Source organism: Coloeus monedula (assembly GCF_965178545.1).
Source record: "Coloeus monedula genome assembly, chromosome: 13".
Lineage (NCBI taxonomy): Eukaryota > Metazoa > Chordata > Aves > Passeriformes > Corvidae > Coloeus > Coloeus monedula.
The window spans coordinates 11,367,508-11,439,596 of NC_138793.1; the positions used below are offsets into that span (position 1 = coordinate 11,367,508).

General features: G+C 39.3%; 1 protein-coding gene across 1 annotated transcript; it reads left to right on the plus strand.

Moving 5' to 3' along the window:
- The first annotated feature begins 25,849 nt into the window (after window positions 1–25,849).
- Window positions 25,850–54,386, plus strand: MMP2 (matrix metallopeptidase 2). Its single transcript, XM_082289817.1, has 13 exons — window positions 25,850–25,997; window positions 29,452–29,678; window positions 31,099–31,247; window positions 33,347–33,475; window positions 35,041–35,214; window positions 39,078–39,251; window positions 41,121–41,294; window positions 42,391–42,546; window positions 44,323–44,470; window positions 48,381–48,517; window positions 50,316–50,475; window positions 53,083–53,192; window positions 53,934–54,386. Exons 1-13 carry the CDS (start codon window positions 25,854–25,856, stop codon window positions 54,035–54,037), a joined length of 1,986 nt encoding a protein of 661 aa, XP_082145943.1. The 5' UTR covers window positions 25,850–25,853; the 3' UTR covers window positions 54,038–54,386.
- Window positions 54,387–72,089: the final 17,703 nt, after the last annotated feature.

The window sequence follows — 72,089 nt, forward strand, 5'->3', positions numbered from 1 at the left end:
TGAATTGTCTGCTGGGCTGAAATAAACTCCAGAAGCCCAAGAACAGGTCTAAATCACAAGATCTGGACTGGACATTAAGCAGAGCCAAAGTTTACGGTGTTCATTACAGGACCCCAAACCATCAGGCACAGAAAAAAAAAAAAAAGAATTTATCACCAAAAAATTACTGAAAATACACAGGTACTGTAAGACATCTCAATTCCTCTATCCCCTTCACACATGAACAGCCATGGCAATGTGCCATTTAATTTTCCTCTCACTTTTTTTTTGCTGCTGTCGATAATACAAACTTTAACACTTGCCCACTTTGCAGGGTACCCTACATTGCTCTGCATCTTTGGCAAGCATGGGCGGTTTATTTCGCTCAATGTTTGTCACACATTGCCCAAAGGCTGCTTCCCACCAGGACATTCCTTCCGCATGAAATACTGTCTTATGCCTCCCATCACAAACTGCAGAGCACAACTGCAGGGCAGAGATGCTGTCACCTCAAGCTGCAGCTGGTGCAAGGCCAGGAGCTGCTCCACAGGCTGTGGCACAGGGATGGCCTGCATTAACCAGAGCCTGGAGGACGCCTACATGTTACCAACTCAGAAGGGTTTAAATTTCGGATGAACTATTAGAGTCAAATTTAATTATGGCCTTCCCTTCCTCTGATTGTGTATTTGGGCAGCTACATCTAGGTCTTAGGTTCACTCACTAAGATTTCCTTACTGGATATGGCCATGTGACAAATTAATCTTTTTTTTTTTTTCCACTCCCCATTTTTCCTTTTTGAATATACAATCTTTCTTTGGAAAGAAAAAAAAAAAAATCTACTAGACCTGCCAGGGCACATCCTGGCCACTTAAACTCCTCTAACATGCAGATCAGTAATAAAGCTGCAGTATAAGGTCCAACAGCAGAGTGATTTATGTGCAAATCTAAATGGATTCACACGGAAAAAGCAAAAATGCTAAGGTACCATATGGATAATAGAAGTTGCATAGATTATTATGTAAAATCGAATAAGCAAGTATCAGCAGCTCAGCAACAGCAATAAAAGAAGATGCAAAAAAATCCCAGTGGTCATGTCATGTGCTCTGATGTACTAAAAGTGGGCTAACTTTCCCAGACTGGGAGAAGGCCACAATTAACCTTCTAAAATAAATTTTAGAAGTTTAAATATAGACAAGCATCGTAAGAGAGTTGGTTGAGGATTTTTCTTACTTTTTTTTTCCATAAAGAATGATTGGCAGCATTATTTCTCATGTGATTTTAGTGGACTTCCGATTAATACCTTCAGAAAAACAATGCAGGGATACAGTACATTTATGCTTCCAAGCTTAACAATTTTGTTTGGAGAATTGTACTCTAAGCTTTTTTGATAGGCAAAAGGGCCGATATATGCCAGAGAACCTGCGCTATTTGTTAACTGAAAATAAATGTCCACATAATGAATCTGTAAATTAAACACAGGAAAAAAAAAATCCCCAACAGTTACTGAGTTTCAGATGAAGATGTCTGTAACCCCGCTGGGCTGGAGCATACCAGGAGTGCTCAGGTATAAAATAGAGGTGAATCAATCACATAAGCTGTTTGTAGTTCCAGGTACACTTTCAGCTCTCAATGCCCTTGTATTGTGGGGTGGGGGATGACATGGTAACAATAACACACAACTGAAAAAATCACCAGACCATCAAACCTACTGACTGACTCCACAGCTACAAGACTGAATCTTTTATTGCCTCAAGATAAAAGAACTTTATTTAGACTCAGAAAAGTGTTTGCAACTGTTTGTCAACTTTCAGACCCTTGAAAACTCCCACTCCTGAATTCTCTCCCTCTCCACCGAGTTTCATAACTTCAGGCAAAACAATTTTAAATGAACAAGCAGCACATCACATTCTAATCCTCTTACTGTGAATTGCATCTACACAGAGAACACCCCTGAAGTCACTGACTAACCACAGTTAAACTAAGCAAGCTTAGCAGAGATAAATACTCATTCACTGTAAATTGCAAATGTAATACACAATAATTTCCAATACCATTTTTAAGACAATGCCAGTAGTACTCTCAAGACCGTCTGGTTTTCCAACTGAGCTGGCACAAAATACTCATTTCAGCTTCACGACTATAGACAGAGTTACTGAGAGTGGTTTAGGAAAAGTTGTCTTCACAAGTGAGCATGTCTTCCCTTAACACAGTAAAACTGAAAATAGAGGCAGGAATGCTCTTTGTTTTGCTTACCCAGCAATGTCCAGTTAGTTTTGGGAATTTAGTCCCTTAGTTATGGACAAATACACATTACATTTATGCTTCCCAAAATCCTGAAGTAATTTATTATGTTCTCTCAATAGAAATCTGAGTCTGGAAAGCCAAACTGGCTCCTAACAGCCCAACAGACTGAAGGCAGAGGAGTCTATGTTAAGACTTGAAGCAGTTAGAAAAATAAATTTTAAAATTCCTTTATCATAATATCTTTTATATTGCCCACATAAGCAGCCTAACACAGATATTCTTCATAATTAGAAGCAACCCAAATAAACCACTTAGAGGAAATGAGGAATTGTTGCTAATCAAAGCATATGGCCTGCTTTGACTAAAGTCTGAACTTCTTTGAGATTACATCAATCCCCACTACAAGATACAATTTTTAAACAGGAACAAAATACTTAAGACATTATATTTTATTAGGAAACATTTTATCCCACACATTTGTTTTCTTTTCTTCTCAAATGTTGAGACGGCCAGATACACTGTCTGCAGTACCAGGGTCTCCTGGCAGAACTTTAATACATAAGAATAATAATCAGCCCAGGTTCAATTACAAATGCATTTAAAAAAAAAAAAAAATTCCACAGTCATGATTTATCCTTCCCCAGACATACACACCTCAAAAGACTCAATTAAACTAATGAAAAATGCCCTGCACATTTTCAAGTTGCCATGTCAGAAGTTTGGCTGTATTTTCTGGAGTTTGTTTAAGGTCACCAAATGGTCAGATCAGTTTATCACCAAGACATCCCAAAAGTACATAGGCATAGAATTGCATAGTCAATTCTCTCTTCTCATGTATGTCAGCTTTATTTATGACATACAAGATATGTATGGTACAAAACACACACAAACCTGACCCACAAAATATTTGCTGCTTTTTGAGAGAAACAGAATATTGCTATCAAGTTCCTTTGAGTCTCAAACACAGTTTGTTATTCAATAGCCTGATAGTATTAACTGTCCACTAGTTTTATATCATTGACCTATAAAACTTATTACATCCCATTTAATGAGACTTCTAGTTACTTAATTTCTGTGTTTCCTACACACACTTAAAACCTTCAACCAATATAAACTAGTACAAGGCTTCTGATTTCAGTGAAGGTATGTTAGGTAGCTTCATCTTCATAGCAATTTTCATTAAGTGATATTAAGAATAATTATTCCCAAATAGAAACAAATATTTCTTCAATAAGCAACTGAACAATAAGCAACTAACTACGTATTTAAAGCAGCAAATGAGAATATTTTTATTTAAAATTAAATTTTATACCAAGAGATTTGTAAGAGTGCTTTGTTTTCTAGCAGAAGAAAGCAAGGAGAGTAAAGCCCCTCTGAAAAATTCTACATTACTCACATACTCTTTGAAACACACAGGAAATACCCATTATTGAGTAAAACTTACTTTGTAGCCGATAATGCCTTAAACAAAGATGCAGATGCACTGGAGCACTCATAAAGACTAACTTCTCCTAAGTGAAAGCAACCTTCAGGAAGTGAGGGAGAAGAAACCTTTGATCCCTTTGAAATACAGATTATCACTTAGATTTTCAGCTGCTGCAAATCTAGGTAGCACAAGTGATTTCAATTCCCATCGACTTTAAAGAGTGCATTTTGAATTACACCAGCTGAAGACATTCCTGTAGATATATTTACTGATGGAGCCCTAGTGCAGCAAATCATTTAGGGAACGATGGGCCTGTCTGAGAGGACTGCACAGCTGTAAGTCAGAAGCCTCTCAGCCACCACAAGGAAGGCCAGGAAGTCCCGTCATTTATGCAGTTAAGTTCCTGGTCACGTTTGCTTTGCACATGTCTTGCTTGCTTAAAATCAATGCTTTGTTGCACTGTAAGAATTGTTCCATTTCTCCAGAGAACTACATAGCAAAAGAAGGCATGGAAATTTTAAGTACATCTCACCCCCCATACTGAAGGCTAAGGACGCATTGTAGACACCACAACAGAATGTTCTAGGAGATACAGAGCCTCTGTATTGCTTCTGGGAAGTTGCCTGGTCCGGTTTTATGCACCTTGCCAAAATTCATTGCTAGGAATGCAGCTGCCCTAGGCTTCCTATGATAGAAGTGACTCTAAAAGTGTTTGGTTTGCTCCATCAAATGGCCCTGCTATCCCTTACTCTGAAAATAATTTTCTTGTTTTCTTAAATGAAGCTCAAAACACCTAGATGGTTTTTATGTTAATATGAAACCCTACAAATAAAACTAACACAAAAGATGCTTTGTTACTTTTCAATAAACAAGACATCTGAGGCTGAGTGATCTGTTCTGCCTGCAATTATCCTGATGTAAATGAAGAAGTTGGGGTATTTGTATGACATGACTAAATGTTAGCCTTGATCTGATCAGATGTAACTGAAAACAGAATTTGGCCTACAGCTACGAAGTGTTCAAGTTTAAAACCTAGCTTTATCCTCCCAGGCAGTCTGCACTGCACAGACAAATGCAGTAACATGTAGATTTGGCAAACAACGTACTGCTGCAGAGGGAAACGTCCCAGAGCAGCCCGCAATAACAAGTTGTCACTGTTCAGGCTAATAAGAACAAGCACTTAACAAAGTTGACATGGAGAACTAGACTGATCTTTACATGGTAGCAGGTGACAGCAACGACAGAGACATTTATGGAATTTGGAACAGTACATGGAACAAGGGGACCGCTGTTCCTGCCACTGTGAGAGTGCCTTAGGCTGTACACAGAAACATCAGGCTTTAATCTCCTCCATATTGCTCAGAACTGAGACCATAATCAGTATTAGATAAAGAGGTATTTTCAAATTTATTTATATTCTGGATGGCAGAGAAACACATGCCATCATTTGAAGCCTTAGAAATCAGATGTACTGGGGGTTTTGTGCATGTGTCACCAAGCATTAAAGAAAAGTATCTCTCATTAATTTGCTAAAAGCTATGCTAGGCAGTTATAAAACAACTTTATAATCATCTGTTTGTGGTGACTGCTCCTTTTGTCTTTGATGTTGCATCCCAGATAGTACCCGACAGAACAATACCTAGTGGGATCATCACTCTGCTGCATACCTAGAGTTCATCTGCTTGCTCTTCTCTCACAACCAGCAAGCCAAGTCTTAGTTTCACCCATTTCTTATGCATGCTGTCCATTAATTTCACTGATCTTACACAGCAGAACAGAAGAGTCAGAAAAAAACTTTCTTACCACAGAAGACCTGAAAAGACCATCACTCCTTAATGTCTGAATGAGAAGCTGAAAAAGGATAAGGATGAGAATGAGGGATGGGGGAGGAATGTTTTGTTCATGGTTAGACAAGCACAAATGGAATGGCTAGAGGTTATAAATGTTTGCATTTTTTACATGGTGCTTAAAGGCATTTTGAAGAGAGATGCAGACAAAAAACGCATGCTTTGAGGAGCTCAAAATCCAAACATTCAATTTTGGGCAACTGTTCAGGATACTGTTGGACTGTCCTTTGCCTTTTGCTGGAATTAAAAGATCCTTCTTAACAACTGCTAGTATGTCCAAAAATTAGGAGTTGTCCTCTTGTGTTGTCCCTCTGACCTGAGCTAGTGAGTGCAGCAGAGTTGGATATAGATGTTGTACAATGCTCTCCCTCAGTGTCTGAGGAAGCCACACAGAAATCTGGAAATCTCAGAGTTCCCTCTGAAAGGCTGACCCTGTAAGCCAGCCTGAAGGGGCCTAGTTAGTGCAGAATGCTTCTCTTGCACCAATACAGTATGGGATACCTGTCCTCTCAGGTCTGCTTCTGATTTACTGATTCATACAACAGCAAATGATCTTCATCTAAAAAGACTAGTGTGGTGGGCTTCTGCTAAGTCTGAGAAACTGAATCTCTCTCCAGAGTGATGTCACTGCCAATTACATTCTCTGGGACATACATTAAAAAGTTCCTGAATTCATGCCAACAGGCATTTCCTGTTTCTCAACCCTGGTATTCACATTTCTTCTTGGAGCAAAAGTTAAGTGTAGAGGGTGCCTTTAGCTTAAGAACATAAGAAAGGCTATAACAGTTCAAAGAAAATGTCACATCTATCTCTGTTGGGGCTGTCCCTGCAGGTCAGGAATGCATGTCTAGAGAACATAAGAGACAATAAGCCCATAGCATGATTTTTCCATGTATAACCTTTACAAGCTTCTAAGAGTCAGTGGTTCAGGGGCCACCAGAGCTGGAGGATGCCTTTAGACCACTTAGACAGCAATGGATTGATCTCTGAACACAGTAAGTTTAGTATTAACTCAACAGGCTTAGTAGTAGGGTTAGGAACAGGTATGTATGTACATGACTGTATGCATATTAATTCCCATTAACATTTTCTACCTAATCTGTGGGCTGCAAACACCATCTGCAGAGGCTGTGTTGCACTCCTTAATGCAAGTAAACAACAGACAGTTACACAGCCCATCTTGACATTGTTACTTTGAGGTTGTTCATAATCTTTCTTGCTCAAGAGTTCACAAACCTGTAGCAGAAGGGTTTTCATCACCACATGCTCTTAATGGGCAACTCAAGCACCTGAGAAAACAGAGCCTACTTGGCAGTTCTAATGAGCCATCACTCTCAGATACTCTCATGGCTCAGTGATGTGGTATTGAGCACACTCACTGTGCACACCCAGAGGAAGCACAAAGTACCAACAGAGCATTTGGGTCACAAGAGAGCTTACAAAACTGAGGGATAGTGCTAGCTGCCCTCCAGATGTGTTTCCTTCACTGTGTACAGCATCTGTATGGATTCCCATAAGTATTTCTACTGTCAGTTTAAGGGGAGTAAAGGTCATGTTTGTCTTGGATTAAGTTTGGAACAAGGAGACAAAATTGCAATTTCCTACTTTCACGCTATTTCCCTGTGTCACAATCCCATGCCCACTTACCAAGTCTGACAACACTTAGCACAATTCCTTTCTCCTGACACTTCAGCAAGGGAACTTTTCAGAAGAAAACCTGACTCAGGTACCTCCAGAGTGGAAGCATTAATGCTGTTCACTTACACACTATCCAAGTGATGTCTTCTGCACAAGTGCCTGAAAGTCACTCACAGCCAGCTGTAGCAAACTTTGATAGATCTTAGTATCCTTTCAGACATTTGTGATGCCTTCATTAGCACTTGCTGCCTGCAGAGAGAAAACCATCTGGCACTGGTAGATACAGAAGACAAACAAATGACAATGCCAAATCTTTAGAATGTCTCTATTTCTGCCGTTAGTTTAGATGATCTCTGAGTAAATACAAGCCTGGAAAATATATACTAACTGTAACTTTAGCCAATTCTGTTGTAAGATAACAGAGATAACCTTTTTTACTTGCCAACTTCACCCGAGTGTTGAAAGTATTTAGATGAATTTAACATTCTTGAATTATTTGGGCTCCTTTTTCTTATAAATATTTATACTCAGCATGAATCTAAGAGAGTGTCTCCATCTAAAAATAGCATTCTGATTTGCAGCTTTGCAAACATGAGATGTGAAGTCAGAGCATCGCAAACTAAATACAGCAAGTGTGTGTAATTATCCTCATTAAAACACCTTGAGTGGAAAATTTTCATTACCCTGGGATATAAGAGAAAGCAAGGCAGACATCTCCTGGATCCTGGTTGCAAGAGACTTTTATGAAGCCCATGCAATCCCGTATTTCTAGTAATTCGCTCAGGCTTTCAGGGACTTGCTTCCAGCCCTGAAGCTAGGACCTGTCCATGCAGAACTGAGGCAGATGCATGGCCACTTCCTGAGTAAATCCCTGGAAAATTACTCCATGGGTTTCTAGAATGCTAGTGGAGAAACTCTGGTCTGGACTTCCAAGTGTCAGAGTTGGAATTTGAAAAATCCTATGCTAAAGCTCTAAGCAGGACATTTAAAGCCCTGGTGTTCCAATACTTCATTGTTTTAAAAGCAATTTGCTTGACTACAAGCTGAGTATTTGTTGTTTCCACTCAATGGATTCTGCCTGCAAGTGGGATCTGGAAGCAGAACTATAAATGAAAACATCACCATTCCATAATTGCCATCTGTCTGATATTTGCAGCTGCCTTCAGGAGAATGGGCATTTTATTCTCATTCTCCTACTGTCCAGTTTAGTGTTAAGCCTAAATCCTCAGCACACATTTTCTCTCCTGCCCATTCAGGCTTTTTCCTTTTGCCCTCCAAACACCTTCACAATGTTTCCCCGTGAACCCAGGATGTTTCTGCCCTACTGAATGAGAGGGACCACAATCCTTTTCACTTCTGCTCTGAATGAAAGCACAGCAGGAAGAACTCCTCGGTAATGTTTATGCAGCTGTGAAACCCTTCTAGAGGAAGTAGCAGAATTGCTAACACCTGAGTCATTTTATCACCATACCCTAAGTACTGCAGAATCTATGTCCTCCACTACCAGAGTAGAGCTGATCCTGCATTGTAAAAAAACTCCAAACTAATACTCCCTTGTTTGAAGAATGTAAAATAAAATACAAATTTTTTTAAAAATAGAAGTTGTGCATCAATTCTTCTTACTAGGCAATAAATGCTTTGTTAAGCTTCTGATTCTTGTCCTTTTCCAATCCGTGTTACATGGAAATGTGCTCAGTTTGTCTCTCCTCTTGATAAGGTGACTGTCCATCTACTGATGGACATTCTGGAGTACACATACTTAAGGAATGTCTCAGGACAATTAAGTGACTGCAGTTTAACAGCTTTAATCCTACAGCACACTTCCCCTTTAAGTACTTAGTTATAAACCTATTCTTCTTGGTAAACTACTCCATTTTCAGGATGTCAGACCAGTGTTTAACACTTTTACTCATTTCACTGGCGCATATCTGTATCCACAGGAAGCAAGGCACATACAGTGGAAGCAACCATAGTCCTAATACATGTTTACTGTAGTGGTTCTGCTGTACCATAATGCTTTGGCATGGAGCAGAAGTAGAGATAAAAGATGGCAGATAAGGAATCCAATTCACATGGCTCTACAATGCCCCTTGCCTAACATTTTCTCATGTTCTCACCCATTCTCCACACATGCATGACAGTAATCCAGAGGAGGCTGCACTTACTGACTAGTCAACCTTTGAAAGTGTTACTGGTCCTGTTACTGGATTGCTAGCACTGCAGTGGCACATTTTAATGTAAATCTTTTTAAGTCATTTCATGTTGATGTGAATGCAGAACATTTATATTATCTCTGGGATTTTTTTCAGGTTGAATCTTCAGAGTAAGAAACATCACCCCATTCTGCACTTGCTGAACCAATTCAGGCTCCAAACGGTTAAACTCTCACAGGAAAAAAAAAAAAAAAGGGCATTTTTCCTTCTGGGCTTCCTCACTATAGTTGAAACTGAAAACAGAAAGGCCAGAATACCACAATAAAGGCTGCTCTTACCGTATTTTTGAACTGACTAGAAGAGACAGGAAGATCAAGAAATCCTGTGAGAGATAATAAAAGACAAGCACTCGAAAACTGAATTGTGATGTGGCCACCAGAAATACCACTCCAAGAAACAAAAATACTTGCAAGTGTATCCCTAGAGGATGCACTGCCAAGCCCTGGCTCAGCAGCTCTACTGTTTTTTTAAGACAGATTATGCAAGAATCGTCTGTGAGCACATGGACGGGAAAAGCAGCAGTGGATTTTGTCAAGCGTCAAGCTATCATGAAAATCTACGAATTACCATATTAGATTAGGCTATTCCTCCTATCAAATTCCTCTTAGTAGTCATTAGCCCCAGATGCTCCAGAAGAAACAGACAGTTCTAGCATATCATATCACCCAGGAGACCTTCCAGCCCTGTTTCTCATAGTCAGTGTTTGGATAAAGCACTGAAGCATCAGATGAGGACTGCCTCTCTCTGTGCTCCAAAGAGCTCCGAGGAAATGCATGTAACTTGGCCCCTAACTGGTAGGTCTCTGGATCTTTTCAGAGTAATTCAGGGTTAGCTCTAGTCCAAAGAACATTTCATTCGTAAATGTTTTCAATAAAGCAGTGGAAGCCACCCACACCCTGCTGGGCAAGTATGGGTTTGTGTTTCTGAGATCTTGAACGATTTCAGAAAAAAATGATGCACACCAGAGTCCTTTTAAATGTCATATCAGGCAGAAAGTGACATTTGGCATGGTGAACTAATTAAGTTTTTAATAAAAAGGAGTTATCCAACTAGATTCTTTCTATGAACACACAACAGTAGCCCCAGCTGAAATGTTTATGCAGGATAAGTACACAGCCCAATTTTTTCCCTATTACCTTTTAAGAGGCAGCAAGGCAGCCTCAGGCAGGCCTCTGTCTCCTTGGGAACATCACTAGGGAGCTGTACCACTTCAGACTCCTTCAATAGGAAAGCATTTCAAAACCAACCACACACTTTAATTACTGGCAATTAGAAATTCCTGGGTTTGTGTACTTACAGCTGAAAAATGTTAATGTGTGCCAGTTGTGTCAGAAAGTTTGATTAAGCTCTTTAAACTGAATTTGAAAAACTTAAAACACTCCAAAGACTCTGATCAGAGTATCTTGGGGGGCTTTCCAAAGTGACATATAGAAATCAGAACTGCTTTAATAGTCTCCTCACTGGTCCCAGTGGACCACAGCTTGCCTTCCAAAGACACACACCCAACATACTTGGCAGGAGAGATTTCTATCTGGCAGTTTCACAAAGACTAAGCAGCATCTTAATCATATCTAGGATCATCTATCTGAATGGCAAACTGGAGTTACAACTGAGGTTCCAAAGACTATATGTGAGTGGGGTTTCATATGAGCAGCTATGAAATCAGATAAAGGTGAGTAAAATCCACGCATTCCACTGTAGGGGTTAGCTGCTTTTTCAGCATACAGCAGAGCTGTGTTAGTAGTTTTCTTAGAAACTTAAAAGATTGCAATAAACACCAACAACAATGGTGATGTTAGACCAAGTTCACAGGTTAACTACAAAGAGAACAAAAGGTACTTTCTCCTGGCCTAACAGAGATGATATTTCCATAGACACATAAGGCTGATGACAAATTCCTGCTACAGAGCTCTCCATGTGTCATAAAATATGAGCAATAAAATAAAGTCAAAGAATTGAAAAGACAAAAGCCTCTATGCATCATTAATGAATTATGTGGATAGAAAGGCAGAAGATAACCCTCCATGCATATAATGATGTCTTTGACTGGTGCTGCTTCTCTATGCCTGCACGTTTAATAAGATGTGTTAGAATTAAAAATTTAAAAATCAAGTCCATGTGCTCCATAAAATATGAGGAAAGAAGCAACTCTAGCCTAAGTTAAGATCTTAGCATTGTACATCCTATTAAAGAAGGAGATGTGTTGATTTATGCAAATACTCATAAATGAAGCATGACAGTATTCTAATTCTGATAACAAACCAAGTCATACAGTCAGTAATCTCATGTCTCATCAAAGGAAGAATTTTGATACTTAGCAAAGAGTTGAAAGTCCACAGGAAACCATCTGTTATTGTATCAAGTAACCTTTCTTCAGCTGCTTTATACCCAAAGTTGCTACAGACCCCAGGCTGACTAGTGGGGTTCTGTATTTTTTCCTGAATAACATGCATTAGTGAGAAGACACTAGGAGTTCATGTTTTTCTCATGACACTGTCCATTGCAAAAGAACCAAACACACTATTTAATGAGAGCAAACCTACATTCTCCAGGCCTCTCAGTAGGACAGGTACTTTCTAGTGGAGAAATGAAAGTTCTAAATGACAACCTTTTTTTTTTTTTTCACATCTTTAGGAAGTGTCCTTATGCTGGGCTCTCTATTACAGTGGAATATAACCTAATGCTATCCAATCCAACATGCCTTTACCTGAGGTCAAAGCTGTATTTCAAACTTTTTCCAGGATTATTGACATAACAGGATTAATAAGTGTTGAACTCAATAATCTTAAAGGTCTTTTCCAACACAAACAAGTCCATGCTTCTATGATCCATTATGTTCCCAAAGGCATCCTCAGCCAAACATACACAAAAGAGTTTTCCAGTTATAAATATTTAGGGGGCTTCTGAAAACTAAGCCTTAAAAGGGAGATGTCAAAGACCTGGAGGGGTGGCAGTGATGATGGGCTGGAGCTGAAGTCCTGGAGAAGAGGCACATCATATAACAGGCAACAAGAGGAAGATCATGTAACAGCTTTTAAAAAGAAAGACCCACAAGCCATCATGATATCTCCATACCTTGACACATTTTTTTCTACAAACACCATTAACAACTCTCCTTGCTCCCCACAAACTTTGTTTGAAGTTAAAAGTAAGGAAAATGTGCTTTAACGAACCATTAGTGTCTCTCAATATCTTCCAGGCTAAGTCTACTCAATTTATGAGGCAAGAGATTTTCTTTTCTCCTTTTTTTTTTTCTTTCTTTTTCCATGCTGTCAGCTGTGCAAATGCAACCTAGAATCAGAAGTCTGATGCTCAGGGCTCAAATACCATCACCAATAATAAAAACCAGTAACTGAGATTTACCTGAGTGATGCTGTTAATATGCCAGACAGAGCAGAAAACCAGCTCACTTTCCCACAACTACACTGTCTCTTAATTGCTAGCAATAATAAAAGCTCAGTTCTGTTAAGTAAGCAGATATGTCAGACATATGGGGAGCAGGTCTAGGGGGCAAGTGCCATTGTTTTATAGTCATTTCCCTCACTGTAATGGCATTTAAGAAGAAGTTATTTGCAGCATGTAAAGTGGAAGATGTGCATGTGGGCATTGTGTGAGAGACAGATGGACTAAGAAAAGCATCTGGCTTCTATACAACAGAAATATTAAACCTTAAAGCAATCAAAGATCTTTAAAGTAAGGAACCCTATCTTGTTCCCAGCAAAGTGAATGACCAACATTCTACAAAGGTCTACAAGAGGAAGAATCCACCATCAAAACTTCCAGGAGTAAAGCACCAGCTATTTGTTTTTTACTGCACTTGAAAAGTTCTTGGTCAAAACACATAGGTTGTAAAGAACTCATAATTTTAAGGTTCTTAGGCAATTTTCCTTAGGATCTAGAGATTCCAGTTTGCAACATAATGAGAAGAAAATTAGTGTTACATTCTATGCAACAAGATTGTAAATGATTCATTCTCATGACTCTCAACTGTCAGAAGAGACCTGCAGGGGCTGGGAGAGAGAGAAGTATCCTGAGTTGTGTGATAAAAAGTTTCTGCCCATGCTTCAGGAGAGTACATTACACATCTTCTAAATGTACATTGCTGCACAGCTCTCCCAATGAGAAGCAAATAACAGACTTCCCATTTATGATATGCCTGTAGGTGGGAAACAACTTTTCCACAAAGACCTGCCTATTCTCGCTTTTATTATAGCAGTGTCCTAACCCTGGATAAATTGACTTGGCCAGCTCAAACTTTTTGTTTGGTGGAAGTGAAAAGCAGAATGAATGCAGTAAACTTTAAATCCAAGTCTTGGTGTCATGGGAGACAAAAAGGCAAACTTCTAATAAAAGGATCTTGGAGAATGGTGAGCAAGAGCTGTACTGAAATAATATTTTTAAATTATTTTTATCCAGTTGAATGACAGACTTGTCATTTCTATGTAGTATAAATGACTGAATACTTCATATGAGCAATAATACTATGGCAGACTGAGGCAAGCCAAGATTTGATTCTTAGCTCTGCTACCAATTCATGCAGATAAATCATTCAAAGTCTTTGTGCTTTGACTTTCCCATCTGAGAAAGGAGATATTCAGCTTAGTTCACAGAAGTGTTGAAATGTTGATCATTTTTATGCACACAGCAATGTGAACTCATTGGGTGAAAGGTGCTTTGGAAGTATTAAATATTCTTCTTGCTATTATGCCTGCTTTCCTCTTCATACTGTTTATGAGTAGTGCTATTCTTTTCACTGAACTTCAGCCCATTAGAATTTGACAGTATAGAATTTACATTCTTTGCAATGATAAATGAATTTAATTTTCTTCAACAAAATACATTCCAATCCAGCATTTAAGCATAAGACTAATTTCTTTTGTTTCACATGACTATTGAGTAAAAACAAGTGCTCAAGTGCTCTGTCAAATTGAGGCCATAGGAGTTTTTGCAAGAATAAGCAGCAACTGGCAGTTGAAGTCTGTGATTTGAAAAAAGTTCTCTTCCAAATCTTGGAGAAACTATCAATAGCTTGGTTGCTATCCCACCAAAATCAATGTGGTATCGATACACACAGGTTAAAAAAACTCAAACAAATAAGAAAAAAATATATTCATTTCCCATCATAGACTCAATTCTTCCTCTAGAACTTCAATATTCCCTGTTACACCTTGTTCTGACTTTGGAGGGGAAAGCAACACTAATTGCAAGTCTAAGAAGTTTGAGGGAACAGGAATATTCTTCCCTTCACCTTCATCACAGGGACCAGGTTTTCTTCTGCAATTTTATCAATTGTGGTGCATTTCCTGCATCTACAAGAATCTAATATACCAACAACGTCTCTGGCAATTTCTGCTGTCTTCCTGTTTTACTCATCACTAGTAATTATATTTCTTATATAGTCAGGAAATTGATCCAGGACTTAAGGAGGTTTGTGCAGCCTGTGAGCTACAACTCATGAATTCCTCTGGAGTACACACAGTGTATCCATGCATATTTCATTGATTCTGATCTGAATGTTCACCTTAATAACAAACAACTGCTATAAATCAGTTCTCATGCTATCTGCAATAAACCAGAATGTAACATAAACTGAACTCACTTAGACTGGTTTTCCTGAGATGGTGCATTAGGTCAGAGACTCACTGTGAGAGGGCTGCAGTTTGTAATCTGCAATGTTACAGGTTATTGGGATTTCATCTGACTTCAAAGGCAGAGGATTATCTTCCCTTCTGCATATGGTATCAGGGAAGTTCCTGGAATGATCTTGCCAGCTTTACTGTAAAGACAGACCTGATGAACTTCAATGAAACAAATGAAAATGGAAGTTTCTGTGCAAAGGAGGTAATGTACCTATGAAACAGCCTGGCACATAGTAAGATTGAATTAACAATCAACATACTTGCAAGTATTTCTTGAAATGGTGAATTCTGAGTGGCAAATCTAGGGCTTTTCTGTCTGGAGCAGAAAACTGGAAGAGCGAATGTATAAAAATCTCCAGTGGACATGCAATGCAAATCCTAATAAAGCTGAGACACCTGAAGAGCCCTCCTTCCCTGAAACTTAGGTATTATTAAGCAAAAATTAATTTCTGCCAAGAGGAAAGGCATTGGATCTGTTCTTGTAGAAATCTATTTAAGATTAACTTGCAGTTGGCAGCAGCAAATGCTGAGTGTTACTATGCTCAAAAAAGAGGTGCCAGAGAAGTAGGACTGGATCTTGGACCAAGAGTGTGCAAAGGCTTCTTTTCTTAATTTATGAGATCTCTGAATTAAACAAATAAGAAATCACATATTTAATTCCCCAAAGAAGACTAAATGTCCTACCTCCCCCTTAGGGAACTCAGAGGGTTGGGGGGTTTAAGGCTACAGATTTCTGCTCTGTGAATTACCTGAGAAAGATTTGTAGACTGCAGGTACAAGCATCAGAGTGGACAAACTCTCAGTAAAAGCAGCATTCAGAATGAAAGCACTGTTCTGGGTAAAACATCATCGCAGGTAACATGAGGACTGACATTCCCGAAGCTACTAAGGAGATCAAGCAGGAAAACACAATTAGCTACAAGTGTGAGGTTGTAAGGTTCCAAAAACTCTCAGTGTGAAGAGCTGAAAGCAAGACAACTTGATGCATTTTAAAGTATGTCTCTTCCTGGAATAGGAAGATGACTCCATCACAGATGGTAATGCTAAAAAAAATACAATAAGGTAAACTTAGTAATACTGTACAGGTGCTGCAGCTCCACAGAAGATGCCATGTTTTCAGTAATGCTTGTTAATCCATCATTTTACACAGAAGTTCCCCCTGCTTATCTTACTATCATCAGAAAAACATGTATTGATCTGCTTATGATCATAATTCCCAATTCAAATCTTTGTATATTACATCACAGCAGATTGGGAAGGCAGGGAGGCTAGGAAGTACAGAGATAAAATCAAAATAAATCTTCATTTAAATTTCAGAGTAAAACCTTAAGCACTTTATTCTTTGAGACAGAGAAAAAAAAAATATGATCCAGATTTTGTGTGCAGCAGCACACATATTTTTTAATATCATCTTGAAATCAGGAATATAACCCAGTATAAACTTGTGCAAATGGCCCTCAAATCAGTCTTCCTGACAGGAAAATGTAGATGTGCTGTATGGTCCATCAGGATACCTCTGGAAGTAGTTTAGCCATTTATTTGCCCTGTATTAACAATGGTCAAGTATGAAAGAAATTAAGGGCTCATAAAAAGCATAGGAAGAGTAATAAAAACATTGAAAAACAAAAAGTTGGAATTTAATCCCTTTAGAGAAACATTCTCCCTACCCATTAAAATGCTGCCTTTATTCAGTCATTACAATCAACAAGAAACTCAGCCTGCTGGAGGACAGGCAGGTGGTGCCTCTCCTTCAGGTTTCCAGCTAATGGAAGTTTCCCTTTGAACTCGACACCACCGCAGAAGCACTGCGGGTCTGTAGGCTTTCCTCACTTCTCCCCTTTGGGATTCCCATGGAGCCCGTAGATTTTTCTCCTTTTTGGCATCTTTGAGGTAGTGATTCTGTTCCTGAGATCTCTGTGATGAACCGATAACCTGGTATGTCTTGTTAAAGGAAAAGAAGCTGACCTCAATACCTAATTATACCAGCAGGGAAGTCACGAGTCTGAGTCCCTGAACAGCCTTGCTCCAGCAGCTCCTGCCCCACGAGCAGTGCCAGGAACAGTCTCATCAGGCTTGGTATAGACCCTGAGCATCCTTCTGCATACTGCAGATGGAAAATCAGCCAAAGCTTTTCTAGCATGATGCCACAAAATACTGCTCAACCAGAGAAGAGTCTGCAATTCTATGACATTTACTTTGGTTTAGCATTCTGAAAGCTGAGCCTCCGCTGGCCTAATGATGGTTAGATCTGCAGAAACAGCCCAGTGCTATTAAGACTCACATATAAATATATCTGCCAGCCAAACAGCCTTAAATAATCCAGTATGAGTAACACTTTGCTGTAGCAAATTGACAGTAAAAACAAAAGAAAAAAACTTCAAATAAAAATCCCCCATGGTTGTGCCCAGGAATTCTATTTTGACAGTTCACAAATTGTAGTTTTAGCAGTTGGTTAAAGTACTACATGAAAAGTTAGTAATATAAAACAAGTGAACTTTTTGCAACATTACCAAGAGCAACCATTGAAGAAATCCTTTCCTCCTTTCCAGGAAAGTTATTTTCTATGTATAAGATATATTCCTATTTTTATGTTTATAACTAAGAAATTATTGCTACTGTAAAGATGGTAACTATAGATGGCTGAATTATGTCCAATATTTAGCAAAGCCATTTTAATCATATTTTCCTACTGTTAAACCATTTCTATAGCTACTAAATAAGACATTTCTGATATTTTAACAGCTTGCAGTGACTAATTTATTCAAATGCAATTTTTTCGATTATTCATCTCCCTCTCATGGCAATCTTTTGAAATATCTTGACATGACTTATTGACCAGTTTCCCTTAGCTCTATTAAATAGTAAATTTTGTTTAATTTATTAGCTTTTGTATATGTAACAGATAGTTATTCTTGTTGGTTGGTTTTGTTTGTTTGTTTGTTTGTTGGTTTCTGATGGTAAGATCATAGATTGGCCTCCATACATGTTGTGGTGAGCCACAGCTCCCACCAGGGTGTGTTGGAGCCCATGGGACAAAAGGTCCAATGGTTTAACACCCCAGGGGCCCAGGAGCCATGAAATGGCTGCCTGCCTTGACATGGCCGCCCTCAGGCAGCCCTCAGGCAGTTTGGCGGGAAAAGCCGTTGGCCCTGGCGGGAAAGATGTGACAGCTTGCGTGTCTGCAATGGCCGCCAGCCTCTCCTCCCCTGGTTATGCCATTGCTTTTTAATTGGCCCTGGTTCACCCTCCCTGCCCATCCCGTCTCCCATAGGTCTTGCTGTATATTTCCTTGCCTCGGTTCCTCCCCTTTGCCATGTACCTGTTGGTTACTTCTGTGTGCTCCGCCTCTGTCAGGGGCTCCATGGGGCTTTTTTGGAGTTCTCCTTCGACCCTCAATAAAACTGCTTCTGTTTCCCAGAAAAGCCTCCCTCACCTCCTTCTTCTCCCCAGCACCTTGGTCAACAGTGGTTGAAGCGAGCCTCACCACAGTTCTCACCCAGCCTCCCGCTCCTTTGTCAAAGAGTGTCCTTTGCTGCAGCAGCTGACAAAGACTTGCCCAGAGCTCGACCTCAGAGCTAGCCACTCGGCGAGCGTCTGCGGCACATACACGCACAACAGGGAAACTTGGCAACCTCAGACAATCAACTAATCCCACACAAAAGAAGACCCATCCCATAGTAGAACAGATGAGATAATAAAATTTAAAATACAGCTCAAAATTGTAAAATCAAAGCCACAAATATCTTCTATTTACTCTCAGTAAGCAGAGTAACCAGCAAGACCATGAAATCCATTCAAAGAATGCCATGGAAGTCACTGCAGTAGTGGGATAGAAGTATAAATATGCTAGGAAAAAAACATGTTTTGTAAGAAATTTAGGTGAACCCAGTTAGACAGTAAGGCTAAATAAAGTGAAATAAATTCAACTGTCATAAGAAAATCAGGCTCCCTGGCACATTTAACCTACAGCAATGATTCTGCTACATATTTGCCTAAGTTCAGTTATCCCAACATGGGTCAGAAAGACGTGTACTCGATCAGTGAACCAGGCTGAACTCTTCAAAATTCCATTAACTTCTCCTGCATTGTCCAAGTGAAAGCACTGCCTCAGTTTCCCTTTATGTGAAGTAAGAATCCTCCTACTGCTTTGACAAGAGTCCTGGCGTGAGTACCTGAACCATGCACAGCATTTTTACACACCACCTCTACAAATAATAAATAAGCATCACACAGGAATTGTGTCCTTTTTTTTTTCCTTACCAATACAGACATTTAAAATACATGAGGATTCTAGAGGAGGAAATGGGGGCAGGAGAGGGAATCAAATCTACAGGCCTCTTGACCTTACCATTTTTTCAGTCTATAACAACAGGGACCTCTCTGTTTCAAAGAAAAAAAAAAGCCCATTCTGTTCTGAATCTCCTGTGATGAAATGGAATTTGCATTCAGCATCCATCACCAGTGGTCAGAGGAAATCACTGTCTCCATCGAAGATTGTGCACTTTAAATCCTCTGCTAGTTCAACTGCTATATATTTGATTTTAATTAAAGTTCTGTCATGAATTATAAAAGACCATATCTTCAAAGTCATTAATTAAGGCCCCTTGGTGTCTGAATACCAACACTATAATGACAAGTGAGGTGTACAGTGACTAGCAACAAGCGGCTGCCCAGCAGCAGCAGCAGAGCAAGCAGAACTATTATTCTGACATATTCAGGATTGCACTTGCCCATTGTTACAGCGAAGAGATCTCCCATGAATACAAACAGAACAGCAGTGGGGAATAGTCAGGCTTTGGTGTGGCACTGTTTGTAAGTAATGTGCCTCTTCATAGAATTTGAGAAATGGGTCATTCAGTGCAGTATTCCTTAGGATCTGTCTGAAATCTGAACAGCAGAAATGCTGTAGCTCTGTTCTATGGGCTTAGGAGCTGAACATGCCATCACATCAGTTTAGCTCTTGCTCTTACCAAGGGGGTAGGGGTGGCTACCTGGCTAGAAAAGGGCTTGGTCCCATCATCTTTACTCACATTTTACACTGCAAGGTGCCTCATGGAGCTCAACAGGCCCATTCACAACATATGGCACAAGGCAACACCAGTGTGGATGGCAGGATCAGTTCCCAGTGCTACTGAGGATCATGCTGATTTACCAAGCTTAACAAAATACAGCAGCATCAGGACTTCTTCTGAACTACCAGTATGTGGAAGCACCAGTATGGAACCACCAGCATATTAGTTCTGCACATTGTATCCACAAGGTCCAGTTCATTATCGAATTTTTAAAAATTCATTTCTAATTTAGTAGCAAGCTAACAAATCATATCTGTGTGTCAGCAGAACTTCACATCCTTAGAACCTAATTTCCTAAAACAGAAAGGGTGAGAGAAACAAAAGGAAAAATATAATTGCTACCTTAAATGCTGAAAATCACATCTGGTACCAACTGTTGACCCGTTGTACATTGTCCCACTCTCACCCCTCCGTGCACACACACACACATACTGATTTCCAACAGTTTAAAGACTCCCTCATGTGGTGGTCAGATATGGTGAATTTGATCACTGAAGCCTAGCCAGCTGCTGAGCAGACAGAGAGCACATCCAATAATAAATGATGTGGATGTTTAAACCTTACGTTCTGTTAGGATCAACCCTTCAACATACAGGGTTAGATGAGCTCACTTGCCTGCAATATAAATGAGTTCTTGCTGAAGTTATTAATCCTTTTAAACTCAGTGGGGACTGCTGTGACTAACGATTGCTTCCTAGAGACAACCTTACTAAAACAAATAAACTGATAGTATCATGCCTTCCTCTGTTCGTACAGGGGCACACATCTTCAGCCAGCTGCAGCAGGCGCTCACTATTTGTGTTACAGGCACTGAAAGGCAGGTACTTGGAGCTTAGTGACTTGCCAGTGTCAAACCCCAGAAACAATGTAGTCCCTTAGTATGTCACTACTGTTACTCATATACATGGTCCATCTTCAGCACAGGTACCACTAAGAAAAAGCAGTGAGTGAATGATTCCTACACACCTCAAGCTCAGGGGGGGCTCAGTCTGGCAACACACTAGTGCCCTTGCTACTTTCTACCACAGTGCCCTACAAGTCAGACATGTGGCAAAAGGCATCAAAATCTTGGTTTCAGCATTGTCCAGTCCCATGCTTTCTTCTGTAAGCTCTTTGGTTTCCTGGTATTTATAAACTTTTCTTCCCCAGACAAGCAGAAAGAAGGCTCTGGAATGCTGATCCAGGAGAAATTGCAAAATGGGATCTCTGAAAAGAGAATGAGTCACAAGGCAACCCTGGAAAACCAAAAACTAGCCAAGGTCTGGCTAAACTAGACCTTGGGATAATTTCATTGGCACCTTTCCTGAAGTTCAGGCAAACTTTTCCATCACCAAGCTTTGGGTTTTCCAGTTCTGTTTGAAACACTCTGAGAACACCATATTAGCTCTAAGAACTTTAATTGGTTCTTTCTTTTCCACAAATCCTGCTAAAATCAATGCATGCATCTGCGTTAATTGAACTTGTTTTGCTTCCTAAACCAGACACTATAAACTGACAGCACATGACCTAGAAAACACATAAGAGGTTATATACACATACTGAAATAGTTTACTTGCAGACACACATCCCACTGTACCCAGTTAGAACCAGCTGAGTTGGTAATCAGAGAATCAGCTGTTTTCTTAAGACCTTAATTGTCCTGATGATTATTTACTTCTTCAGCCTAGCAACAGGTTTCAATTTAAAACATGAAACTCCACCAGGAATAAATCCATCATCCTCCCATGGCCTGTGCTCAGGACACTCTGCCTAACATACTCCTCTGGAACCACAAGGAAGTCATCAGCTTTTGATAAAATTTTGGAATTAGTGATAATAGGAATTGCTACAGTACATTTCTGGAGGGATGACTACTCTGTGAGCAAATTACCCAGGACACCATTTGAAGTCTAATCTTGAAACTGCTGAGTGCTTCTGAATCATTTCAAAAATCATTTTCTGAAACAGAAAAATCCTTTGATAAAAACAGAGTGTTAATGCCTGCTCATGTTTCTCTTACCACAGTCAGATCTACTGAGAGATGTAGCTTACAGCTCAAAAGACATCATGATTCCCTTGTTACTGTTATTATTGAAGTATGCCCTCAAAAGAGGTATTTGCCCTCTCAGACTGTGTGGTGTCTGCCATACAGTAACTATTAATGCATGAAAGTAGACATTTAAAAAGTAGATTTGGTATCTTACTCACAAAGTAGATAGTTTAAAATTTTCAATATGGAGTTGTTCTGACCTGAAACAAACTCAGTAACTATAGAGGAGCTTTTTATGATTAAGGAGAGATAAAGCAATGTGTATATCATAAAAATACCTAATATAGAAATTATATGCAACAGGGAAATTAATTTTTCCACAAATACATAAAGGCAATAATAGGAGATATAACTGTTCATTTTCTGTAGCTAATCCAGAGGTAGCATCTGTTTACATAGACAAAATATCTTATGGAGGATTATGGTAAGAGAAAGGAAAGCTAGGTTATTGCTTCAGCTCTTCCATAAAGTTGGAAGATGGCCTTGGATTCTCTTCTCAGGGCCTTTTCTTCTTTCCCTTCATTTTGTATTGCCTCTTTCCTTAATGTTTCACTTCTAGGAAGTCTACCCAGAATTAATTATTTAATTATTTAATCTAATTAATTATTGTCAGAAGTAATCTCTTCAGGGTATGGAGGGCTGAGGAATGTTTATGCACTAAACACTAACACCAGTTAATCTGTCAATGTCAGAATATGTCACTTCAGATGCTTCAGAGTCTGTCTCCCTGATTTAACCTTACCTAGTCTGAGATAAGAAAACACATCATAATGTCTTCAAACTCAGCAAGAGTGGTAGGGTGACGAGGTAATTTGGGCTGTAACTGACCTCAAGAGTCATTTAGCCCAACCTCTGAGTCAAAGCAGAGGCCAGCCAGCAGCCAAATGTCCCTACTGCCAGGACTGAACACCACTGCACTCCCAGCCTGTAAAAGCAGCACCTCTGTAGCACACTAAGAACAGGATGATGGCTTAGAGCTTAAAGACATAGAGCTTAAAGACAAATATAAGGAGATAAGAAACATTTTACCCCAAATTTAGTCTCAATACAATAGGACTTCTACTCTCACAAAGTGTCATCAGCATTTATTTTGCATTGCCAATCTGAAAGAGGGGCAGCTCAGCCAGGATCTCTGATGTCATGCGCTAGTGAAAGAGAATGCTTTTCACTGACTGCTCAGAAACTCAATGTATTGGTTCTCCCAGTACCCATAAATCCAATATTCCATTATTTATTATGTTTCCTAATTGAACATAACTTGCTTAACTGCTCACTCACTGAAGTAGTACCAGCAAAAATGCAAACAAAGGTGAGAAACTGCTTCATTGCAGGTCTGCGTGGTTTCTGTTGCTTTGCCAGTTTCTTTTACAAAGTGTATTTAAAAGGTGACCTCAACCTACTCTCACTGCCAGCAAAGATAAGAAACAAAATACAGTGAGATTTTCAAACTGCACAGACCTCACAGTCCATTCAAAAGTTTCCTCATCCATTTCTGATCCAATATTCATTAGGACAGAGGGAGAACAGAGCATTCATTAGTTTTCAATGAGGTGTATGAGTGCAACTGAATGTGCCAGGACACATTTGGCTTTAAACGGCTTCACCACAGTACCCTTCTAAATGAAAGCTGCTAAGCTGTCATAAATTACATTAAAATTCTTATGAAAATGACGTGGTTCTCATGACTTAAGATTTATGTCAGCCCTTGACCTAACATGGAGCACAGAGATAACTTCAGAATTTGCAACATGATACCTAATATTTTTACTTGCTTAATTAAGGAGACCTAAGACTAACTTGGCACACATAGTGAAGCCTTAGCCTTTGTTCTCTTACAGTGTCACATGGCCAGATACAAATATGAGCTGTCATCACAAACAAAGCAGAAGAGTCATTCCCCACAACCAAGTACTGGGCACTGGAAAACCTGGATCATATTTCCAGAACTGCTGTTTATTACGGCAACACTTTAAATGACCATGGATTTTTGCTGATGGGGAAATGCTACAAAAGAATGTGTCATTTCAAAGTTGAACCATTAGGGGAAAGTTGTTCACTGTAACTCAAGTCACATTGGATTCGTTCCTGAAAGGATGAGCAGGGATAAATACAAAACTACTTGCTGACAAAGACAGCTCCATTCATGCACAAAGTTCCCGTAACTCCTCTTTCTCTCCTGAGCGTCAAGTGACATTTCCCATGGCTGATTCACCCAGCAGCCCTGCATATAGTTGCTGTGTTGGGCTCTCATTCGAAGTATATGGGCAGCACAAGCCCCTGAAAATGCTTTCTCCCTGAGCCCTCAGCCCCCCCTTTGAAATCCTTGCCTTTATGTAAGACTATTCTCTTCATGGACGATGAGACACAGTTAGCAAAATAGCTTGATATTAACATAAATCAAACAACTGCCAATATTAACTATTTGCAATCTATTATCAAATATCATCAGTAAACTCCAAACACCTGCAAAGTACCTTCTTTTCATTAACAGCCCTATTTGTTAACAGGGGTCATATCTGGAAAACTTTTCATTTAGCATTCATTGGAAAGCCGTGGCAATCTTTATGGTGACATACAGATCAGAGGAACTTTCATAGCTGGACTTGTATTTAGTAGAAACTGTAGACCCTTGGCTGGCCAGAACACAGTTTGCAATCATGCAGAATTACCAGCCTCCCATCTTGAAATGTGATGAGCAAAACCCCCAGATTAGGGATATTCAGCTAAAATAATATTTCACTTGTAATAGCACCTCAAACCTGGCAATATTATGAATGACACAATAAATGGACTGTCCATGACAATGGCCATATTTACACCAAAATTTCAGATTAAGGCAGCTGCACCAGGTGGTCAAACCCCCCTTACAAGCAAACACTGAATTTTGTACAGTTTCCCTGACATCAGTTATTAAAGTTAATTTCTACTGCCGAATCTGCCTAATTATATTTTACCCTGTGGGGGTAAGGTGATACGCTGTGTCGGTGGCAAAGCCTCAAGCTGGGTCTGAACCCAAGGAGCCACAATAATCTTACTGAGAGTTCTGCAGGTTGTGCAGAGAGCAGGGAGGGAGTGAGGCTCACACAGAGCACGCTGAGCCCTGAGTACAGACCCACACTCTGTGTAGTCTCAGCAGGAGGGGGACAAGAATCCTCACTCAGCTGCACTGCCCTGTGCAGGGTCTGTCTCAAAATCCATAATCAAAATGTTTGCTGCAAGGCACTGTGTGGAAGCATAACCACATATGACTAAAGCATATCATTATGTCTGTGACATAAAAATAGGCTAAAAAATAGTAAAAAATCCTAGCCAGAAAAATAATGTTTAGTAATTTCTTTCTGTCTCTTTCTTTTTTTTTTTTTTTTTAATAAATGTGAGACACTTTGTCTTCAAGATTGTCAGCTTTTGTTTTTTCTTCCTCTCTGGCATAAACAAATGCTTTCATATATATAAATGAGGAGAAAATGTGGCCTCTTTCAGCAATAATAACTATCTGCCTGTTGCTACCTTAAAATCACAGCAATCACATCTGGTAACTGCCCTTTTCTCATGTTTCCACTAGTTTTCAGACTTCCTCTTGTGGTAGCTTGAGACTGCGCATCTGGATGTTTTAAACATACAAAGGAATTGCTAGAGCAAGCAAAAGGGAAAACGGTGCTGAGAGTTAAGATGTGCAGATAAGCAACTGGTGCACTTTGCAGCTAAAGTAACGGAGAGGCAGTGGGCAAAAGCTTTTTCCAAAGAGGAGAGTGCAAGTTTAGGCAGCATGAAGACTCACATTGGCTGTGGCTTCGTTTTTAAAGTACTATTCATCCAAGTATATCTTTTTAACAAAACTTTAGCCGCACCGTCACCAATCATTAAGTTTCCTGGAGACAGCACTCCCAAAACAGACAAAGAACTAGCAGTGGTAAGTGTTGGTTTCATCTTTGCTTCAGATTTATATTGTTTTTTCATAAGCAGATGTTTCTTTCTTGTTTCAGCTGAGGCTAAGGAATGAGTGTAGCATTCTTTCCCTAGAGTCTCTGGAAGTGCTAGCTAGCTAGCAAAGGTATCAGCTTTCAAAAGTTAAAACTGGAGCCAAGTAATGTTTCCTCTCTTAAAATTTTTAAAGCCAGCAAAGAAAGTCAGTTTTTTGGGTTTTTTTTTTTTTCCTTAGGTCTCAAGATACAAAATATTTTTAGTAAATCATCACAACTATAATCAAAAGATTGCAATGGTAAGAGGGGAGAAGGGCAAATAAGAGACATGTAATTCTTTTTACTTAAGTAGATGTGAGGGCAGTCGAGACTCCCTTAATGCATGTATCACAGCTTTTAGAAGTGTGTTTTCCAGATTGTTTACCATGCATTGCATAAACACAGCTTTAAGGGACACTACAACTGAAAGCTGGCTCGAATTTCAGAAGCCATTGTGACTAGTTTTGACTTTGGAAAACAATCTCATCAAAGGTTTAAAGACATTTTTTTTCCCAAATCCAATCTGGAACAAAAAAAAAGGAGTTTGGATTTCTGTGATATGAGCAAATTATAGCTATAACTCTACAGCATTTTATTCTAACCTTTTTTTAGCCCCATGGACCTTCATAAAAGTGACATTATGTGGAAGTCCATTTAAAGGGAGATTGAGATAGATTATCCTTATTTAGCATGTAAATTATAGACATTTCTCTTCTTCAGCAGTAAATCCATTTTAAGGAGGATTGAGATAAATTACTCTTATTTTAGGACATAGAGATTTCAAAGTTGGTCACTTCTCTTTAGGAGTGTGTATGCATCTTGGGAAAGCTTCCCAGGTTAAAGAAGGTCTGGGGGAGGGTAGAGAGAGAATTTCCAGTTGGGATCTGTGTTGGAAAGTTTAGGAAAAACAGACAAACTGACCCAAAAAGGGCATTCCTCAGTCGTTAACAAAACAAATTCACCCACAGTTTTGCCCTAACAGCACAGTAGCCAAGGGCTGGGGGCAGGGGCAGTGCATTTGGGAGAGGAGAGAGGGGTCCCACGTGTCTAACAGCAATTTAACCACTCTTAGAGAATCTATTTTCTTAGACACAGCCAGGCTTTTATTTAATAACTGCAATCCACATCTCCCCTCATCTCTGTTTCTTTCAAACAACCTATTTATTATGTGTACTCAGAGGAAAATTATAAGCTGGTTTAACTCTGCACCACTTCTTTGTCTTTCTTGGGGTATTCTTGGGCAATGCTTACTGGCTGCATTTCCTCACACCCTCCATCACAACAGCCCCAACACTCAGCATCAGAACACAAATTGCTATGTTGCAGCTGGACCCGGTTTCATTAATGGGCTGGATCAAAATTCCAGATCACCACAGCTCCCTGCTGACTCTGGGGAAACTGTGTTTCACAGCCTAGGCCAAGATGTGGTTTGCATAGACATTACATTTCTTCAAGATTCTCTCCTCATAGAACAGCTGATCATGGTCATTTGTCATCTTCAATAAAATCTCCATTTTAGGAAAAACTGAAAGGGGTTAGCTTTTTATTTAGAATTCTATCAAGTAAAATTCTTTATCATGCCACAGATTATATTTTTGGTTGTATAGCTTGCTCCCAAACCTAAAATGGCAAGAGCAGCAGCCTGTTTCTTCAGTAAACTTCAATCAATATACAGTCTATATTATACCATGGTACATCATTGGGGGATGCAAGCAGAGGCATAAGAAAATCCATCGAACTACATGAAAGTGAAAATCAGGATAAGAACCAAACTGGCTTGTTTGATTGTGTTCTTAATGCATTTCACATCATTTCCACCAGGCCCCATTAACTATGTGTAGACAGCAGCTCAGTGGAAGCTAAGATGAAACCACTCTGTGTTCCTTATTTGCCAGTGCCACAGTCTCCACTGGAGAAATACCACATCAGAAGTACATTACAAAAATCACAAAAACTAGCCACAGTCTGTGCTTAATCATGATGAATGGAGGACCTTCTGAAGGAAATGGTGTAACATCTTGATTAAATCCTTTTCTGAGTAAGCCCTGAACCATTTCCTATGCTGGGCAGATGAGGTTAGCCTGGACTTTGTGAGGAGAGTGGTGAAATCTAGGCTTGACCAACAGCAGGTATCAAATATCCTCTGCTTTATATTCCTGATGTTGTGGTAATATCCCCAGTCTCCTGGGTGTATTTCAGCAATTAATTAGACACATGAAACAAGGTTTCTCTTGGGAATACTTGCTGGCGCAAGAACTTAAATGTGCAGTCATTTTGGCAGGCTTTTTGTAATCCTCAGTTTGAAATAGTTCTCCCTGATATTCCTCATGTATTTTTGGCAAATATACCCTTACCTAATTCAGGTGTTTTCCTACCTTGGACTTGTAGTTAATATTTGGGATACAATACCTGAAGGGTTTTTCTTCCTTGGCTGCAGATTGTTTTTACCAGAAAAATCAGTAACTTGCAACCTTCCTGTCTCACAGCACCATTGGCATCTCTCAGCTCTGGGCAGTGCCAAGCACCCATTTGGGTGCAGTTTGGGAGTAGCTGCCATTTCACATGGCTGAAGCTTTTCTTTCACAGAGAGGCATAAAATACTGTAAACTCATCCTTAAGAGAAGGGGAAGAGACTTTGGTGGGTATTATTTTAGGTAGGAGATGAAAATAATGGGATTTGTGCCATCTTTTGGATCTCTTATGATCACTCTTTTTTAATGAGAAAGAACTGTGTGAATTGCCACCATGGCTGTATCAGAAACATCAGTCTGGCCATAATGTGCTGGAGCATTCAGTGGAGTTTTAAGTATGCAAATATTGATTGGCTGCAGTGTCCAAGCAACTGAAATGTTACCAAATACTTTCTTCTTCAGTTCTTTGCAATGTTTGGCTCAAAAGCAAACACATACAACATTCAAACAACTCTGTGTGGTTTGAATAAAGAATGGGGTTTTTCTTTGCAATCAATGCGGTCTCATTTGTGGGGTTGCTTTGATTTCTTGAGAAGTTTCTCAATAATCCAGATTCTTCCAACACCAATTACACAAAGTCTAAAACTGTAAGCAGATTTATACATCATAAAGAAAACAAAAAAAGACAAACTCATTTTTACTTTGTAGCTCTACATTGAAGCTCTATGCTCTAATAACTAAAAGCAATTCATTAAGTAAAGGTGATAGCTAATAGTGGAAATGACTGTTTAATTAGCAACATCATGTGATCAAGGATGCTTTGTGTCAGTTAAGATGATTCTGCTGGTCCCTCACTTACTAATAATAGTAATTTTGAAAACTTAAAAATTACAGGTAGAAAGCTAACATGGAATTACAGTATTTATTTCTTTACAATGATTAACTATTTATTTTATGAATTTTAAATTCTTTGTTCTGTGCTTTTTTTCCCAAGCAATACCTGAATAAATACTATGGGTGCCCAAAAGACAGTTGCAATTTATTTGTCCTGAAAGATACTCTGAAGAAAATGCAGAAATTTTTTGGGCTGCCTGAAACAGGAGATTTGGATCAAAACACTATTGAGACAATGAAGAAACCTCGCTGTGGTAACCCTGATGTAGCCAATTACAACTTCTTTGCAAGAAAGCCAAAATGGGAAAAGAATCATATAACATACAGGTACTGACTGGTACTGACTGGTAATGCTGGGTTCTGTTCACATATAACCATAGCACTTCCAAGACCCAAAGGCTAGACAAGACTCTTTGAATTAGAATCCCCTGGTGTTTGGATAACTACCAGATGCTTTAACAAATACCTCTGTGATTTCAAACTGTAATATATGAGGAAGAATCATCTCGACATCAACTTTCTAGTTGAAACAAAAGAGATTTTGGGTTTACTCTTTGATCTGCAGCAAGCATCCTAAGGGAGTTGGAGCAGGAGTATCTCACCTGCCCACCTGCTCCAGGAGGATCACAGTATTTATTGATTGCAGAGGCCAAACTCCTCTTCATCCTGCAGTCCTAAAAAGGAGATGATTAAATAAATTTTAAAATCAAGCAATTGTAATTCAGCTATATACAAATACAAGTTATAACAAGCCTATTGCAATAAGTTTGGCATGTTCTAATTTCATATTCTTCTAAAGAGTTAGGGACCAATACAGCTCTCATTGTAGTAAAAAACTCATTACCTTAGGTGGTCCATGAGCAATCATTTACCACCAATGAGAAAAAACAGCAGATTTATCTTAGCTGCTTGACTTAGTCTGCTGTTCCCTCACAAATTTGGACTCCAAGCATTTGTTGGGCTGTGACTAACCTAATAAACACTGAAAAAACCCGTGGCAGCTGCTCTTGCAGCCCCTACTTGCTGATGTGCTCCCTCTTATTCTTCCTCACTCTCCTTAGGCACAAAGTAGTTTCCCTCACTATGCACAGTCACAGCAGCAAAGAATTGGAAACTTGTCTTTAGTCTTTACATGGAAGATAGGCTATAATATAAGGCAGTAAGAAGTCCAATTAAAATATATGAAGAAGAAGAAAGCAACACACTAGAGAGTTTGTCACTTTCTCAGATCAGGCCTACAGCTTTATCTTACATGCTTTTTCTTCCTATTTCCCTGTGTATCCTATTGCCAGTGTATCCCACACACAGGTAAAGGATTAGCATTCCACAGGGATGAAACAATATACAATTAGAGGCACAGGTGAGGGAGAAGGGCTGCTTTTCTGCTCTTATTGAAGGGCAAAACAATCCACACTTGAAACTTCCAGAATGTTACTGAGCTCCTTTTCTGGTCTCAGTGCTAATGCAAAACTCAAAATGTTTTGTGCAAGGCTCACTGCCATCCAGGCTTTACAGCCTCTGGATTTATAATTTTCTTCTTGCTGCTGCATCAATTCCAAAAGAAAATAAACAGTAAGTGCAACATCTAAACACATCTCTGAATCAAAGGAAGTTGTTTGGATCTCATGTGCAGCAGTGTTACCTCTTCGCTGGTTTCACTGCTGAGTCTACTCAGCATGTTGAGCAGTAAACAACTAATACAGGGAGCATGTTTGTGTGTTACTTAACTGTTGCTTTTACCTCTAAGGATTATAGGCTATACCCCAGATTTGGATCCTGAGACAGTAGATGATGCCTTTGCTCGAGCCTTTCAAGTCTGGAGTGATGTCACACCGCTGAGATTTAACCGAATAAATGATGGAGAAGCAGACATTATGATTAATTTTGGCCGATGGGGTATATTTTTCTATTTTTACTTATGTTTTTGGTTTTGTTCCTTTCATTAATCCTCAGTATTAGAATGATCCACCCTCATGAGCCTTTCTGGCAAACCTTGTCCTAGTTCACACTTGGCTCATACAAGCTAAGATCTAATTTCACTAAGACTTTCTTTTACATGAGAGAGAGAGAGGGAAGTATTTATACAATATCCTTACACTATATTTATCTTTCCAAAAGAGAATTGCTAGGGGCAACATTTTATTTTTAAATTTACAAATCAGAAATAGAACTGAGACATATTGGTATAGATCTTCAGGTGATGTGAGCTGGCTTCCTGCCACAGAAGAGAATGGAATGGCATCATACCACTTATTTATAGCTTTGTATGCTGCTTTCCAGTGATAGTGGTGAGAGTTCTAACATACTGGAGAGCTTAAAAATGGATTCGTGCCTTCCAATTTTGACTCCATAGCTGGTTTCCATTCTTTAGCATGGCAGAATGCAAGCTTTCAATGCATTCTTTGGTCTTGAAGAATTTAAAAATATGGATCATGAGCAGAACTATGGTTTGGGTGCAGCTGATGATGGGTGACTTGATTCATTTTCATTGTGCATGCCTTCTCAATTAATTTTGGTTTCCCCTGAAAAAATATTTATGGCTTTTCAGTGTAAACATGGGGGATTTTAACTTCTGGACAGTCACAGAATTTTTAATACCAATAAAGATATTTGTGCAGCCAATTACTTGGGAGGTAGACTTTGGAAGTTAAGTGAACAGTTCAAAGAATAACTGAACTCTTTGTAAAAGCCTTCATTTCAAGCTGGTTTTCATTGCTTTAGCTACTGATGAGTTGACCTCAAAAGCTGCAGAGATTCTGTACACTCAGGACTTCAGATCCTCATCCAGACTGGCTCGGTTTGCAAAAAAAAAAAAAAAAAAAAAAATTCTTACAAAAGCAGAAGTGTTTCTGCTGGTTTTAGTACTTGCTGGCTATAGCCAGCTCAGATACTGTGGGCAAAGAGCTGCTTCCACATTCAGTCATTCCTATCACTTTACTGCATGTCAGATTCACAGGGGCTGAGACAGCTGTGAGGTTTCTTCATTTTTAACCTTTCTTTTAAGCAAAGGATCTACTTTGAAATAAACGGGAGTAAAGCACCTGATATATGTCAAAATCTTTTCCTTAACAACTGACACACTAGTCTCCTGAAGGGAATGAACTGAACTAGTATTAAGAGTGACACCAGCCTGAAATCAGTGTAGCAGAGGAGAGAATCAGGCCTGTGTATTTAGGGCTTCTGTTAAATGGCAAGACATCAGACCAAAAGACCAGGAATGATGCAACTGGAGATGCTGGCAGCCAGCTTTGATGCACAGGTCAGTGTGGTGGGAGAGCTATGAATACCAGGGCTATGCCCGTGCCAGCCTGCCTTACCCACAAGTGGTGTACTTCCAAGAAAAGCCTACAGTGTGTTAACATGAGAGCTGCTTAACCTGCTGCTGCCCTGTGAGCTGCCTGGCTCTCGGAGTACTCTCCTTCAGGGCTCAGAGAAGCAGCAAGCTGGCTTTCCAGAGCTCACTGCTGACACCCAGCTTTGCTTTCCTGCTGGGGTAGTGAGTATCCTGCACAAAGCAAAGAGCACAGCAGTGTGAGGTGCAGAAGAAAAGAGCAGCCTGCAAAGTGAAATCTGCCTTTACTTTCTAATCTCTGTGTTGGAGAGTGATAAGAATTACCTGAAAATATCCCTCATCTACAATGTTTACTTTACAGTTCCCTATCAGCTTTTATTGAGAAATAGCCTGTGTATACAGTCATACATCACATGTACAATTCTTCACTGTTCTTCACAGTTTTTGCTTTCTTTCCACAATACTTATGAGATATAAAATACCATGCTGTGACAACTGCAGTACTGACTCTTAATGTTCTTTGTAAGAACTGGCTGCTTCTCTTCTGGTTCAATCTTTCCAGCACAACCCAAACCAATAAATTCACTCACTAGACTATTCTGCTGCTGTCTTGGATGGGAAAGTACACATGATAATCATCATTCATGTACAGACTCTGCCTGAGGTCATTAGAAACTGCTCTTTTGTCTGCTTGCTCCTGCAGAACATGGTGATGGATACCCCTTTGATGGCAAAGACGGTCTCCTGGCTCATGCCTTTGCACCGGGGCCAGGAATTGGAGGAGACTCCCATTTTGATGATGATGAACTGTGGACTCTTGGAGAGGGACAAGGTACCAGACTTTTTCATGTTTCAGAACATATGGCCTGCTGGCTGCTCTGTTTTAATGCTGTTTCAGGCACTGCATTAAATTCTTTCACTGACTGACAGTAAATATTAGGAGGTGAAAATTCATTTATACAATTTAAAATGCTTTCTGCAACATATTTATGTAATTCCTAATGAAATAGGATTTCCCTTTCTGTTCCTCCACTATTACCCCATGAAAAACTGAATTAACAGTAGGCCTGATGCTGCATAACCTTCAGGAATTCTGTGAAAGTACAAAGCCATGGCTACAATTTTGAATGCTTCAGTTCTCAGGGATTCAAACTACAATACCTTTAAGTTTATTTTCAAGAGCCAGACTGGTCAGCATTTTTCTGCTCACATGATGATTTAAGATGATTTAAGCTGCAGCTCCAGTTGCTAAAAGTAGAAGCATCCACTTGAATAGATTTTTAAATACTCATAGTATCTTATAAACATGTGGAATAGAAATCACTCATGCTGGTGACCAAAACAAAATTAACATCAAACAGCAGATTAAGAGCATCTTCAAGAATCTTTCACAGGCACTTTGCCATACCCTTAGAAGAAAAGATCTAGATAATATCACCTGAACTAGGCAAAAAAGGCCTAGTAGTTTGTAACCTTCTTTTTCTGCTTGAACTTTGCCACAATCATACATACTGATTATCATCTTGTCCTGTAAAATAATTTGGAACACTTAAAATAAGAATATAAACTCACATTTGTGTTTCATTTCAAATTCTAGCTTTCTCATCTGTCCTCCCATCAAAAAAATAATTGAACTTTAATACCAAAATAGTCATCTTCCTTCTGTTGGGCTTTCTTTCACCTTCAGAAGAAGCACCAACTGGTAACTGTACTAACTGGACTGGTTCCCTGCCTCAGAGGCAGGAGGAAACTGTTTTCCCTATAAGTGAAAATACTGCACAAGCAACCAGTTAGTTACTGCCATTAAAAGAAATGCAACCGATAAGTGACTTATCTATGCATTAACATATATTCCAGCACCAATACTGTATTCATAAGACTACATGTGTGTACAAACTGAAATAAACCCCAGGATCTGGGTGTGTCTGTGTTCCTTACCCTGTCCCCCCGTGCCACAGATGTCACACAAGTCCCACTGGAAATACCAAAGTGGTTTATGAGGCACAAGGCATGTTCAGCTCATTTTCAGCTGCTGCCTGGAACCTTTGAAACTATACTGAACATTTTAGAACATATTACCACAGAAATTAAATTACTAAATGTATTAACAGCATGTTTATAACTTTGTCTTGCCATAGTAACAACATATATATTTTTCTGGGCTGATTCTAACACTTCACCATGAGTAATATCCATGTAATTCTTTTAAAATTACCAGTTTATATTTCAGCTAAGATCATCTTGCCAATAGAGAGACCAGCAGTATATTGAATTTCAAAATGGAAATTCAGACTGCATTTCTGTATCAGTATCTTCCAGGAAAATAAGATGTCCAGAAACTGTATTTTTTGTATCAGTTGGTGTCTAGTTTCACCACTGCATTTGTTCTCTTTGTAGTGGTCAGAGTGAAGTATGGAAATGCAGATGGTGAATACTGCAAATTTCCCTTCTGGTTCAATGGCAAGGAATACAACAGCTGCACAGATGCAGGACGCAGCGATGGATTCCTCTGGTGTTCCACAACCAAAGACTTCGATGCAGATGGGAAATATGGCTTTTGTCCCCATGAGTGTAAGTAGACCAATGTTTCTAGTGATTTTTCTCCTGGCAGACTGTTCCTTTCTTCTTTGCTCATCCACTTCTTGTGTTTTTCCCACTTCCTTTCCTTTTAGATAAAGGAATGAATGTCTTTCAGAAATCATAACATGCCAGTATCTGTACTAAATTATTAGAGGGTCTAGGAAAGCTAAGATTGTACTTTAATTCTACCTTTTTGGAAGATGACCAGAACTCTCTGTTTCACAAGGATTTTATTTCATATCTGGAAACATTCATTTACAGATTAGATAATGAGTATAATGCCTTTGTGTAGCCATAACTTTTTAAAATTATACACAATATAATTTTTATTATCTTTCAAATGAATTTATAACAATATGTTTCCTTTAAAAACAACAGGAACACATATTTCTGTGCTTGAAAATTTTGATGAGCCTTTACATCTTGAGGATATAACATTTCAGACTATTTATTGGTATGAGTGTTAATTTCATCTCCTGTACATCACACAGTAGGAAACCTTTAGAGAAGCAATTAATTGGCTGTAGCCTACTGAGGTAATTTATCAGCAGTGAGAATAGTAGAGACGGTAAGGTGCTTTCAGCCACTCGTTCCACGTCCTGTTTGCCAGTTCCTGGCACATACATTAACAGACATTCCCAGTACTGCAGTTTCCCACACTCATTTATTTCCCTTTGTACATAACTGACTATTAGCTTTGGGCAGCAGGGAGTGTTTCATCACTCTTTTTACCTTTCATATCAAGCACTGGGTCAGTAAAAGTCCTGCCTACTACTCCTGGGTCATAAAAAAAAATAAGAGAGTTTTGAAGGAGAGCAAACCAGAAAGAAATGGTGCTTTTTTCATATTCATGCTAATCCTGCTTGAAACAATAGTACTGAACTTATTTATAATGTTATGGCTACATGCAGTCAGTACAAGGAAAGAGAATGCAGATTGCTGAAAGAAGATCAGTGATGCTTAAGCCTCAAGCTACCAAAATATGTTCAGGGGTTTGCCAGCCCAAGAATGCACAAGTAGAGCCCAACATGTCCCAGCACACAAGTACTGCCACACATGTACATGTATTCATATGTACATGTCTGAAAAGAAATGCATTTTTCAAAATTTTGCAGGTATGTGTACATAGAAAAAGTTCAAAATAGGATTCTCTGGAATCCTATTGTAGCCAAACACTAAATGGATTCCTGCTTGACAAGTTCTGGGGTTTTTTCAAGCTCATTTGCAAGACTATACAGTTTCAAATACAAGATTACAGATTTTCTACCTCAGGATGGCAGTGGTTTCCAAAGATAATCTGTTGTAGAACATATCAGTCTTGAGCCCTAATGCAGTAAAAAGTTATTCTTTAATTTCCAAACCCCTAATTGCCTGGTATAGATCACATATAGAGCTGGGATCTACCCTGGTGACAGCTATTAATACAATTACAGAGGATGAACAAGCAGGAGTATGAACTTTACACATATTACAATTAATTTTTTAAAAATTTATTGTTAGTGGTATGACTTTCAGAATATTTACTTCAGCAGACTATAAGCGTGCACATGCACATAACTGCACAATCTTTTTTGGGGGGAAATTTTGACATCTCCTTTATTTCCTACCTTTCCCCAAATCTCCTCTTCCTTGGATTAATTCTTTCAGCCACAAAAGAGAAAAATTTGGCTCATTTCTTTAAAATACTGAAAGCACTCAGATGCAGTCAGAATGAAGCCATGATTATAGGCAGCTGGAGAAATGGAGATCCACATACCCTGACTGATACACCTTTGTAAGATCCTAAAGTCATGCAAGGCTGAAAATGTAAACAGTGGAGCACTGTCAGGGAGAGTTGGTTCTGAAAGTGAGATTCCTGGAAATGTCAGTGTCAAGGTTTCTGAAATGGAACAGAAGGGTTTCAGCCTTTTGTTTCTGATGTAATTGTTTTGCAAGATCCATGAACAGTTATGCACAGATGTTTCTTATTAAATGCAGAGTGGCATTGTTCACTCATTATTCCAAGGCACCATTTGCTAAACCCCAGCTAATAAATTCAGATAGGGTAGGATTTACATCAGACAGTCTGTGTTGGCGGCAACATTCCTGGTTGTTGGCCTTTGTTTCTCTCATGTTTAACTCACTGAAGTTAGTTTGAATTCTCATTATAGAGCCACAGTGCATATATGGAAACATGTCTAAAGCTGTGGTGCTGCACCAGGCTTTTCTAAAGTTAGTCCCAGATCTGTACCCTAATTTTGTAAACTGATTGAACTATTGTTTGTCAAAGCTGGAGGTAAAGCAGAAAGTTATCTACATACTACACAAATCTTACACAGGTGTGCTGAACTTCTCCTTTGCCATATGGGATCAAGGCATCTTGATATCTCTCATTTCCAAACTCCACTGACACTACAGGCAGTTTAGGCTCCTAACATTGGTCCTCCTGTATATAACAATCTGTTCTCTGCCTGTACCTCCCTCACACTGGTCACAGTTCTTGTAGGCTGCTGCCTGACTGCTCTCCCAGGCAGAACCCTCGTGAAGCTGCACCTACCTCCACCATGGATCTGTGCCACAGGGGTTTAGCAGCCTTCCAGCCTGAGGTTTCCTGACATCACAACTGGTTAATTTTTCTAGGAAGAGCTAAAAGTGAAGTTCACATATTAGTAATGTCCAGTCTGAATCTGCTCTCACTTTACCAGTAAATTGCTGAGCTTACCATGATGCAGAACAAGGCCCTTTAAGATCCCCTTACAAGTAAATTTGGCTTTTCTTTTGGGGAAACTGCCCCAGTCTCTAACTTTCATTTACATTAACGCAATTTTATTGTTAAGGGGGGAGAGGGGGGGAATTGAAAACTTAATAAACCATTGTTGTTACCATCACATGATGTAGCCTCAAGCAAAATGAAAAACTGCATTCTGACTGCGGCTCAGAAAGGCAGCATGCAAAGTAAGAGACTGACTTTCCATATGGTTTTTGCAACTTAGCCACATGTAAACCAATATAAAAAAGGCTATTAAAATGCAGAGTTTGCCAGACCTAGAGCTGGAAGCAGCTCATGGTGAGTGAGTCATCTAAACAACTCAGTTTAACTATGCTCTCCAATTCTATCACTACTTTTTTAAAAAAATAAAGTCCTTCTCCAATCACAATAGCCACAGCCCTAGTTAATGCACTTTTCCTATCTTAGTACAGCACCTGAGACAAAACCCAACATTCGGGGAAGCACAGGGTGTGTTGCAGACAGGACCCCTGTGTGGCTGTTTCCATGTCCAGGATGTAGAAGGATAGAATCACTCTCTCAGGCAGATCAGAAGTTCAGCAAACTTGTGTGTGTGAGCCAGGCCTGCAAAGCTCCAAATCCTCTCATTAGTAGGACTTCTTTAACTTACTGGTTCATGTCCCTGATGCTGTAGCCAATTACTGGTTTAAGTGTAAAAGGCAAAATGGATCATCTGTGTCACAATACTCCATTGTTAGAACCCTTTCCCAGTCACCCTTAAGCCAGAAGAGGCCTGGGGGGTTTATTTAGTGCTACTGTAAAAAGAAGCACACACATAAACAATGCCTCTTCCCACTGATGGATCAGCCTAAGCAAAGGCAAACCCCCTCAAATCCTACACATAGACTGAGGCTGTAATGGCTGTTTAGTCATCAAAACCAACAGCAAAGTTAGAAGTAACCTGCCAAGCCTTCCCACATACACATTTGGGTTTTAGCTGCAGCTTTAAACTGCGTGAGAGAAGGGGGGGGGGAAAGGTGCCCTTGGGCATCTTAAAAAGGGCCAAATCATGGATGCTTTACACTGTGATTCCTTGTTGATACTGAGCCTTGTGTTCTGACATTTTCCTCTCTCGTTCCCCCTACAGCACTTTTTACAATGGGTGGCAATGGTGATGGGCAGCCATGCAAATTTCCCTTCAAATTCCAAGGCCAGTCCTATGACCAGTGCACAACAGAAGGCAGAACAGATGGATACCGATGGTGTGGAACCACTGAAGACTACGACAGAGATAAGAAATATGGATTCTGTCCAGAGACTGGTACGAGGAATGTTGCTTGCATAACACAGTCTAATTGGTCATTGTTTTAACAAGTCTTCTTTGGCACACTTTCACCAGAGCACACAGAAGTTGATGAGTTAGACACAATTTCAACAGAGGTGGCCGAGGATGTAACTGGAACAGGAGCAATCTGTATAAACAAGGTGGTCACAGCACAGGTTTGTCAGGAATACACAAATGGCATTGAACGTACAAATACATGGCTACCACTGCAGGATAATTACAAGCAGATTACGGTTTGTTAATGGCCCTGGAAGAGAAGTCTCATGTGACAGAAGAAAGTATGAATAATATTTTAGCTTAATACTCACCATTTACACTTGTAAAAAGAAATCCTGTTTAGTATGTTAAGCTTGTGTTAATAGATCTTTTCAGCAATTCAAAAGAACTAAGTGAAATGGTTTAGCCACAAAAATAGATTTCAAATTTCTTCACAATTTTTTATACTTTTTAACTTGAGTTTTACTACATAAAGGAACAAAAATTAATTTAGAGCCCTGAATAGCTTGGCAGGTGTTCATTCTTAGGATTCATGCTACAGCCATAAGCATAGAGACTAAGTTAACCATGGCAGTTCTAAAATCTCTGGCTTTTAACAGAGCCAAGGGGAAGCTACATTCAAACCTACATGCATCCTGCTTTTTGATTTTTGGGGGTCTTTTGAAAATGGCCCAACCATTAGCAATACAGCTTTGAGGTACTGGTATTTGGCTTTCTGTTACTTTTGATTACCAGGTGTAACCCTTCCATTTCACATTATAGATGTCAAAAAAAAAAAAAAAGGTATCAAATTCATTATACCCTGCTACATGGTTAGGAAGAGAAAATTCTAAAGATCTTTCAACAGCCAAAAGAACCAATATATCTAGAATCAATGTAGTCAAAGTCTTAGCTAACACAGTCGCTATCAGTGGAACAAAGAAATTCACTTAGTTTAAGCTTTCTTTCAGCATAAAATCCTATTAATAAATAGTAATGAATGAGAAATAAATACTAATAAATAATTAGGGACACAATCAGCTTTGCCTCTGTATTGCTCTCATGTACCTTCCCAGAAGACAGACCATAATTTGAAAGGAACTGTCATTGTCAGGTAGCAGTATAAATGAATTTAAATGACTTTTATATTATTTTCCTATTCTGTTCATGATACCTACTTTAAACTGTTATTTTAAATGCAGTTGCATTCTCTTCCCTCTAGAAATCCTTGTGCCTGCAGATACAAATGTTATTTCTTATATATTACTGCCATATACTACATAGATGAGAACACAGGGGAAAATTTTTCAAGTTTTTGCAGAACTACTGGTTAAAAAAAAAAGTTTTCTACATATAATATATCCTTCTCTTTAGAAAATGTTTTAAATCATATAATTTTAAACTGTACCCTGCTGTCAGGGTATATAAAGTTTATTCTTGAGTGAGACACCTAGCAGCCAGGTGGATATTCAATAGCTCTTTAACCTTTCTGACACTAACCATACCTTCCACCTAAATACTTTAAAACACTTTAAAATAACACCAGGAGTGAGCATTAAAAGATACTTGCTGGACAATCACCTTCCACAAAACACTGTTAAACTGCTGCTTTCCCAGAGCTGTGAACATGAGTCCAGGGTTCCTTCTCATCCCCACCTAAACTATTGGCAAGTTCATTGCAATGGCAATGTCTAGACTTCTTCCTTTTTAATTCTGTCAGACAATTTTCAAATATTACTTTTAATCTTACTCTTCATATTCCTAGAAGCATTGCAGTGTTTCTGCTTCCTTTCTGGCTTTAGTGTGTAGTTTAGGAGAAGAAGCAAAAGGGATCCCCTTCTCACTGTGTTTTCCTGTCATTTTCCACAGCTATGTCAACAGTTGGTGGAAATTCCGAGGGAGCTCCTTGTGTATTCCCCTTCATCTTCCTCGGGAATAAATACGAGTCGTGCACAAGTGCAGGGCGCAACGATGGCAAGCTCTGGTGTGCCTCCACCAGCAGCTACGACGACGACCGCAAGTGGGGCTTTTGTCCAGATCAAGGTAACGCCCCTTGTCAGGGCAACACAAGGGTAACTGGGCAGTGCCCACACCGATGGCATCACATGTGCAGTGATTTCATTCTCATCATCCCTGCTGGTTACAGCACTTCTCCCCAGCCTGAAATCTGAGCAAAGTCCCTACACTGAAATGTGAGACTACAGCTAGAGTCACTCCCAGAGCTCATCTGTCTGAAATATTCAGATTTCCTAAAGTTATAATGATGCACGATCCTTTTAAAATACAAAACCATGAAATAAATTAATAAATAAATAGATGTTTTTCTTCCCACCAGTGTTTCTTTCCAAGACTAAAAGCCACAAGTACTATGGGATTTCACTAGTATGCAATAAATTGTACACTGATAAAAATTAGGAACAAACACTAAATGTAAAAAATTAATACATTTGTGACTGATATTGCAAAGGATGAAAAACATGTTTAAAAAATGAGTGAGACAGTATAAAGTCTATGTGGTGAATATCACAATTTAAAATTATTTTGGTTAATATTTGTCCATCTTTTAACATGGGCAAAAGGCTTTTTACATATTTACAAATAAATGCTATATTTGGGCGGGGGGGGAAGGGGGGGTGTATTTTAGGAAGAAAAAAACCTGCCAAATTTCAGGGACTGTTTGGGCATAATTGATGATATGTTATCCTATGATAAAAGGTTATTTTTAACCTAACAATATTTGGTACACCAGTACCAATTCAGAGTCTGTTCTCAGAGACACAGATTTACAGACCTGTTTATCACTTACAAGCCTTTTTGTGGTGAAAAGGAAAATTTGATATCTAGATTGCAAGTTTAATTCTGTACCTAAAAGGGATGTCCAATGTTATTTGCTACACTTCCTTTTCTCACACAAGTATTAACACTTGGTCAGAGTCACTTGCATGGGAGACAGCAGCAAAAATCACCTACAAAAGAGGGTTTTAGAATCTCTCCAGTGAAATGTCATTACTGGCAATAATGTGTGATGTTCACCATTGGAGGCGTTAAATATTAATCATTATTATTTACTGTGAATAGCCTGTCTGGTACAATTCTCTTTAAATGCAAGCAGCTAACACTGTCTTACTGTGCTATTTAGGGTACAGTCTCTTCCTGGTTGCTGCCCACGAATTTGGTCATGCTATGGGATTAGAGCACTCTGAGGACCCCGGAGCTCTCATGGCCCCTATCTACACCTACACCAAGAACTTCCGGCTTTCTCAGGATGATATTAAAGGGATCCAGGAGCTATATGGTAAAGTCCTCCCCCATCAGCAGAACTCATCAGGAAAGCAAGCAACACAGGTTGAAATCTGGGACTCCGAATTTGCAGTAAATTACAAACTGCACAATCCCACCAATGCCAGAAACATCCTCTGCTCCTTTCTCCCTGCTTTCTTCATATTACCAGGCCTTCTACTTCAATTAAATATCACAACTTAAGGATGAGGGGTCACTAAAGTTACTGAATGAAAAGGAGCATCAAAGCACCCCATAAGCACACCTTTAGGTGAAAATTTCTAGTGCTTTTACGAGACAATGAAATGCCATGTTTGTCTCTAGCTTGAAATACCTGATGTGCGTGGGTTTGGATGTTATTTTCTACAACACTCTCAGCTTCCCAGATTGTGACCCTTGGCAAAAGGGGAAGGACATTGTTTCCTGTGTCCCAGCTTGGAAACAGTTCACATTGCCTTCCCACAGTTCAGGCTGTACCACCACAATAACATTTGCAGAAAGTGTGGGAGCTGAAACTTCAATGTAAATGTATTTGGCAGTCTCCTAGAGAAAAAGTCGATTTAAGTATTTTTATGTAGTTACATCTTTAACATTTGTTATTTTCTCCACAGACAGTCTTAGTAAAATGCATACGTAGTATCATGATTAAAATTCCTTTCATGCACACATTTTCTACCTTGCAGAGGCACAAGTATACTACAGTCAATTAAGTAGACATTCCCATATTCCATTTCTCTTTCTATGCTTTTCATTTTTCTACTGAGAGATCTTTTTAACTCTGACTATATTCTACAGTTTTCCACACCTTAGAAATTTTAATAAGAATATATCAAAATTATTATCACATGAGACAAAAATCTGATTTGAATCTTCATTATTCCTTGTTCTGCTTTAATTAAGAATGGGAATTGAGACATGGTCAAGGTTTGTAAGTGAGTTTTCTGAGCTCATACTGTGTATCTTTGATAAGAGCTCAGAACTTAACCCAATTTTCTTAAAGCATGCTTCAAGATCTGAGACAAAACTATCTTTCTTCCTTTTTAACTGATATAACCCTTTACAAACTGTTTTCTATGTAAAACAAGTATTCAAAAAAACCTTGTTTTCCCCCATTATTATTATCATCACAAATCAGCTACACTCCATTTTTTTTCTCATACAGTAAATTAACCCAATGTCTGAGAAAAAAATAGCAAATGCCTCAAGACAAGCAGCAGCCAAATAATAAAACCAAATAAAATAAACCAGATGGCAAAGTGCATGTTCTGAAAAGCACAATTTGATTCTTGGTGAGGGCAGAAAGATCATACAAATGGCTCAAAATGCATCTTTGTAACTTGCCAAATATTGGCACTTCTTTAAAAAAGAGAAATCCACTTTGACATCTTTCTCAGCAGAGCTGCAGATAATTCTGAGTACAAGGACTTTGAAATTTATTTAACTTCTTTTCAGAAGCCAGCAAAATAAGAATTGGGATGTTCACTTCTGAACCCAGTACAGTCACTTCTAATTATCTCTCAGGTTAAACAGGCAGCTCAGCCCAGACAGACACACACAGGCACCATGTCTCCAATGAGGCCACACAGAGGATCAAGGCAGGACTGGAAGTCAAGGCTTCCTCAGCTGTGCTCAACCATCCTCCTTCTGAAGCAATTTTATTATCAGTTTTTCCTACTTCAAGAACTCACTCCAAATGATTACCCTTTTAGAACCCATGGCAGCTCATGTTCTCCACGTAACCTGTGCAGTATTTCATTTCAGTGTAACAGAATATCTCTGTTCACCATCACAGAGGTGTCACCCGATGTCGAACCTGGACCAGGGCCAGGACCAGGCCCACGTCCGACCCTTGGACCTGTCACTCCAGAGCTCTGCAAGCATGAGATTGTATTTGATGGAGTCGCACAAATTAGAGGAGAAACGTTTTTCTTCAAAGATAGGTAAGTGAGACAAATTGCTTACTAAGAGAGCCTGAAGTGAAGGAATCTATTCACCAAAATCTAGAAATTTATCATCAGGCACAACATCCAGCCTTTGTTTTGTGTATTCAGAAATGGCAAAGTGCCCTAATCAACTCCTCAGGGAAATAGTTTAATTCAGGTTGAGACCAAAGTCATTAAATAACAGCACTATGTGACTCATGGCTGCTGTAATAACACATCAAGGGCACTGGTGATTGGGATAGGTTACATGTGTGCAAAGCCTCTAAGACAGAAGGCACCAAAGGCATATTTTGTGCAAAAGCAGAGACATTCCTATTAAAATGAGGTGGCTGTACCGCTGCAGCTCCCACTGCCTTTGCCACGGCCTGTATTACCCAGCCACTCAGCAATGAAGAGCATCTCCTATGGACTATGGGACTTGGCAGCACCATTGTGAGAGACACTAAAGCTCCTTTTTTCCCTGTCATAAATCAATGCCAAATTTGGAATCATTTATCCTCAGTTACCCTGAACATTTTCCCAACACCACTGAAGATATGGGTCCACACACATTCAGTGAGTGTGCCTAAATCAAACACTGTCTCCTATCATATAAAAACATATACAAGAATCTGAAGCTAAGGGAAGTATTGCAACTCAGCTGTTCATTGCTCCTTGCCAGTTGTCAGCAGAAATTTAAAAGGAAACAGGAACCAACAAACAAGTTCCCCTCACAAAATAGTAATTTAAAAATTATCAGTATCTCCTGGTGATATGCCTGAGTCCAGCCATCTACTCCAGCTTCAAATTTTCAGCTAGATATATGTTTTATTAATATGCTGCATGGTTTAACTCTACTCACCAGCTTTTAGTAACAAAAAAACATAGTCAGGTGATTTTAAAGGGTAAATACAATAATTTCTTCAGTGCATTTCCTTCTAGATCCAATCTATATGATACCCAGAATAATGGTTCTTTAGGTTTGAAGTTGGACTTAAATCTTTATCACAGGCTTTGTGTTTTAGCAATGCAGAAATGGAATTTAAACCTTCTGATTGTAAGAACATATTATTCCCTATTTATATTACAGCTGCTTGTGGCAAAAAGGGTTCATTTCATCTGGTCTGTGGGGATACCTCTGACACCTTTTGTACTCTTCTTCTTGGCCCTGTCAGCAGCAGGCTAAGATTCCAGTGATCCCTACTGGCAAGGAACAGTCATTCCTTGGCCACCAAACAGCCCCACAGTAACGAGAGATCAGCCTCACAAAGCCACACAGGGCTGGCCCCATGAACCCAGAACAAGTTTGTCAAAACCAGTGCCCAGTTTTGCTAATTTAGATCAGAGAGCTGAAGTAGTCACCTGAGCTCAGCACCTTCAGAGGAAAAACATTCTCAGAGCAGTAAAACCCCTACCAAGTTCCACACTATTCCCAGCTACTGCTCCTCTTCTGCTCACTTGTGGGCCTTGGTTTTCAGCCAGATCTCCACCTTGCTTCTGCTCTTCTAAACTAGTAGTCACACAAAGTAACAATGTAAAATCTACTCCTAAACCAGCAGAGTGATCCAGTATTCTGTATAATCCAAACAAAATAGAAGTATTTTGCATTTAGATACAGTTGGACTAAGAACTATGCAAATACCAAAACAATCTGTTCAGACTGGCTCAGCCTTTATCTAGCATGCAGCAAAAGCAGACAACTGTTGAATTGTTTTGCTCTGGAATGGCTTTGCCTGTCAATCTTGCAGCTTTCCAAGTATCAAGCAAACAGCATTGTGACTCACTTTTGGCATTCAAGAAACCACTGTCTATCATGTGTCGTGTGACTTTTATGATTCATGAAAATGACCATAGAATCCAACTGTCACATGGCACAGGCAAAGAGTAAACAGCAAAAAGGAGGTCAGATATGATTACTTCTTTAAAAAAAAAAAAAGTATTTTTCCTCCCCCCTCAAATCAAGGAAAGGAAATTACTGGGAAAAGGGAATTACTGAAGGTGCTTTTAGCCATAGAGAACAGTTGAGCTTTTCCACTGGGCACAGAATGCCCAAGAACAGCATTTCCATAGATGGTTTTGTTCTGAGAGTGAATAGAAGTTCACACTTTGAAATTTATCAGGACACTAAAAAAGACCCACTGATTTGGGTCCTTTTGATAACTGCATATAATAATAATAATAATCATCAGCATGGCAAATATTGATTATGTTAAAAGATGATGTAAAATACCTACTGTAACTAAATTATTAAAATCCTCTAGAAATGTAATATTAAGATTTAATAGGGATGAGTTAAACCATTTTATTGTGTTCAAACTGAAATGAGAAAGCCAAATAATTAATTTCACCATTTCCTCAGTAAGATGTGTAGAAATAAAAATACCTTCTACTCAATTCAAAAACAAAATAAAATTCAGCTTTGAAAAAGTTTCCCTTTCCAAAAGAAAACCTCACCAATTTAACAAGTCCCTTGAAATGTGTGGTTTATTAAAAACCTGGTGTTAAGTCTCTGTTGGCCCTGGATAGTTTGAAATTCATGCAGATAGCAATTACTGGAGCTGATTCAGCCATAAATCAGGTTCAAACTTGACTGAGAATTCTGTAACTCGGGTTTTTAAAGGAACTACTTTTATGAATGCAGTGTTATAAGGACTTTCTATATGAATTTCCATTCCATATCATATTGGATCTGCTTTTCTGTCTAAAAAGAGATGCATGAAACAAATGGTATTACCTATTACAGCATTTCATATGTATTTTAACACTTTCAAGAGCAGTAATTAGTCAAATGGCTTATTCTTTGCCTCTTTTTTGTAAATGAAAATTATGAGTCATGCTCAGAGATATTTTTGTACATGTTATATATAAATACATCTATGTATCCACAACAAGGATACGATAATATATTATTATCTTCGTTATTGATAAAAATACAGCAATTTGTTAAATTAATTTAGGACTGCTCCTCCAAATTTTAGGCAAAACAAAAATGCAGTTTAAGATCCTGGGCTTCTCAAAGGTGTAAGTGTTATAGGCAGGAATGGGTAATGACAATTTATACTCTGCAAAAAATAAAATGCCAGTAGCAGCTTGAGCTTCAGAAACATATTAATGGTAAAAGCAGTTTGACCTCAGAATTTAATGACTATAGCTTGGTGCAAGAGCAATTCCACCAGCCTGCTGATTTTTCATTTTATGACCATATTAAAACTTTTGTTCTGTTGGGGAAAAAAGTTCTTCATTCTATGGAGGAGGAAATAGCAGTGCTATTTTTAATACCAAAAGCCCTCAGCACAAAGCTCTGCCATTTAAAGATAATTAGAGCTTTTTAAGGCTTAAATCAAATGATCATCCTACTTATACATAAAATAGCCAATAAATTACCCTTTGCATTTCTCTAATGAACGTTTTTAGTGCTAGCAGTTTCTTTTACAGCCAAACTCACTTCCAAGCACTGTGATATACTGCTATTAAATTTGAACTTTAAGTCACTACAATAGTAATTGCAAGAGCAGTTCATGGAATACAAAACTCTGCTTGTGTCAAATGCTCATCCATCTGCTCCATACACAGCAGCAGGAGGGCTCTAACAGTTTAAATGCTGTGTAAATGAGTTTATTTGTATACTCAAAGCACAGGATAAATTTTTCCCTGATGCAAAAAGCAACAGGAAGCAATCAGTGCAACAATTTCACCAGCAGTCCAGCATGCAGCTTATGGTGCAGCTCCTCTAGCAACATGCCTCTAAATAAATGAGTTTGCTTTTCAGTCAGTGAAGAGAAGAGTTCCAAGTGTGTGTTGCTGCTAATTTGTGTGTGCGCATGTGTGTGTGTGTGTGCTCATACAGCCTGTGCCAGAAGTGATGAGAAACAGATGTGCTGCTGAATTAGTTCATTGTAGATCTTGTACAATTTTCTGTTCTGCTCAGATTCATGTGGAGGACTGTAAACCCCCGAGGAAAACCCACAGGTCCTCTTCTTGTTGCTACATTCTGGCCTGATCTGCCAGAGAAAATTGATGCTGTCTATGAGGCCCCTCAGGACGAGAAGGCTGTATTTTTTTCAGGTATTGGTTTTAAAGGCTGTATTTTTTTAAAAGGTATGGGTTTTAAGTTTCAAAGTGTAAGTATCCATTTGCATAATGTTGCATTCAAGCTCACTTTCCTTTGAGTTGTACCTGGGACAGGGAACAGCCTAAGAGCCAGCAGAGCCAACAGGTAGGGTGAGACATCTCCCTCTTCCCATGCTCAGGATTTTAGGACAAAGGCTGGATCTGAAAGACTCTAAACAGCATTCAGCCTCCAGTACAACAAAAGGAGAGCTGTAACCACCTAGAAAGAGACACTCAACAATAAGCAAAACCAAACAAGAATCGTTATTTAAAATGCAACACAACAACAGTGGGAGCTCTCTTTCCTCAGTCGCTGCTCTGTTTTTCTTCTATTTCTTTCCATCTTAAGCTATTATCTCAGCACATGTTGCTTGAGAGGACTACTTTTTTCTTTTTCCTCATGCCTTTCCTTGTCTCCTTCTCTTTTGCCAAAGACTGACTTCCACTTTGGCTTCCAAGCATCTTCCTTGGTGGCTCATCAGGCAGAGGATACAGGCAGCCATGCAAGCTGCCTCCATGGGAGAGGAGGAGGACAGGAAGCTCTGCTCTGTCTGTCACACATATGGTTCAGCTGTAGTGGCCAAATGAGCAGAGCTGTGAGACTGTTTTCAACATGAAGAACTGAGCCAGCAAAAATGAGGCTCCAATATCTACTAAAAACATGACTAAACATCTCCAGTCATGTAAAAGCCATATGGCAAAAGCTGCTGTACATTTCTATACAGGAGAGAAAAAAGTAATGATAATCTATTCCACATGGCTCAGAGGCCATTTGCTTTAGTTTACATCGAGAGGGGGAAAAAACTTAAAGAATTCAGGCAAACCAAAACACTTCAAATATTGCATATATTATATATAATTCTATCACATCTAAACCTCTCCCTTTCTTTAAAAATTCCAGGAAAACGTAGCTAACCTGCTTTTTAAAAAAATAAATAAGAACTATCAAAAAACAAAGATTGGTTTGAAAATAACACAACTGTCTTAAAATACTTACTAGTTAGTCCCACACTTTACTCCTGAATGGTGAATCAATAACTTCCAAGAATCTCAAATGCTGCACTTTATACTTTTCTCACATTAATACTTTACTTACTTTCTTTCCCACTAGCATAGAATCAAAGAAATGTCCTTTCATGAACAAATCTTTCCATGGCTTTCAGTGAATCCAGTGAGGGTATTTACTAAGCAAATTATGATTCCATGTAAAGAGCACAGAGCCACTACTACATAGTCCACTAGTACACATCTGGGGAGACACTAGAAAATGTTGTGTGACAAAGGACAACAGGAACTGTGAGCAAAAACTTCCTATTAATCACTCAATAAAATTGGTCAACAAAACAAATAAAGGGCAAACATGAGCTTCTGCATTTGAATATCAGGTGCCCCTGCCCAGTTTCAGACAATTTTCATCATACAAAAAATTTCCTGTATAAACTACTTGTTTTAGCATAACCCAAATTTACCCACAACAGTGTCTGCCTCAAAGTAAGTCAGCTAAGAAGGTAGGAAGCAAGAGAAAAGAGATGATCTCTTTTTTTGAGGCAAGGAGCACTTCAATAGCAAAAGTAGTGGTAATCACAGTCCACTTGCATTGTAATCTAGTGCTTCACAGATGGCAAAATACTAGAAAGACCAGTGGTACAGTTAGTGCAATAAAAAGTCACATGGCAAAGCAAAAAAGAAGAAATACCCTTTTGTTAGGGATTATTAAACAGTGTTTCTTTGCTTTGTTTTCTCCCCTACTTAGGAAATGAGTACTGGGTTTATTCAGCCAGCAACTTGGACAGAGGCTATCCAAAGAAACTCACCAGCCTGGGACTGCCCCCTGATGTGCAGCGTGTCGATGCAGCTTTTAACTGGGGCAGAAACAAGAGGACATACATTTTTGCTGGAGACAGATACTGGAAGTAAGATGCACTGAGTGGCGGTGGGATGCCGTTAGCCGAGCTGTCTCTAGGGCTGAAAGCACGCTGAGCTTCAGGAGGCAGGGACCAAACACAGGGGGTCATCCTCCGGGAATGTGAAACAAGGGCTGCCAGGACAGTGCTGACAGCAGCAGGAAACTAGCACGTATCTCAGAAAACAGCCTCAAAAACAGCAATGGAAGAGGTCTGGGAGTGTGTGTCAGGCTGGCCACCACTAACAACTCATCCCTCTGCCCCCATGTACCAGCACCTGCCCCACATCAGTCCCTGACTTTTAAGAGGGGCAAGTTGTCCGTACTGTCAGCTCACAAATACTGAGGGAAAACTCTGCAAGGAATTCCTTATAAATGCACTGATCTCCAATCACTTGAATCCAAAGACTGACCAGATTGCCTAAGAAATTCTCTCACTAAGCCATCAGGTTTAGAGGCACTGGATTTAAAGGAAAGAGCAGTGTGCCTACCAAAGCATGCTGGGGATGACTGTAAATCCTTTCAGCAGCTGATCTACCATCAGTTACACCTTTGCTCTACTAATACAGTTGGCACTGAGGAAATCTGAACAAACCACAAGTTTATCTGTAAGTACTTTGAGAAAAATCTTAGCTTCAATTCATTTTGACAGTCTCTCAATCCTTTTCATGTTTACAGTGAAACCCAGGTGACCTGCTACCATGCTCTTATCTTCCTAGATTAAGTATGCCCTTAAAATGTCTCAAGGCTATTACTGTGGTAGAAATAAATATCCCACATTACACCTGAAGAGTATACTAATTGTATAGTTGTATTTAATAGAATTTCATTATCATAATTGCCAGGAAGATCTGGCACTAAAGACCATCTTAAAAAGCAGAGGAGGAACTTTGTGAGTTACCTCTGTGCTATCAAAATGGCATCAGAACAAAGCAAAGGCACTGACTCCTGCAGTCACTGTCAGAGGCCTGTTCCAGGAACAGGACTTTACTTCAGGAATGCAGACATTACACAACAGGCTGAAAGTGGACCCATTCATTAACTGACAATTTAGAGGAAAGTTAAACATCAGAAATAACCACCAGAAATCTAAAAGATTCTCCAACCTGTAAGGGTTCCTTCTGAGAGATGTTCTATATAAGATATCAAAAGAGGTCTCAGAATAATTGAGTCCATTTTATGTGAACATTAATTTCATGTTATGATTAAACTGAATTACTTACTTTATTATATCCTAACGACTGTGGATTCCTGTAAGTAAATAAAATACCCTTTCACAATTGCCACTTGATCATAACTTTCAATTACTTTAAGGACAGTAATCTTCTCAATTATCTAAAGAAAAAAAGAACTAAAAAGCTAAAGAATGATATTCATTCTTTAATGTCTTATTGTGAAGACCATTTAAACATTTACAAGTAGTAGTTCTAATACAGCCATCTGCAACACTTCACACTCCTACTAAAACCTACAGGCTATGAGTTAAAAAGCTGCTGGTCTCCTCTGCACCGGCTATTGTTTTGATTAACTGTTCTGCAGGGCCTCCAAGTAATTCATCACTCTAATCACAGACAGTATTTCCATCAAAGTACCTTATCAAGTGCAGTCACTGCAGAATGCATAATTTATTGTTAAGGAAACAAAATAGGATTAAGTGATTTCTATCTGTGTAAAGAAGAAAGCAAGCAGTTGACAAACATTTCAGAAAGAAAAAAATGCAACTCCATCGAACAGACTCTATAACCCTTAAGTATGTGGCTGTTACATTCTATACAAGGACTCTGTCAATGGAATCAAAGTAGTTACATACCATAGTCCTTCCTGTGCCATTATCACACTTACTTTAAATGCATATTTTGGAAGCCTTCTCTCTCCTTCATTCCAGCCACAAGCTATTTTAGTGTTATTATAACAAGACTGTTGAGCATAGCAAAGTTTTGTGAGGGAGGGGAAAAGGAGTTGGCTCAGATTCCACAGCTGAAGTTTTAAAGCTACCCAGCAAGGTACTAGATTTTCTTTAAATAGCCCAGAAAAAAAATAGTAAGGAATTTAAATGAATCATTTAAATTGCTTTTGACCAACCTACTGCTAGGTTAGTACTGGTGTAACTTTGGATATAATCCAAGTAGTTCCATAGAGCAATGAGGGAAAGGCAACCTATGGACATGGACAAATAGAAAATGGGAACATAATTGCTTTTCTCCCTCCAGTACTAATCAAAGACAACCTCTCTGAAGTCTCCTGCTCCTGAAGAGGTGCTTGAGCACCTGAAGGGTCATTGGTTCAAACTATATCCCATGTCACTGCTGCTCAGTACGCCTCCACTCCTCCTGCTCAGCACTGATTCCCATCCAAATTACATTTCTGGAAAGAATTTTCCTTAGAAATTGTATTTTCAATTCAGCAATAATTGCATTTTCAAAGGAAAGATGTAAAATTTCACAGGATTTAAAAGGAATCAGGAATAATTATAATGAAATAGCAACCATGTTACGATCTCAGTTATTATATTTCTGTTTGTTTTATATAGTCACATTTGCTGAGGACTCTCTGAAAAATTATATTACAATTTAAGATTAAATGCAGATTTGTAATGTAGAGATATAATTTCCTTCAGGTACAATGAAGAAAAGAAGAAAATGGAGCTTGCCTCCCCTAAATTCATTGCTGACTCTTGGAATGGTGTTCCAGACAACCTCGATGCTGTCCTGGGCCTTGGGGACAGTGGTAAGCTGTAATTCTCATTTAAGTCACTAACAAGTTCTCTTATTTGTTTGCTGCAAAACTTGTTGGAGACTAGTTTCTTGTGGTCCATGAGTAGGAGCCAAATGAAGCCACCCAATGCCTGATGCACAGGCATCAGGATGTCCTAACCCCAGGATGCATGACTGAGCCAGTCCTTGTGACTTGGACATTTCCCAGCTCCTTGATCCTCCCCAGGTTCCTCCACACCAGCACACAGTCCCAGCACCATTTCAGCACCATCCTGCTCTAGCACAACCAGAACTCAAGTATGACAATCTCTCACAGGCATGAATGGGTTTTATGTCACAGTTTTTCTTAACTTCCTATCAACTCCAGCTGAGATCCTGGCCCATGGTTTTAACGAGCCTTAAATTTTGCACAGATATGCACTAAAGTCTGAAAGCAGCACTGGTGTCACATGAATCTTGACTCAGTCACGTTTTCAACATCTATTTTGCCAGCAAACATTTCATCCCAGAAAATTCTGGCTCACAAACTAGTAACGTTATTAAGGCTCAATTTAACAAGAGCCCTCTTCTACAGGATGGGAATTTTAATGACTTTTAAAATACATCTTTTTAATAATACAAATACACATTAATATTTTGGGAAAATAAGTCATCCGGTTCATTAAGCTTCATGAAATCACAAAGACAAAAAAATCTTTGATCAAGAATTACGTGCTCCATAATCTGAGCGTGCTTTTTAAATTTATTTTAACAGGATATACCTACTTTTTCAAAGATCAGTACTATCTACAAATGGAAGACAAGAGTTTGAAGATTGTTAAAATTGGCAAGATAAGTTCTGACTGGTTGGGTTGCTGAACTATATATTAATAACCAAATATTTACTTTTTTGTTATATGCCTTATCTGTAATTAGAAATAGATCTGAATGCTAATTACTGGACCAGTCTGGTACTGGCACCAAAACACTAAGTACCAGTACTGTACACATCAGATAATTTAAGAGTGTTTGCCTCCTCAGTATACAAAAGATGTTTACGTATATATTCTGGTACAATTTTCCCGTTGTCATGCTAGTCAGAGTAGTGCTATGAACAGAACAGCCATCATTCTTTATTCCCTTGGTGCTTAAACAAAGCAATGGAACCTTTGGAGACTGGATCATGCCCCTCTGTTATTCACATACCAGATAGGCTCAAGTGAGATGTACCAGCAGTGCACTTTGATTTTTATTTTTTTTAAATACAACTCTGTTATAAATGGATGGTTTGTCTTGATGTTTTTCACCCTCTTATGAGTTTGATCATTACTTCCATTTATTTACATATTAATACAGAAAGACTGTCAAAGGCACAGGTTGCCTCAGGATCTGCTTTGTGTTGATGCATGATAGAATCATGGCAAAAAACTGTGTTAAAGTATTGTTTTAAAGTACTTTTTATTTTAATACATTAGTTAAATTTAGCAATTTGCTTCATGCACTTTGTTACTACTATATAACTTGTTTATATGGATGGAAACGACTCCAATTTTTGAAGACAATGCGTTATACATAAAAGTCAAGTATTGTTTAACATGGGGGTTTTTTTCTGTTCTTTATAATATTGGGGGGTTTGTTCAATTAGGCTTTTTGCTTATGCATTGGGCAACAGAAAATGTTCTTTTCACAATCTGATAGAATGTTTCTCGTTAAAAAATAAACCAGAAAAGAATGTCCCACACATGAAGTGCCAACAATACCAATAAAATCAAATTACACTGTCAACACTACTCATGGCCAGGCTTCCTGATATCACTTGAAATTATAAATTCAGTAGTATGTTTCAGTGCAGTACCTGTCAAAGGAAAAAACATTACCCCAGTATATAAGTGCACAGGGGGTTTATTTAGAAACCTAGGTTATTTTCTCTGTTGGTTCGAAGGTGCAACTGCAGCAATTTAATTAAAGAGATGACACAGCTCCACGTCTGTGCAAAGCCCACTACTCTCCCTGAACAGTTTACACTCCTGTCTGTCATCCACACTCTTTATCACAGGCTGCCTCACCACAGCCCACGCAGGAAGGGAGGATGTAAGTATCCTGTGAGGATGTAAGCTTGAGAAACAGAGATGCAAACCCTTATCCTGCCCATAAGATCAGACACCATCTGGCCAAGGCTCTTATCCAGCTTCATGCACATGAAACACTTCAAAATCCTCTATGGACTGCATGAGGCAAGGTTCTTCTGAAAAACATCTCTCACTTTGAGTCCATGATTCACAGAACTGACCAGTAACTACCTGAGCCCACGATCCATTGGTTTCTTCTCAAGTCCTCTACTTCATGTAGAAACTTCATGTTTGTTTTCACTCAGCACTTTCCTGTTCTAAGCAGAGGTTTTCTTACTGTGATATTCTGAAAATATACTTCTAAAATGGCTGCATTTGCCAAATCACCTTTCAATTGCAACCATCCAGATATAACTCCACTTTAAGAAGCTGCCAATTACTATAGACAATCCTCACCTAGATAGGCCAGCACTATTTTTACTTATGCCAAAAGAAAAGATGGCTTATCTCCTCCTCAGAATACTCATTCTCTTTAGAAATCATTAATCGCCCTGACAATTAGTCTTGCACTAGACCCAACAAAATAAAGCACAAAACAAAGTAGCTGTAATTGCAAAATGTTAGTATTGCAGTTTTTACAAACACCTGGCAACCTTCCCACCATAGCAGGATCCATTTCAGGGATGTATGACCTGTCCTGATCATAAACATCTTCCTGCACTAGTGCTGAAAATATTCTCTAGCTTTAATGACTGCCAGGCATTCATTTTGAGCACTACAATAATTTAAGCTCTGTTTTAAGAATCCCCAATAACCATCCCCTGAAGATTTTTATGTTCTTATGTCAGTACTGCCCCAGCATGCCTACTCTAGCATCTGTATTTAATATGGAAAGGGTTTAAAACATAGATATAGTAGAACATTTGCAATGGGCCTTCCAGCTCTGAACTTGCTAAATCACATTTCTACTGATTACTGAAATAGTTTCCTTTTCCTCTACAACTTACGCATGTTTTGCAACATTGGCAAATCTACCATCTTACGTTCTGTAGTAATAACACCATAATCCTACAAAACTCTGCACATCTGGTGGGTTTAAGGAGCTCTGCTCAGCTTCTCCTTTTGTTCTTGCCTATGTAAACCCATTCTCCAATGACTAAATCACTGGCAGAAAACCAGAAATAAATTTTCTATCCTTAAACCAATGCTCACTTCTTTCAGTTCAGTTTCAGACTGGCGACTTTAAGATTAACACGGGTCATTTATAAACACATCTGTTTCTGTTCATCAGCTGTAACATTTGCCAGCTTATCACTTACGTATGTCAGACAAGCTGGAGGAGTACACTGACCTTCTCATTAGCCTTTCACATCTGACCTGGGAAACACTAAGTTACAAAATGTGTCCTGAAAATGTCTTTGGGTCTAATTCCACTTATTGAGAGCCACTTCTAAAACCTCCCTCTTCTTTCCTCTTTGTAATGAGTTAACCATGAGATGGAAAGTCCTGCAGCTCAGCATATACCTGGCCATGTCCCATGCAAATCTGTCCCACTCACTTGCTTCCCTGTTTAACTCTAGATCTGTCCCAACACTATGGACTTTTTTGATGATCCCTAGACCCTTGGCTGAACTGGATTACCCTTCCTATGCCTCTCTTTTCACCTCTCTTGGGCACTTTGAGACTGTGCCCTTGTCAAAAAGGACACCACCCTTGCCTTTCCTGCCCTCAACACATTTCTCCCAAGACATTTTCAGAACAGAACCAAAAGTCTTTACCTACCTTCTTTAAAGAGGAAGAAACAAAGGGGAAAAGCATAAGAGTTTATCTCAAAGCCATACAAACCCCAGTACAAATCAAACCTTTATTGAGCTTGTTTTACTTCTTTACTTTTATTAAACTGAAGTCTGGTTCACATAGGACTTTTTGGTGTCAGGGTAGAGTTGCACACATGCTGCAGTGGAGCTTGTTGCAACATGGAGACAGTTCATACACTCTTGCTCCTTGAGTTGAAGGAAATCTTCTACCAGTTATGAGCAGGATGGGCTGCAGGCCCCCAGCAGGGCAGCTCCAGTCCAGTAGAGCAAAGGGCAGTGGTTTAGCAACTGCTCCATCACAATACAGAAAAAGCAGCTAAGGCTATAATGAAATGCCACAGCTTAACCACTCAATAGACAGAGCAGCCTGAACTGTGAATCATGCTCAACAGTTTGTGTTTCACTAACACTTTGTATTTGCTAAAAATACATTTTCTTCCTGCTACTCTGTCTTGATTTTACAAAGCAGCAGTTACTCATAAACTTACGCAATTGATTGTAACTGTGCTGTTCTTAAAATCGGGAAGAAGTAGGTCCTTTGGGTCCATTTTGGACAAATTATTTCTATTCACAAACTTGTACATGCATGTTTTTAGCAGCAAAGACTAAGTGAATGAACATACTTCTGCTTTGGGGAGAGCTGAAGTCAGCAAACAAGCAGGCATTGGGCTCTGTGGAATCACAGAGATCGATACGTGCAAGGGGAAACACTTGTTACAGACCGGTTATGTAAAACACTCAAGTATTAAGGTATTTCCAGGTAGGGAACTGTAGTAAGAACAAAAACAAAATCAGAAAAAACCCTCAAAACAACAACAAAGCCAACAACTATGTCTTCAGAACAAGATTCCTTACCTTTTCAGAGAATATCCTTCATCAGACATGTTATTTCTGGTGTTTTTTGGGAAAACAAATTCCCGGTCTGGACCAAGTGGGAATGGATTAAGAGAACCAATAGTCTCTTCTAGGCTTGAACTGCCTTAGGCCATGAAATTATTTTATATAATTTAAGAAGTATATATAACAGCTTTTTTCTAAATTACATATTAAATATATGCCTGTATGTTTACATGCATATGCACACACACAAAAATAGCTCAAGGCTATATTAGAATATCTTATTTAATATAGTTGTCAGAATAGAATGTTTGGGCTTTAAGGGACCTACGACAATCATCTAGTCCAAGTGTCTGAAGACTAATTGGCCTAAACCTGCTTAGCACATAACACCATTTGTTTCCTTCCCCAGAAAAGATATCACAGTCTGAGCAAAGAAAAACACAATGAGATAAAATACAAATGTTCAAGCCTGCAGTGGTGCTCTTCCCTGGTAGCACTACTGGAGATAACAGCCAAGAAATCCAAGATTATCAGTAGTTCATTTGTTTTATTGCTCAAGCACTTTCTCCAGAGCTGCAATAGCTTCATGAGGCCACACCAGCACTTGCAGGTTGGTCAGCCTAACCAACACTGGGAAAGCTGTATCCACACTGCCTGCTTATGTTATCTCTGGATCATTCTTTCACCTCATTTTGCAAATCCCCAAACTCCCAGGATGCTTCTAAAGTTCAGCTTCAGCCAGATACCCCATACTCATGCTCAGAATCTTCCAGACAACCAACGAGCCAGCCTGGAAGAGGGACACAAGAATAAAAGGCCCCATGACACTACAGGTTTGCATTTCCCTTGCAAACCCTGCTGCAGATGCTCTGCACAATGAGCCAGGGGGTGACAAAACAGAATCTGTTGAAATTTCAGCTGTCTTTTACTGCCCAGTCCTTTCCTCTGGGACTTCTCAGAATTACTCCCAAATGACTGACTGACTTACTTTGCTGTTAAGAATTTGTTAGCATTGCCAAAATAAACTAAAGCTGTAAGAGGATAATTGTTTTAATTTAGATTAGCCTGGCGTTTGGCGGTCTGTCTCTGGAATTATGTGGAGGTGGTCTGAGGAATTCACAATATTAAGCTATCCAAGTGGGCTTATTTTCCACGTCTCTTACCACTGCTTCAACCTTGGACTGCTTCATACCTTTATTCTGCCTTGCCTATGCCTATTACAGCACAATACTGCTGCCAAAAGGGCTGAAGCTTGAAAGCAGCTTCACACTCTGCAGTTGGGTGCCAAGCAACGATGCCGACCCAGCACCTCCGCTGTGCAAATTTTCTAATTACCACTAGCCAAGGAATTGGGAAATTCAACCACAGGTCTCCCATCCAGTGTCACATCATACAATTACTTCAGCCATGGAGACATTTCTACTGTGGTTGCACCTAAACAATTCCAGCCAAGGCCTCTCTCCACTGCTCTCCTTTTCAACTCCCTGAATCTGACTTAGTGGAACCCCCCCACAGCAGAGTTCACTGCCTCAGGACAGCAGCAGAGGAGTGAATAGGGCAAACCAAGTAGAAGCACTTTACCAGAGGCAACTCCTGCATGCAAAAGGAAGACAAGGGCTCTCCTTCCTCTCTGTGGTCAATGCACTGACTGTTGAACCCAGGCCTCGAAAGAAGGTGATTTCTCACTAGCTGAAGATAGGGCAAGGCTCATTAAATCCTAGAATTTTCATGCTTTTCCATTAAGAAAATGTATTTTTCAAGGCCACTAACAATTCTATTCCTCAGCAGCTCAAAAGAATGGAGTAGGAGGACCTACACTGAAAATCCTTTTGCTGTTGTTTCCCATATTGTCAAAGGGGCTTCTAAAGTCCTCATCTGTGGGACTTTCATCCATTCTTACATCAGATGCCTTCCTGTGTAGCACTGCACAGCATCGTCTCAGTCCTCAAGCTCTTGTCTTGTATCACTAGTTATGTGTGTAGAATTATGGCTTGATGCTCAGATAGGTAAATTCCAGTTCCTCTCACTTTCATGCATTATTCTTCAAACTGTGAACATCTTGAAGCTAAAAGGGAGTAAGTATCCAACCCAAAAGGTAGGGCACCTGCCTACACAGATCTTCAGCTTTTACATTCTGCTTTGGCTTTTGCTTCAGGCAAGTCCTTTGAGAAAATGCATAATATATCAAAGCACTGATGGCCTTTACAGGTTTGTCTCGGTTTCAACTCCACTTTTATCACCTCTTCTCTCGTTTGTTCTTTCAGCTTTGTTTTCTACATAAACAACTAGACACTTGGATCAAAACAAAAGAAATCAGCAGAGAGGAGTTAGTCATCACCTGTAAAGGGTCAGGTCAAAACTACTCCAGGAAACAAGAACTTTCCCCCTTCAAATATTTTTTCTATAGACACTCTTCATTTTTGCATGCAAATTCTGTACTATGGACAGAAAAATTGGGAAATATCAGACACCAGAAGTTTCAAACAGATCCTGTACTTAATTTATTGTGGTTTTCTTAGTGAAACCATGAGCTTAAATAGAGCTTTTCCATTTAAATCACAGCATCTCCTTGGAAGTTACACATCTGCTACACAGACTTTTTATTTCTACTTTTGATTTCAAGTTTAGAAAAAGCTTAAAAATACTAATGTCCCAGCATACTTTACACAAGGGCGACCAAATCCACTGGAGACACTGTGTTACAGACAACGTTCAATAAAAAAATACTTGCACCCTCTAAGTAAGTTCAGAGAACTTATTTGCAGTAATTGACAGAATGGATGACTCCAGCCTGGATTCAGTCAGGGAAAAATCCCATAACTAGATTCACAAATGTGAGAAGTACCCAAAAACACAGGAAAGAATACTGCTAAAATTGAAAGCTGTGTGGATGCTGAAACCTCACAGGGACTCTGGGTGTGAAAAATTAAAATATTTTTTTAAATTATTCTAGTCCATGAAAAATTCTGCTCCATAAATTCTAGCTAAGCAAAACTCAGTGTGGTCTCTGAAAATTAAAACTAACATCACATAAATATTGCTAACATATACTCTGTTTCTACGGCACACTGGCAGCTTTAAGTATTCCTGAAAAATTTGTGTCTATTCAAAGGTTATTACACACTGGTAGTGAAGTCCTGAATTTATGGGGAATTTTTCTTTTATGAAGTTGAAGTGGTCTAATGTCAAGGGAACACATCCTTTCTCAGATTTTTTAACTTTACAGGTAAACACCAAGCTCAATTCATCTTCTTCATCTCTCTTGGGAATATTTCATTCCTCCTCATTAGTATTTTAATCACTCCTGGCAAAGGCTATGCTCTATGGAACCTCAAGGGCTTAAGAACACAAATTACAACATCCATTTAGTTGCTCATTTTTGAAATTAACTTGAGCTTTCTTCATGTGTTGAACTGGCCTTGGTTTCTCTACTGACAAAATTAAAGATAATGATTGGCATTTTGTCTGCAACTTTACCATGAATCCTAACTACATATTTTGTTATGTAAGTGCCAATATCCCTCAAAGCCATAAAAGAATCCAAACCCCCAATTCTAAATGCCCTCCTCAGCACACCACAACCCCATAGGAGAACCTACCTTCCTACATTTCCCAATCAAAATTTTATGAGACTATAGGTCCTCTTGGGTTTCACACTCTTTGTGGGAATACATTTGAGTTTTTCAAAAGTGAAAAATCACACTAAATAGACCAATGGGAAATGCACTGTTGGTTTTGGGTATATCTGGAATGTTATGATTAGCAAATTATTCAGAATTTCTATTCCATTTTCTTGGAGAGAGATACGATAAAATTAACTGCAGCAGAGAAAGCTCCTTGAAACAAAAACCAGTGTTTCAATACCTCTATCTCCATATAAGACTGTTTGCCAAAGCTAAAATTCTTAGGAATTATATTTAAATAATGGAGTATAATCTGAATAACTGTGACATGAGCTGAGCTGATGTAGACACTACAGGGCACACTGTGAAAAGGCAAAAGGACTCTCTGCAAAAATTATGGTGGAAATAATACAGCCAAAGTTCGTGAGCCTTACTTTCTCCTAAGTTTGGAATTAGGCTCACTAGCCCTACATACAATCCCAAAGTAGGCTAATTCAGAAGAACATTCATGAAATGTGGATGTAAACTAGAACCGTTCCTGGAGTTCAAGGGGATAAAAGCCTCTGAGCCAAGTGGCTTTACAATAACTGAAGGCTTTAAGGAAAACCGAGGGAGAGTTATTGCCGTTGACACAGCATTGCTTCCAGTTGGATTTTCCTTCCAGACTCAGCAGGCAAACATTGGGAAAGGGGGGTTATTTTGAAGCTCCCCGCGGTCGGTGCGTTCCGCGCTGCCCGGGCTCAGAGCGGCCCCTGCGGGCAGCGCGGCCGCACCGCACCCGCCCCGCGGAGCGCCGGCCCCGGACCGGGACAAGCCTTCCCCGAGCCCAAAGACACTCGCTCCGCCCTCCCAGCACGGCTCCAAAACAACTCCTGCACCAAAGGCAGCACAGAAAACAGCTGCTTCCCTCTGCGTCCTCGATGCGCTGTAAGAGACTGCCAAGCAGGAGGCTTGAAGGATTTTGTTCTCTTTATGCCCGTAATTTTGGGGTAGTACCAAGCTATTAAAAAAGATAAAGGGTGTTTAAACATCAAAAGGAAAGCATGTTTTGTTGGGAATAAGTGTGAAAATTCTTTTACAGAAGCATTTCTGTAAAGAGAGGGAGAACTGTTGTATCATGTCCCACACCTCTCATACCCACTGCCATATATACACTCCATATTCCTTTAGGGGAAGCTTTTTCCCTGAGTTTGTCTGTCTCTCCCTCCTCATGACCCTCAGGCTCGGCATTTTAGTCACCATCCCTTAAAGCCAAAGGAGGAAAGTCTTCCAAAGCCGCACAGCCTTCAGCCAGGACAGGGCAGGAAACGATTGAGCCAGGTTCAAGGAATTTCCTCATTGAAGGAGGTAAGTCCCCCACAGCAATTCCTGCCAGTCTGAAGAGCAAATATTGTCTTTAGAGCAGCACAATGTGCTGCCAGTAGACCTCTGGCCACATCTCAGCGCTATCTCAACCATGCACCATGGGTATTCCAACCTATTATCTATATTTTTTCCAGACTTGTTAAAGTCTTTGTTCTTTAAACTGATACCACCTGAACGTAATTTTAACAGGTCACCTTAGTGCAGTTCTCTGGTATAATTCAACGCCTGAAATGGTTTATTTAACTCTAAAATTTTCTTTAAAAAGTAATTTTTTTGAGCTCTTGGCATGTGGCAAGTACATCAACTTCCCTGCTCAGAGAATGGGAAATTAGGCAGGCCTTGCCTCTATGGATAAAACGTATGGCACAACTATGGTGTCACAGTGAAAATATAGCCTGAAATATCTTGGTGTGCTTGAGAACACAGGAGATGAGTGAGAAACCTTGCTAATTAGGAGTGATGACTGCTGCACACTAACACCCCTAACACACAGCTTTGGGAGAGTGAACAAGGAGGATGGGCAGTGCCACCCAGTCTCACATTAACAGTGCAAATACAGAGCTACGAGCCAGTAACTCCACAGGATTAACCCAAATGTGAGAATGGCCACAGCAAAAGAGCAAGGGAAGTGGTAAATGAGTAGGTAAGTAGCCACATGGTTCATCTTCACAGAGATTATGGCTCTGTTTCACCCTTGGGAAGCCAGCACTGGCCTCACCTCCGCTGTGCCATACCACCTGAACATCACTCAGCACTCACTGTTGGAGAGGCAGCAACACAAAGCTACACTCTGAGTCCAAAAATTATTCTTCTTAACCAGACAGCTGTTACAGCTGCTACTGCTCTTAGGCAGATACCAAAACTTCAGGCATCATGGAAATATTAATGATGTATTGACAGTACAAAATAAATATGCAAGCAGCTCAAAACTCTGAGATGAACTACCTTGTCATTAGAGAAGCAAAGCAGAGGTCTTCCTTCTGCTATTATTTACAGGGGGGAAGGGGAGGGATCACCAGAAGAGGAATAATCATAAGCAAGGTAACAGATAAATTACTACTAAAGACAGAACTACTGAACTACTGAATTCCATTCCAGCACCTGGGCATGTTTCACACAACTATGGAGAGTTATCAGTATATAAAATCAATTCAAAACATAGACCATGCTCCTGGCAGGCTCTTTACTGCAGCAGATGTCAATAAACAGAAATTTAACTGTACCTCGATGGCATTTCATTATCTGGAGCTGAAGAATACTACTAAATACTTCACATTTATACAGATTAATCTATTCTCACTTACTGTCTATTATCCATCACAATCTAATCTACGTTGGCAAGACCTCTTCATTTCCCTGATGGGATGGGTGTGTACCACTAACATGAACAGGTTTTATCAGTATCATAGTACTGATGGCTATTCATAAACACACTTTCAGTTTATCAAAACGTGAGGAGGAGGAGGAGTAGTAGTAGTACTAGTAGCAAAAAACATTGACCTGGAGATAAACACAACAGCTTTGTATTGTGGATAAAGAAGGAATGTTCTTTTCTTCCTATTTGCAAGGCACTTTAAAAAAGCTCAGCATTCATGCTGTTTGGGGAAGGGAGGGTTAAAGTAAAGGCCCCTCCTCCCCCCTCAGAGTGTTTTAGAATAACAGATACTCTTTTCAACATAAACATGATACCTAAAATTCTGATTTTGCATGTGCTCAGTAGTGCTTTTGTAGCTTTTACTTTTGAAGGAGCATTGTGATAATTTAGCCTCTTCTCCTTAAATGTCCCCTCAGATTTCAACCACTGATTACTACATTGATCCCCGTCACTTTTACCCTTGATTTAAGGGCTATAAACAACAGAAAATTTACCACATTCAATGACTGTCTCCTTAAGTAGTTCTGTTTCCACAATGCCATGAATGACAGCTTATTTTTCATCCAACATGAAGGATATGAGGAAACCACAGGACATGACTGGGTTCCAAATCATGCTGTTTACAAACTATGTGCAAACATACAAACCCTGGTATCCAAGTGTCTCTCCAAAGCCCTGTATCAGACCCCCAGAGCCCAGGAATGGCACTGTTTATACATATGCACAAGAATTTCATATCCAGTATAGAATATGCTTTCAACCAATTTGTCCATAACACTCTTTACTCTTCAAGATTATTGACTGCAGATGTGTTTTTGAAAACATGCTTCAGATTTGTTCATTGATGGAAACTTTGTTTTATAATATTCACTAACTCAGGCTAACTCTAGTGCCCTAAGCAGAAGCTAGAACTACTTGGTCCTAGAAGCAAGTATTTAAGAAGGTTAAATTCCCATTTTCAGAGGTTAAATTAGAATAAATTAAGTAACACAGCTATTAATTTTTTTTTTTTTTAAGTGTATCCATGATATTACTGTGTCCATCTTTTCAGGACACGTTTGTGGTCTGGACTTGTTAAGTTCCAGTAAGACTCAGAGCCAATTAAAGGACTCCTCATTAGAAGAAGAAGGAAAAAGCTCTTGTTTTCATCAATTTGCAGTGTTGCATGTGATCCACAGACAGTGAAATGCAGAACTTTAAAACAGACAGACTATCAATTACTCCATAGTAACACACGTTCATTTTACCAGTTACATCATCTGCCCACAGCAAAAACTACTTCTAACCTGTCCAAGGCTTCTGACACAAAGCAATGCAATAAACTTACATATAAGTTGATTTATACTTCCTTTTTCTTAGAATTATTTGTGAAGGCAGCAGCATTTTTTTTCCCAAGTTTGTGTACCACATTTACTCTAAAAAAACAACAAAAACCGTTTTCATTAAGCACATTATAGCCAAGCAACAGAGACAGACAAGGAATTTCCTGAAGAGCTAAGCAAAAATACAAATACAGCCTATTGGCACAGGCTTCCTCAGTCTAAATATTTTCAGTCAAAGCAGTGCTGTATAAAATTAAAAGTAAAATCAGAATAAATCTAAATATTTTAATGTCAGGCAACTTCCATTCTAAATTTTTAAAAAATATTTTAAAATTATATGTTCTTAAAAGTCAACTGAATGGTAACAGGAAACCATGAAGAAAAAGTCACTGGAATTCAGAAAATGGGATTATTATTCTCAGGATACACATTTTTTGCAATTAAAACTCTTGTATCTCTTTATCAAGAGGTTGTTCAAGAGTTTTAAGTAATAATAACAACACTTTCTACATCAAGATATGCTATACACATGAACTAATTAACCTATGGGACACTTCTGTAAGCTGAGGAGTTTGTTGTGGAGCTGGGGAGTCAGCTGGCATAGGAAGAGGCACCAGATCCAGAACGTCACCTTCTCTGAAGAACTGCAGAGCAACCACAGGCATCTGCTAATCCCTCCCCCTTGGAAGATTTGTATGGCAAACAACAGGCAGGCCAGAGTAAAAGAAAGCATGACTGTACTCCTAATTATGGAGCTTCTTCATTTTGGTACAATTATGGACTGCTAGTGGTACACTCCTAGTGACAGCCCAAAAGCCAGCAGCACCAAAGAATCTCACTGGGGTCCTGACTGCTTTTGTAGGAGGTGTAGGAATAACAGAATACAGCCTCCCTTTCAGAAAGACAAGATCAGAGTACCCAGTATATGGCATTACTGATAGAAATTACACAAGTTGTCTTGCCTGAAAAAACTACACAAAAGCTCTCCAGTGACGTGGAAAAGAGCAATACAAAAGCATAAGCAGAATATAAAACTGGAGACTCTGCCTTTCATTCTGAAAATAGTCAAGGGGTATTTCTGCATAGGATGGAGTCACAAACTAGTCCTGTTACAATCTACCCTTTTCACTTGCTTCCTGCTTGGTTCCTAAACTGGCCCCTAAGAGATGCAAAGGAAACTTGCTGAAATGACTACTCAGGAAAATCAGTTATATTTGCAGACATTTGTAAAAACAGTTACAGATACATCTTCAAACTATCAAGACTTTAAGCCTGATATCTTGGGAAACTAAAAGTGGTGACTGGGAGAGTTGGTAGAATTATTGAGGAAGACTTCAGTCAAGGACAGTGCTGGTCTGGCATTTAGGTAAGGAAGTCCTTTGACATAAGAGACAGCAGCTCTGAAACACAACTGCCAGCAAAGCATTAACACCTCCAGCAGCCAACTTTAATGCATTAATGGTTACACTAACCCCTGCCAACCTCTGAGCAGCCTTCTAAGGTATACCTCAGAGTAAAGTAAGTGGATAAAAATGCTATCAAGGAAGATACAACTAGAAAGCATTCTTATGGAAAAATGTAAATGCCTTCTACTAAAGAGTGATAAGCGCTCAGAAATAAATCCTGTGCCCTACCATCTCTGTTGAGAGTGAAGCTATAAAATCTGGGGCAAGGCATAAAACAACGAAGAGGCAAAATGAGCTTATTAGCACCCTTTCATGGGTTTTGCCTTCCTCCCTTCTCTCTTATTTTCAAAACTTGAACATACACAAAAACATAGTGAAAATCAGTTCTCTAAGGCACTCTTGCTGGATGGCCACAACTGGCAACCCAGCAAGCACAGAGAGAAGTTTCAGAGATTTTATTCCGTATCTCATGGCCTAAACTTTGTTTTAGTTTGCTTGTAGGATTTACTACTGCAGTGGAAAACAGTTTTTAAAGAAAAGGCAAACACTGCTATTTACATAGAAAACACATCTCTCTGCCTACTGAAGCACAAGCTCTTAAGAAAAGTGTTTATTGAAATTTAAATACAATAAAAGCAGTGGTTCAGTAGATTTCAGATATTCATGGCAGTACATTTTCTTTCAGAGGTTCTTGGTTTTGCTTTATCATTCCTGACATTTCATACAGCACGTTATAAGCTTTTGCAGGGGAACAGCACTTTTATCAGAGCAGCAAATTGCACAGGTGGAAGAGGTTGATGCTAAACATTATTAAAAGAACTTCCTTTCCAAAACAAGAAATGAATGCAAAAGCATAAAATCATGTGGGAGCACAAATTCTTTAGAAAAACATGAGAAATAAATATGGGATATTCTGGTTTTTAATAAGAAAGTCACCTGTGCATCTGCCTGTTAACTCTGCTTACTATACATGTCTTCAATGGTCAGATGAAACACTGCACTGTGATTTAACAAGACAGTACATGTAGTTTAGAAAACTTCCCAGATTTCTGTCATTTATATGTCAAAAGACTCCAACTGACATGACTACAGCACAATTTTCCAAGACCATTTCCAAGGAGTTCTAAGGCCCCATAATAAAATCGAAATCAGATTTTATTTAAAATACAGACATTAATATTCACTTTTGTAACAACACTGAGATTACCACTACTTCTAAATTCTGATAATGGCAGTTTCTGGAAATGATTTGTTGCTCTGCCTCTCCAGCCCATTTGGTGACTGCTTTGATATATAAATTGTTTGCAGAACTATACATACTGAAATTCTTCAGAGAAAATGCCATCCTTCTTGTTTAAGTTCATAACTGTCACAGGCATCTCCCAAATATCAATACATTTTCAACTATTTACATTGGGGTAAATCTCCACAAGGTTTTTTTTTAGTTTGTGTTTGTGGAGATTTTTCTATTTCTTTTTCTGTTGGTTTCTCCCCATCTATTGTAACTTTTCAGTTTCCACAACAGTGGTGCACTGTGTTTATTTCTAAGTTCTTTCATGGGCTATATGAACTATTTTAATGGCACACATCCTTTTGAATTACTGTCCTCTGTTAAATTAACACATTTTACGTTCACTTTCTGCCAAAATGCCTAGGGTATACAAACCTTCTTCACTCTACATGTTTTGTTTGCAGACAGCAATGAAGCTAGCAGTTTCCTTAAAATTTCAAGTTAATAAATCTCTGAGTAATTAATTGACAAAATGTCTACACTATACAGCTGGACTACCAAGGCGAGGACTGGCACTGCACAATTTAGCTTTCCAAAAATCCCAGATCCTTAGTCTTGGAAAGCCTTGTGTTTACCTAATGCCTCTTGATGAAGCAGCCTGATCCTCTTCCTGCTGAAATCAGTGATGGACTTGCCAGTGACCTCAATAAGAACAAGGTTCCAACACCACTACCCCAAGGCTTTATTATTTCCAATTGTCTCGGTACACATCACAGGCATTAAGAAATGTGTCTCCACCTCAAAAGTAAATCCTTTGGGTGTGCAGCAGTAGATAAAGCCACTTTGCACTGAGATAGCACTTTCTGTTTCAATACATTTTACAACTGATTATGCCTTTCAATCCCTTCAGTAAGATAACCACTTCATATTACAGACTGGAAAACCAGCACGGAGTTGCTGTCGTTTGCCCAGTGAAGCGTGGGTGAAATTCCAACACCCAGCCCCTTCGGGTCCATGCCCCTCTGCTGCTGGGAAGGAAGCTCACAAGTCTCTGTAACTAATCACCATTTCTCTTTATGAGAACTGAGCTACAGCTCCATAATCCTTTGTTAACATCCACATCTGTGATCTGATTCCACAGAAGAAAAAGAGGTTATTTTTACTGTTTAAGGGCCCAATCTCAGTTTGTTGAGCCTGTCTCACATATCAGTGTCCAAAAGCTTCTCCAAGCCAGCTGGGTAGAGCTTAGGCAGTGTTTCTAACCCGACAGCACATTTCCAGACTCAAACCTTCTTTGAAATATGGAATGAAAAGCTTAGGCAAAGCACCTGCAATCAGCATCTGAAATGTCCCTGTTACACACACACACTTCCTCAGAGCTTCCTCTGCCTTTTGGCTGGCCACAGACTTTGGCTACAGTCAGCAGAAAAAGCAGAATGTTTATTCTTCAGGCACAACTAGCAGCACATCTCTGAAAAATGCCAAGTTACAGTATTCACTCCTTTTATTTTGCAAGACTCATTGTTTCCATCCTTCCTGCCCTTTTTCTCTAGAAAAATATTTCTTTTAACCTGTACTCCAAAGCTCATAATAGATCTCTGCTTTGGGCTTCATAGCAAATTTCTAGGCTGGTCTCTATGTCAGATCAACCTTATTTTATGAGTACCTGTGCAGAAGAGACACTGCTGTGGTCTTCAAGGGTCCTGACTGCTAAACAGCAGGAATACTTAGTCTTGCTTTAAATTACCCAGTATCCTCACCTTCAACATTTGAAAATGCAGTGTGGCTCAGGGCAGATTATATTAGCATTAACTGAGCTCACACACCTGAATTTTCCTGCTCTCTTTAACAATCTTGCAGCCACATCTGTCATATTAATAGCATTGGGATGGCTTCAGTGTTAGCACTTAAAAAAGCAGAAACAGATTTGAGTAAAGCACATACCTGTTACCACTACAGAAGGAATAGGTAGGAGAAATCTTCCTCCAGTTGCTAAATAAAAAAGGCTTATAGCATGCCTTCCATTCCCCCCTTAATTCTAGTTACCAAGTTCTTACTCTCATCAGATACCTCAGCTGAGTCACAATTAGTGGGTTGGTTGGAAATGCCTCATTTACTCTTGCTTGTTCACTCTCAACTCCTCTTTATTTCTTGAAATTATATAAAAAAAGAATTGACCCACCTGCATACTTACTCTCCTACTATTGTGGTGTACTTAAAACTTTAAATAATATGACAAAAATATGACTTAAGTATCTTTCTGACATATGGATGGAGTTCTGGAGGGCACATTTTTGTGGTAAGGAGAATTTGTTTTCCTTAGCTGGAAACACACGAGTTAGACATTAGCATAAGGCAGATTATATTTACAACTGAATGTGCCCTGTTAAAATTCTCATACCCCCAGATGCACATCAGAGCCAGGGCTGCATCTGCCAAAGCAGTCAGGAGACACTAATGAAGCACACAGAACTCTGCTGCTGTCCGGAGGAAAGCTGATAGTAAACCAACAGACACAGTCACATGGGCTTGTTATATAATTTTGGTCTTTACTAAAATAGCCAAAATGCCTGGCTGTACTGAGAGAATATCTGTGAAGGAGCTTGTGTTTACAATGGCGCTCCCAACCTGGGAACTACTGACTGTAAGACACCCATTAAAACACCCTGGTTTTGGAGTTGATTTAAAAAAACAGTGAAGAGGCCATAGACCTCATCTGGTGATTAGGAAAGGGACGGGGCAGACTCTTAATTTCTTAAGCAGGGCAAATTTTTCTTCCCAAAGCTCCTATCTGCATCTCTCCCCAGCTGTGCCTGTTGCCCAGTCCTCCTCCTGTTTGCATCACAGTTGCCAGAGCACACAGCCAGTGCTGTGCTCAAGGACAGCTCTGCCCTTGTGCTGGTGCAGCCCCTGCAGGCATCACTGGAGGAGGGGTGGAGGTGAATTGTGAAGGTTGCTACAGGCAAGATAATATAAAAATAAATAAGCTATCAGTAGCCCTGATTTCTAACAGCTCCCTCATACTGCAGGCCTGAGGTAATCAACAACTGGGCAAGTGGCCAGGCAAGACTGAGTCTCTGCAACCAAAGACAGCTGAAGTTGTTCAAAGACAATATAAAGGTGTTTTTGTCTCAGGTATCTGAGACAGCCCCAGAAGTCCACTGAGATTGCAGAAGGAACTTCAAGAGTCATGGACTTGTCTTATTATTTGAGGAAGTCACAGTAGTTGATGCTCTTAAACTCAGTTGGATGCTGTACTAACACACTGAGCAAATGCCTCAGTGCATTACTAGAGACTTTCGGCATTTATTTATTTTTCATATTAAGATACAGAGTGAAAGCATTCTTCAGAGGCCATACTACCCTGTAAATTATTAAGAATGTGTTCTAATACTGACAGCTTAAAAATTGCATGGGCTGGGTCATGGAGCTTTAGAGCTGAAAGAAATCCAGTTCCTTCAAACACAGGAACTGGAATGAACTCAGATAACATCAAGAGAGACATAAAATTTAGTACACTGAACCAGTTGTTCTTTTTTCTTTCTCTTACTCCTTATTCCATGTAAGACTCCTGAAATCATTCTTATTATACAATCTGAAACAGAAACTATTTAAAAGAGATAGTGGATATGAAAGTGAAGAAATATAAATATTGGAAATGTAATAGCATGTTAATAAACTACAAAACTGTCAACGCAAATAGAGAAATCACAGTTCTTACGGCAGCTCTCCATAGTGATATTATCACCACAAAAAGGCTTGTATTTAAATGAAATAACATTGTATTTAAAGGGGAGGTTCAAGACAATAGATACTTCAATTCAAGAGAAAGATTAAAGTTAAGAAACGGAAGGTTCTGGTTACCAAAGAAAGTTTCATTATG

Excerpts from the sequence above, each read along its gene's own strand:
- MMP2 (XM_082289817.1), top strand. The coding sequence starts at position 25,854 with ATGAAGACTCACATTGGCTGTGGCTTCGTTTTTAAAGTACTATTCATC. Across the intron at positions 25,998-29,451 it reads CAGACAAAGAACTAGCAGTG|CAATACCTGAATAAATACTA; the intron begins GTAAGTGTTGGT and ends TTTTTTCCCAAG. Across the intron at positions 42,547-44,322 it reads AGGGATCCAGGAGCTATATG|AGGTGTCACCCGATGTCGAA; the intron begins GTAAAGTCCTCC and ends TCACCATCACAG.